Consider the following 60,753-nt stretch of genomic DNA (forward strand, 5'->3'; position numbering starts at 1 on the left):
TTAGTTCCTGGCTTTTGGTTGACCCAGCCCCGGCCATTGTGATCATTTAGGAAGTGAACCAGCAGATGGAAGACTTCTCTCTCTGCCTCTGTCTATCCCTCTCTATAACTATTCATTTCAAGTAAATGAATAAATATTTTAAAGAAAAATAAAAAAGAAAGTCACAAGATTATTTAGCAGCAATTTAAAATCTGGACTCCAAGCCAAGCTGCTAGAAGTGTACACAGCACTATATTTGACATTGAAAGATCTTGTGCACAGCACTCAAATTCACAGAGCCTAAGTACGGAAGATCTTTTTTTTCTCTCCTCTGTATGTCTGCTTTTCCAATAAAAATAAATAAATTTAAAAAAAAAACAGGAAACACTCCCCAAACCACTACTAGAACAGATGAGTGATTAACATTTTTTTCTTTCTTTCTTTTTTATTGGAAAGGTAGATTTACAGAAAGAGATACAGAGAAAGATCTTCCATCCACTGGTTCGTTCCCCAAGTGGCCCAAACAGCTAGAGCTGAGACAATCCAAACCCAGGAGCAAGGAGCTTCTTCCAGGTTGCCCACGTGGGTGCAGGGTCCCAAGGCTTTCGGTCATCCTCTGCTGCTTTCCCAATCCCCAAGAAGGGAGCTGGATAGGAAGTGGAGCAGCTGGAACACAAACCCAGAACATGCAAGGTGAGGATTTAGCTATCGTGCTATGCCCTGACATTTCTAAAATATAACTAATTTAGTTTTTGTGGGCCTGACAATTTTTTACGATGAGATTTAAAATCCTCAAAAATAAGATTTTTATTTGCTCCACTCATTGAAATCAGTTAAAGAGGATTAATTTACTAATTTTTAAAAAAGGTTTATTTTTATTGGAAAAGCAGGTTTGCAGAGACGAGAGACAGAGAAAGATCTTCCATCTGCTAGTTACTCCCCAAACGGCCACAATGGCTGGAGCTGAGCTGAGCTGAAGTCAGAAACCTATAGCTTCTTCTGGGTCTCCCACATGCCAGTGCAGAGTCCCAAGGCTTTAGGCTGTCCTCTGCTGCTTTCCCAGGCCATAGCAGGATGCTAAATGCGAAGTGGAGTAATCGGGATACAAACTGACGCCCATATGGGATCCTGGCCTTCGCAATGTGGAGGATAAGACAATTGAGCCATGGTGTCAGTCCCCTAATCTACTAATTATTTGAAATAGAAACAACATTTTAAAAGAAAGTCAAATCTTAAGAGTTAACAAATACTTTAAAAAAAAGCAAACATCTTCTTGCCAGATTCCAAGATTTTTCTGTAATAAATTAGAGAAGGAATTGGTTAAATAGGTAGAGCATCACTCAATTTAAAAATCAAGGCAATTACAACATAAATAAGTAAATTTTTAAGGTTTATTTTTGAGCCCAGCACAGCAACCTAGTGGCTAAAGTCCTCACCTTATATAAAGATTTATTTATTTTTATTGGAAAGGCAGACTTACAGAAGAGGAGAGTTAAGAGGGGAGACAGAAAAAAATATCTTCCATGTACTAGTCACTCCCCAAGTGGTCACAACAGCCAGAGCTGAGCTGATCCAAAGCTAGGAGCCAAGGGCCTCCTCCGGGTCTCCCACATGGGTACAGGGTCCCAAGTCTCTGGGCCATCCTCTGCTGCTTTCCCAGGCCATAAGCAGGGAGTTGGATGGGATGTGGAGCAGCCAGGACATGAACTGGCACCCAATTGGATCCTGGCACTTGCAAGGTGGAGGGTTAGCCAATCAAAGCCATCGTCCTATCCCAATACATGATTGTTTAAATAAACAGACATACTCACCTCTTTCACATTATGGTTTTATGCATCAAAACCTAGGAAACTAAGTTTTTAAATGGCCATAAATACAAGTATATCTGAGGTATTTTGGGGGAAAAAAGTTAATATGATTTGAATACTCAACAAGTATGTGGGCTAAAAATTCATTAAACATGGGCCTGGCGCTGTGGCCTAGCAGCTAAAGTCCTCACCTTGAACGCGCTGGGATTCCATATGGATACCAGTTCTAATCCCGGTGGCTCCACTTCCCATCCAGCTCCCTCTTGTGGCCTGGGAAAGCACTCGAGGACAGCCCAAAGCCTTAGGACCATGCACCCATGTGGCAGACCCAGAAGATGCTTCCTGGAGGCAAGAGGCTCTGGGCTCCTGGGTTCAGACTGGCTCAGCTCCAGGCATTGTGACTACTTGGGGAGTGAATCATCGGACAGAAGATCTTTCTCTCTGTCTCTCCTCCTCTCTGTATATCTGACTTTGCAATAAAAAGAAATAAATCTTGAAAAACAAAAAAGAATAATAAAAATTCTGTCCCTTTTTGTCAGTTTTTGTAACATTTAGAAAACTTGGGAGCATCAGAAAATTTTGTCAGGCCCAGCACAGTAGCCTAGCAGCTGAAGTCCTCGCCTTGATCCCATATGCACCAGGATCCCATATGGGCGCTGGTTCTAATCCCAGCAGCCCCGCTTCCCAACCAGCTCCCTGCTTGTGGCCTGGGAAAGCAGTCAAGGATGGCCCAAGGAGCTATTTCTAACCAACCAACCAATTCAGGAGTTTCTTTCGTGTCTTTACCTTTCTGGATTTTAATTACTGTGATGACTTGGTACAGTGTTTACATTTTCTCCTAGTTCGTATTCTCCAAGAATTAGGCGCTGTGCCTCTTGTATCTTGCTTATACTCTTGCATACTAACTACCTATCATGATACATGAATCTAATAGAAAATGAGGATGAATGGAATTTTTTTCTCGTATGTGTTAGGAAATTGGAGAATGTTGAGCAGTTTGGGAGATTTTGATGTCTCCATGGGGACAAATTCAGTGGTCCAAAGCCTTGGGACCCTGCACCCATCTGGAAGACCTGGAAGAAGCTCCTGACTCCTGGCTTCAGATCAGCTCTGCTCCGGCAGTTGCAGTCACTTAGGGAGTGAATCAACGAACAGATCTTTCTCTCTGTCTCTCCTCTCTGCATATCTGACTTTCCAATAAATAAATAAGTAAATAAATAATAATAACAAATAATTAATAATAAATAAATAAATAATAAGTAAACAAATCTCTAAAAATAATTTTTAATTGTTTTGGCTTTCCAAAACAAATCGACAGATACACCTACCACTTATGATGGTGCCTTATTTTCACAATGTAGCCCAAATGAAGACAGAAAAAAAAAAAAAGGTCAGAAAGTTTTACTGTGCGTAGAACAAACTGTAGTTTGCGTGCAGAGTAGAAATGCCTACAACAGAATCAAAATGAAGAAAACTGAGGACTAGTCATTAGAATGGCAGTATCGTATTCATGGATTATTACACGGCTCCTTAACCTTTCCATTGTTTGATACAACATTACGTGGTCCAACTGAATCAAATGAAAGTTCCTTTGGCTCCTAGATCCAAGATACAGGATGCTCTGGAGAAGTCCCCTGATACCTCCCAAAAGGATCATATCGACATCATACATTGAAGTGGAGCAGCCAGAACTCCAACTAGTGCCCACGTGGGATGCCAACATCGCAGGGATCAGCTTTATTCACTATGCCATAGTGCTGACCCTTCTCGTGTTTCTTTCTGGCCTGACAATTCTAGAGATCACTTACTGTTTTACTGTTGTTCCTATGGCATTGGTCAATCTCCTATTATTGCCATCTCTCAGGGCCCTGATCTCCTGGCCTGGGACCTTGGACCTAACTGCACGGTGGGTGCTGGGTCCATGAGTCCCAGGAGGAGAGACTTGCTGGGGCCCAGGTCACCTGGCTCAGGCCCTTAGGCCTGCCTGTGAGAACCAGTCCTCCTCAATAGAAAAAATGAAGTAGTGGAAGGCTGGCTCAGATCACATAGAGGACACTGCAGCCCATGGGGGCCTGCAGAAGACCTGCTACCATAGCACAGGAGGAAGAACAGAACAAATTGGACAAATACCACAGCCCAATGCTGACAGCAAATATCTGGGCAAATGGAGACTATGGTGGACTATGTCAGCCAATGGACATTGGAAACGTTCCCTCATGCTTGGATCAGCAAGATCGACACTTCAGAACTATCGAAACCACCTGGGCAGAACCCTTGGAGCATACACATCAGGACCCTGGGTCGATATTGGCTGGCCGTCCCCCATCCCTGGGTGCTGGGGTGGGCGGGAAGCTGGGTGTGGCTTCTCCCCTTGATTTCCCCTACCCCAGAAACAGGAAAAAGAAACGGAAAACTTGGAAACAATGATTACACCCACTTTTCCCTAACCCTCGATCCTTCCCTCCCTGATCAACTATGTAAGCATCACTTAAATTAGAAATTTTAAAAGAAAAAAGAATAGCCATATCTTTCACTGGCTGTGGCACACATATGCGCGTTCTCTTTCTGAGTAATGCCAACTGTATTCTCTTAGAGATCATGGCTTATGATGCATTGCTAGCAATCTGAGATTGAGATAGCAGCTCTGCCATCAGCTGGTACGGGAGCTCTGGTCCTTGGTTTCATTCTAGCCTTACAACTAACAGTTGTGGTTTTCCATCTGTCACGTTATGACTGCGATAACATCACTCACTTCTACGAAGTACTCCCTTTCTTGTGCTTAGCATGTGGAGATACTCAAATACAAGGAACCGTGATCTTCATCAACACTGTCATCACTCTTTCCATTCCCTTATCCCTCTTCTCAATCGCATACATCTTCATCGTATCTCCTGGTTTGAGGACCTACTGAGTGGAGGCACAGCACAGAACCTTCTCCATCCACTCGTCATTCTCACTGTGGTTTTATTCAAACATAGCTGCTGCATTCTTACATATCCACAGCCCAGCTTCAGCCACAACTAACAAATGGGCCATGAAGGGTTGCCTTAAATCCTTTAACCTACAACATGAGAAACAGGAAGCTGACAGACACACTAAATAGGGTAGTGAAAAGACATTTACTGAACTAGGATATATGCTGAACTCATGTTATTTGCAGAAAAGTATACTTTAGAAAATTATGAACTCAGGGACTTGACGATTGAACCATTGCGAAACCGGATTACCACTTCCTCATGCCCTACTTCCTATTTCTAGCTCCAAACTACAGTATAAGCAATTGATAGTAGGAACTTCATTTTTAAATAATTATATAATTTTTAAATAAACATTTTTAAAATATTTAAATTACCACTTGAGATAAACTCCTGATAGTAATTTTTGTTTTATTCACTAGTCTATCCCCCATGCCTTAAAACAAGAGGCCAATTCTTTTTTTTTTTTAATGATTTTATTATTATTGGAAAGCCGGATATACAGAGAGGAGGAGAGATGGAGAGGAAGATCTTCCATCCTATGTTTCACTCCACAAGTGAGCCACAACGGGCTGGTGCACGCCGATCCAATGCCGGGAACCAGGAACTTCTTCCAGGTCTCCCACGCGGGTGCAGGGTCCCAATGCATTGGGCCATCCTCAACTGCTTTCCCAGGCCACAAGCAGGGAGCTAGATGGGAAGTGGAGCTGCCGGGATTAGAACCGGCGCCCATATGGGATCCCGGGGCTTTCAAGGCGAGGACTTTAGCCGCTAGGCCACGCCGCCGGGCCCAAGAGGCCAATTCTTAATAGACATTAATGAATTCATTCCATTGAAATCTAAAAACTTCGTCTGTTATTTTCCCATGATGCTAAGTGTAGACATTGAGCAAATATTCACAGGATGACAAAGATCACTCCTTTAGAGCGCTGCTTTATGTTCATTTTCACTCTTATGCTCTGCTTTTCTTTCTTATAGCAACTGGGTCTTAGCAAATGTTCATTGTGACAAAGATCACAGTAAAGAAATTTAGAACTATCATACCCAAATTTCTGTTAACAACTGTAATCTTTCGAAGTATCATTGGTGACGCTTCAAAATTACAAGTCTTCACCCCATTTTCTTCTCATTCTGGGTAAAAAAATCTCAAGATAGAGCAGCTAATGACAACTTGGCAGAACAGGCATGGGAGCTTCCTTTTCCCCATTCTTGCAAATATATCTTGTTATGGTTTTAAATTAGCAAAATGTTTGCTTTTATAGAGCACATACCCTTTTTAGGAAAGTTGTATAACATGTAAAATCATACAGAATGGAGATTTCCAAACAAATTTAATCCCATCAATTAAGTAAATGTTAGATGGTTTTTGGGTAGTTTAGACAGTGTGCCTGTTACATCATGTAGAGCTTTTTTCTATAATTTATTTGATTTCTATAAAATGGACAAATTTTACATATTACACAATCCAGATTTAGGAGTGCAGTGGTACTTCCCACCCTCCATCCCCACCCACCTGTGTTCCCCCTCTACCCGCCTCCCTTATTTCTTTTTCCTTCATTCTTATAATGGCATGCTTATTTCAGTTCACAACCACGGGCTTAACACTCCATTAGGTAAAGATTTAGACTTGCAGCCAGTAGAAAATCTCCTTAGGAGTTACAAACAAAGGCTGTAAACAGCAATCAAATGTCAATCTCATTCATACAGACTTCTCCCTGCTTTATTCTTTGTTGCGCTCTGCCAGGCTAAAGCAGCCTGTAGAATGGGATTTTGTATACCACATCCATTTCTCTTTATTTGTACTGAGCTATCAATCTTTCACTAGTAAGTATCACTATCATAACTATAATTATATATAATTCATTATAGCTTCCTTAGGGTTAAAACAATTTAAACCTCCACGTGTCCAGTGCCAAATGGCATTTCAGAAAGGAAACTGGTACTCTCACACACTACTCAAGTGTTCGCCTATGGCTGCCTTATCATGATCAATAACACCGCCTAGTTAACTTTCTTCTTTTTCCTCTTTTCCTTCCTCTACTCCTTCTTTCTTTTCTTTTCCTTTCTTTCTTTAGCTGCTCTTTCTTCTTTTCACACACTAAACAGCCACCTGCAATTTGCCATATGTTCTAGCAATCTCACTACTGGGTATATACCCGAAAGGCTGGAACATAATTAATCAAAGGGATACCTGCATCATCGTGTTTATAGCTACATTATTTAAAATAGCCAAAATTTTGAATCAGTGAAGGTGTCCAATCATAAAACAAATGGGTTAAGAAAATGTGGTACCAGCTGTGACAAAGAATGAACGTCTACCATTTTCAGCAAAAAGGACTCAACTGGAGGATATGAGGTTGAGTGAAATTAGCCAGACCCAGAAAGACAAATTGTGCTTGTTCTCCCTTATTTGTTGGAGTTAAAATTAAAAAAAAAAAGAAAAAATATATATTTGGGTAATACGGCAAATATAGTTGTGTGTAACTCTGCTTTGTATCTGTCAAACCAATAGTTAAGAATTTTATGCTACTATAGCTTCAATGATCTGTGGTTACTTAAAAATTTACTGTATGAGTGAAATGGTCATTTTTCTACTCATTTATTGTTTATAGCCACAGTGTTCCCACTAAACTAAGGTCTCTTTATTTTTATTTGTTAAACTTCAAATTCAGTGAAGTATTAGGCATTTTGATTGCAATATAAACTTAAAATAAGTTATCTCAAAAGCTAGAAAGAAAGGGAGAAGGAGAGAGGGAAGAAAGGAATATCACCATGGTCATTAGAAGTGTAGCTACAAATTACACTTAACATGTTTTTTAAAAAACTAATTAAAATTTAAATTTTTAAAAATTTAAGTTGAATAAAAATTGTAATTAGAAAGATCTGGAGGGGCCCAACACAGTAGCCTAGTGGCTAAAGTCCTCGCCTTGAGCACACAAGGATCTCATATAAGCACCAGTTAGTATCCTGGCTGTTCTACTTCCCTTCCAGCTCCGTTTATAGCCTGGGAAAGCAGTAGAGGATGGCCCAAAGCCTTGGGACCCTGCACTCCATGTGGGAGACCCAGCAGAAGCTCCTTGCTTCAGACCAGCTCAGTTTTGGCTGCTGGGGCCACTAGGGGAGTGAACCAGTAGACGGAAGATCTTTCTCTCTGTCTATCTTTTCTCTGTAATTCTGAGTTTCCAATAAAAATAAATAAATCTTTAAAAGAAAAGTCTGGGTCTGGCACAGTAGCCTAGCAGCTAAAGTCCTCACCTTCCATGTGCTGGGATCACATATGGGCACCGGTCTGTATCCTGGCTGTTGCACTCACTACCCATCCAGCTCTCTATCTGTGACCCAGGAGAGCAGCGGAGGGCAGCCCAGGGTCTTGAGATCCTGCAGCCATGTGGGAGATTCAGAGAAAGCTCCTGGCTCCTGGCTTTGGATCAGCTAAGCTCCAGCCGTGGCAGCTATGTGGAGAGTGAACTAGCAGACGAAAGATCTTTCTCCCTATATCTCCTTCTCTCTGAATATCTGCCTTCCAATAAAAAGAAATAAATCTTTTAAAAAAAAAAAAAAGACACTCTCCCTTGATTTTAAAAAAAAAAAAGGTCTGGATTTTCAAGTAGGCTATAGTAGTTTTAACATAAGTCCACACGGGCCCAGAGCTATAGCCTAGTGGTTAAAGTCCTCACCATGCATGTACAGGAATACCATATGGGCACCATTTCATATCCCAGTTGCTCCCTGCTTGTGCCCTGGGAAGCAGTAGAGGACGGCCCAAAGCCTTGGGACCCTGCACCCGTGTAGGACACCTGGAAAAAGCTCCCAGCTCCTAGCTTCGGATCAGCTCAGCCCCAGCCATTGCGATCACTTGGGGAGTGAGCTAGCGGACAGATGATGTTTCTCTCTGTCTCTCCTTCTCTCTGTAAATCTTGCGTACAAATAAAAGAGAAACAAAATCTTCTTTAAAAAAAATGTCCACACATGCTTTCATATTCCTTCTTTCACAAGGTGAAGGCCAATTCCTATCCCTGTGAATACAAGCTGCACTTAAAAACATATTTCTAACAAACACAACGTGAAAGAAGTAGTCATGGCTTCTGCAGCTGGGTCACAGAAGTCACTGTGATCTTAAGCTTGCCTTCCGATTGCTCTGAGAGAAGGTACCTTTCCACCCACACACAACCAGGATGCCCATGTGGCAAGAAGCTGATGCTGCCTGTCCACAGTCAGGGAGGAACTGATACTTCCTGCTAATTGCCAGGTAAGTGAATCATGTTGGGTTTACATCTCCCAAACCATCAAATGGCTGCAACTGCAGCCAACACTAGGACTGCAACCTTCAGAAACACCCTCACCAAGCCAAGCTGGTCTCAGATCCTCAGCCCCAAAAGCCTTACGGGATAAATCATTTTTGGTATGTTCTCTGAAATTTTAGGACACTTTTCCATGTAATAAGTACTGCAGTGTGCCTGTGAATACATGTCTTGGGAATGACTCAAGTGAGCATAACAATCACCAGTAAGCTGAATGAGAGAGGGATGCAGGGTAGGTCCAGCCAACATGGAAATCAAGGCATATCTTGAGTTAGAAGTTCCAAAATTACAAAAAGTTCCCACGTCTCCTATATTCCTATTTCACCCTCACACATTATAACAAACACGGGCAGCGGTGTTCTTTGTTACAGTGAGTTTCCAAGGAAGAAAAAGATATGTCCTTATGAGATTCGCCTTTTGTTTCAAGAGGCCTCTTAGCCTTTCTTACCCCACAGCCTGACACTAGGAAGATGGATTTAGCTCGACTCCTCTCCTTCTCCAAGTAGTACTGGGTCCTTCCATGCGATGTCTTCAGCAAGGCAGCTGGCTACCTTAAAGGGACTTGGACTATCACTCTCAAAAAGTAGACCCACAACTGACACAAGCATCTGCTCTTCTATTCATCTTTGGTCAAAGCAGTGACAGAAATGAGCAAATAAATCCCACCTCTTGATGAGAGAACTGTCAATAAAATTTGTGAAATTCGCCATAAATTTTACCTTATATTTCTTCTCCTTACAGGAGTAACAGCTCTCTGCAGCCCACTACTTTTTCCTTCCTCTCCACAGCCTGTCAAGCATTCATGGACCATGTGGGTTTCCGTAGTTCCAGGACCAGCAACATCAGCATCACAAGAAACTTGTTAGGAATGCAAACTTGCAGGTCCAACTTCAGACCTGCCGAATGAAAAACACAGGGAATGGCGCCCAGTGATCTGTGTTGTATTAAGTCCTCTTCTCTTGATGCATGGTTAAGTTTGAAATATGCTATTACTTGATGAAAATAACATTCAAAACTACTCTCACAATGTGCTGCTACATGCTTTTCATCACAATTTTAAGAGTCTGTAAACTCTCCTATGATTAGTTAGAGCTTCTGCAGAAAACACCAACTACAGCAAAGATAGCCAGCGGTGGATTTCTCTAATTCACACTCTCAGCTGTCAGAAGCCTTTTCAAGAAAGCCTCTTTCTACCGCCCTCTCCAGATGTATCATCATTTATATATAAAGAACCACTTCAGAAAAAGGAAAAAGAAACAATCACTTTGGGAAAAAATTCCACCTTTTCCAATTTAACAATAAGCATATTATCCAGCTCCAAATATGCTTTATTCTCTTAAAGGAGTTCACAGCCTCCTTCAGAGACAGGTGTTACCTGTGAGGATCGGCTGTTCTATCGATTCCATGACCTTGTGCTCTTGCTTCAGCGTCTGCTCTGCTTCCTTCTTTCCTGGGATTTTCTTTGGATTTACTATCATTCGCTTATATTAAGCTGCATGAACCATATCCTAAGATTTGTTGATACGTCAGTAAGCTCATCATTCAACTCCCACTTTTCTACTCCCCATTGTTTTATTCCATGGATTTTTTCCTGAAAATGAGAAATTTTGTTTCTAACCTATCATGACTACTGATTTCTAATATAATGGTTTCAAAATACAGTTTGAAAAATCAGACATCAGTAAACTTTCCGTAAAGGACCAGACAAGGTCTCCATTGTAACTACTGTAAACAATACAGCAACTTAAGTTAGCAACATGCAAAAGTGAGGGTTGTTACATTCCAACACAACTTTACTTCAAACTAGACAACTTGCTAGGACTCGCACCTTTCAAGCCACTGACCTGTGATGCCAACATCTTGTTGAGTGTCTGTCACCTGTTCCATCTTTTAAAAACAAAAAATGTACTTATTCTTATTGGAAAGGCAGATCAGATTTACGGAGAGGAGAAAGATCTTCATTCCGCTAGTTCACTCCCCAAATGCCGTCACAAAGCTGAGCTGATGGAAGTGCAGCAGCAGGGACATGAACCGATGCCCATATGGGATCCCAGCGCTTGCAAGGTGAGGATTTAGCCAGTGAGCCATTGAGCTGAGCCCACTCCACTTTCACTGGGAAAGGACGGGCAGATCAGCCGAGTGCAGGAATACCTGGATGGCACTCCCGGCTCTTGGCTTCTGCCTGGCCCGGACTCCAGCGCTGGAGCCTTTTAGGAAATGAGCCAGTGGGTTAAAGATCTCTCTTCTCACCCCTGCCCAAACTCTGTCTTTCAATTAAACAAATCTTTTTTTTAAATCAGCTAACAAGTCACAGTTTGCCATCCCCTTGGTACATACAGCACAAATCTTGTTAACACTTGCTATTACTTAATACATGAAGATTTATAATGTTCCATGCATGCTTGAAAACCGATTATCATTCACTCTTAAGGCGCAGGCCTGGCCTACAGTCAATATTTGCTTTTGTTACTTTGGCCCAATGACAGGATTTTAGAATCAGAGAGGGACCTCAGCTGCCAGCTTTGTAGAGTGTCACTGAGTGGCTTGAGGCAAGTGACTAAAGCCTCTAATCCTGGGGATCCTCATCTATAAAATGCAGAAAATAATAGTACCTACCTCACGGGGTGAGCATAAGGAATGATTCAAGAATCCATAGGAAGCATGTAGCAGAAAAACAGGCCATCTTCAGTCATTAGCAGGAATAGAACTATCACTACGTTACTGAACAACTCCTGTAAGGCAAGTATAGCTAGAAACCTATTTTACAAAGAAATTAAAGGCCACCGATACTAAGAAACTTGCCAAAGTCTCACAGCCAAGAACATTTACTTCTAAAGCCTAGGTTGCCAGTATTTAAAACTCTGATTAGTCACACTAACATGAAAAGAATTTACTGGACACCATACCCAGGCGAGGCCACATTTTAAGTCTCTCAGAGAAAGGGGTTGTGAAACCCTCAAGTACTCATTCTTCATGGAGCAAGCTAGTCCTTCAGGGGAAACGAGAGAGCAGTTTGTTCAAATGGGTTTTAATGGTTATGGGAGGTGCCAGAGAAGCAAGCCACCAGTATTCTAGAACCAGGATACCGAAGTTTTATAAACCCACAAACTTTTCTCTGGATTGGATCCTCTAAGTCAATAGTGTCACCCTACGGCGTGCCCAGGCTGTCAATCTCAGAGGCCACCGAGTCTCCCGCCCACGTGCCTTAGGTGCCTGCAGCCTAAAAATATCACCCGACCTCAAAGCTCCCAGGTCGCGCCTTTGGCTTTTTAAAAATTGGCCCCGTCCGGGGATAAGGGAAATATCAGAAGCCTATGGAACTGTATCATAAAATTATAATAATAGTAAAAAAAGTGTAAAAAAAATTGGCCCCATCATCATTCTGAGTCACATAAAATGACAGCCCCGGCCTGCTGCTGATTTAGTGAGCCACGAGCCACTTGAGGCGGAGTTCCATCCCTTTCGAGGGCCACAAACTTCCTCTCCACAGGGGTAAGTCGGCAACGTGAGGACCCGAGGGCAGCCCCCAAACGGGTGGGATGTGGGGAAAGGAAATCCCAGGAACCCTCCTGTCTCCCAGCCCAGGCTTGGGACGCTTCAAAGCCTTCCTTCCCTAAGGACAATTGCTAAGGTTTTCTCCGCCCTGGCGATGACGGAAAACTCGTGACTGGATTCTCGGATCCAAGCTGAGCGCTACGCCGGCGCGGAGAAACCCGGGGGCGGGGCGGCAAACCCTCAGCGCCCGAAAGCCCTCAACGGGCGGCGCATGCGCGGTCTCTCGCGACGGAACCTCCTTCCCGCCGCTGAGACTAGGAAGCGGGACGCCAAATCTGTCCCCGCGCAGCCGCCGCCGCCAGACGCCGGTCGAGGTGACCGCCCTTCCCTAGGCGCGCCTGCGCACGTTCCCACGCACGCTCCGGCGTACGGCGGCGGCCAGGGGTCGCGAGCCGGTGGAGGACCCGCGCGCGGAGAAGCTCGAGGAGTCGGCGCTTCTTCCCTCCCTCCCCCGCTCCCCTCCCCACTCCCTCCCCCCCTCCCCAAGAATGTTCCGCTACGAGGTGAGCTGTCGCGACCGGAAGTGGCCCCTCCCTCCCTCCCGCGCCCCTTTCGCTCTCACCCCCCGCGTGCCGGTCCGCGGCTCCGAGGGGGGAGGGTGCGGGCTGCGGGAGTCGCGGGACCGAGGGGAGCGGGACCGGCCTGGCGTCGTGGATTTTTCCTGCGCGGGTTGGGAGCCGGCTTCGGGGAGGGGGGGCGGGACTGCCCCAGCACTTGCCGCTGGGGAGAGTTGTGGTTTGAGGTGGGGAGGGCCCGTTAAATGCCGCACCCGGACCACCCTCTCACCCCTAACCTGCAGAGTGCCTGGGGGAGACAAGCTTGCAGCTAGCTGGTGGCTATCATTGTGGAGGAGTCACTCGGGAATGCTCCAAAAGGATTTTTCCCGCCCTGGGCCCGGACATCCCTTCCTTCCCTCCACCCCCCCCCCCCCATTACACAGACGCCCCCAGACACGCAGGTAGCCTCAGGTCCGGGGGGTCTGGACTTGCCGTTTGACTGGGACCCCCGAACTCTTTGCTGCTGAGGGCTCCGAATTGGAAGGGGGCGTGTCCGCCCGAAGTTTCTTGTAGGCAAGTGCAGAGAGACGTGGGTTTGGTGTGGGTCCCGAGAGTGCAACAACAGCTGAGGCCTGACCTGTTACCAACTCCCTGTTTGACCTTGAGCGAGCCCTAATCACGGGACAGTTTCTGTTGTAAACTGCAGGGGACTGGTCTACATGATCCCCAAAGAGTCTTTTTGAGTTAAAAAAAAAAGAAAAAGTGGCATGTTTCGGTAAACCGTGCTGATTTGGAGGGGAATGATGTGGAGGCAGTGGTATGTCTGATATGTGCAAGTCTGGGAGGGCTCTAGGATAAGAATTGTCCTTTGTGCTAACCGTCCATTGAGGAAACACACTTAGCCGAAAGATAGGTAGGCAAGATACGTCCCATATAAGTACTGATAGCTGGAATTCTGATGGAAAGTTGAAAACAGTTACTAGACAGCACACGCAAGACCAGACTGAGTGTAAACAGGTGCAGGAGGAAATGCATGGGTAGAAGTTGCCAACGGAGGAAAAAACTTGAGCTTGAATCAAGTGGAAGGGGAAAGGGAAAATGAAGTGAGGAAATGTTTGAAATAGAATACACCTAAGATGTTGAGGGATGTCTGGCTTTTGTTCAGTGATGCAGGTACAGTCTTTGTCTAAATCATTGTTTGCATCTCCCAACAGTAAAGTGCATGACATTGTTCATGCCTTAATAACTGGTAACGTTTGGAGCCTAGCCTCCTCGGGACACAGGGCATTCTCCTGTGGTACTTGACGAATTAACCAGAAAAGTGTGAGTTGCCATGTTTATGCTACTTGTAAGAGTGGCACCAACACTTGCAGTTGGCATATCACAGCTTTCACAGAGTTTGCTGAACTGTGATTGAAAACTTGGCTTTCTGTTTTGTCACTAGTGCGTGCCTCTGGAAAGTTTAAGGAGACGGAGTGGAAAATGAGGAGAAAGCTTTTAAAGTAATAAAATAGTCATAATGATAACAGAAATGTAATAACGCAGGAACTGTTTAGAAAGAAAATTTAAGCAAGATTAAGCATTCATTTGTAATTGCCATAGCTATTCTATCCAGTGATAAGCATAATTTCTCGATTTCATGAGGCATTTCAATAAAATAAACTGAATGCTCGTGGGAGAGGGTACTAAACGGAATTAGAAGGAGGAAGCAGATGACAGACGATAACTGAAACCTTTCACCGTCGAGGCGATTGGTGGATGGGGAACAAATGTCATCTTCACAGAAAGTTGGGGTGAGAGTATCATGTTCATTGAGAAAGTGAGATAAACATTTTCGGGATGCTTTTTTCAGTATTGTAAAATATTGAGTTTTGTGAATAGCTGATGAGTTTTATCTTGCTTTTAGTCTTTGGAGGACTGTCCTCTGGATGAAGATGAGGATGCATTTCAGGGCCTGGGAGAAGAAGATGAAGAGATTGATCAGTTCAATGATGATACATTCGGGTCAGGTGCCGTTGGTAAGTGAGCTTCCTTTGCAGTTCCAGCAGCTTCACCTGGCGGAGGAGCCTCATTCGCTCCTCCTGCAGCGCCGTCCTCTGTTGGTGTTCTCTGGTAGAATAGTACATCTGCCTACTCCTTTGGGCCACTTTTTGCGTGACACACAAAACCAGATCCCTTCCAGCTGTGGGATCTAGGCTCCAGGAAGCCATAAGAAGGAATGCAAATGCTTGAAGGAGTAGACATTCACAAGAGATTTAAGATAATCCTGGGTAGGGGCAGTTTCTCTTGGTAGACATGCAACTTAGGGAAAACTTGTGACCGGTGGAACATTCAGAGTCTTACATGCTAATGAGTTTTAAAATTCACTCCTCTCCTAGTATACTACATAACAGATAGTAACTTCAGTAAAAGTAAATGCTTTTTATAGCAATAATTTTACTGACAGAAAGTTTTTTTTTTTTTTTAAGTCAGATTTACAGAGAGAAGGAGAGAGAAATCTTGCATTTGCTGGTTCATTCTCCAAGCAGCCACAATGGCCAGAGCTGAGCTGATCTGAAGCCAGGGGCCAGGAGCTTCTGCTGGGTCTCCCATGTGGATGCAGGGTCCTAAGGCTTTGAGCCATCCTCTACTGCTTTCCAGGGCACCAGCAGGGAGCTGGAAGGGAAATGGAGCTTCCCAAATACAAACCAGAATCCATGTGGGATCCCAGCATATGCAAGGCAAGGACTTTAGCCACTAGGCTTCCGCGCCAGGCCCAGTAATAGAAAATCTTAATAAATAGAAAAATGTTGTGCACAGTTGAAATGTTTTCTGTCCCTGGATAGGAATAAATACACTAGGAGATAAGATAAATGTAAAAGGTTAAAGAGGCAAATTAACAAAATGTAAATGCTAGGATAGAAAATTGAGGAAGCAGATTTAAATGACAGAGTTGGAGATCACATTTCACTTAAAACAAGCAGATTAGTAAATTAAAATTTACATCAAAGGACCAGTGGCAAATGAAGCCACTGCTCTGGGTGCCGACATCCAGGAGCAGAGTACTAGGTCTAGCCCCAGCCACTACACTTTGGATCCAGCTTCCTTCTAGCATGCCCGAGGATGCAGCAGATAACGGCTCGAGGATTTGGGTCCCTCCCAGCCATGTGCAGGACCAGATGGAGTCCTGAGTGGAAGTGAACCAGGGAGTGGAAGTCTCCCTTTCTCGCTGTCTACCACTATGCCTTTCAAGAAGATGAAAATAAATAAGCAATTTTTGAAACATTTTTACCTTAAAAAGATGAGCAGGGATGAATCTGTAGGTATTTTTGCTTGGACTGTTGGCGTTGGAAAGGTGCAATCACAGTGTTTATAAAAGGATGTGTAAATATGTGTGAATCGCAGCACTTCTGTCAGTGCAAATATTCATAGTTCATAAGCAGGAAAAGGAAATGTAGCAATAGGGAGTACTCTCAAGAGGCTTAGTATCGGAGACAAGTCAAAGGCCTTACTGGTTCGGCAGTGACCTAAACAGCTTACTTTTAACTTACACTAAACTGAATGAACCGCTAAAAATGAAAATTTACAAAATTCAGTAGAGAACCTAAACTTTGCCTGCCGTGACTTGAGAGCAACAAGAAAAATGTTGACAGTACAAACAACAGCTGGTTGAGAGAGTAAAGATGATTGATTAATAATGAAATAGAAAAGTTACATGGTTGTGTTTAAACTCTATATTAACATCATGTACTGAATGTTATCATTTTCCAACAAATGGAGTTGATAGAATTGATTTGCACATGTTATATTAAAATGTGACACGTCCTCATTTTTTGAACATGAAGAAAGGAATTGTCTCACCTTCTCCTTGGGTTCCAGGGTGCAGTGAGCACTTCATCTTTGCTAGAATTTCTGCTTGATTTTTAAACTCATGGAGAGGACATCTTGAGTAATAGCTTTTAGTGCAGTGTATAATTTAAGTCACTGGCTGCCTATCTGATGTCCCTTTAAGAAATTGATGAGTGCTTTCTATGTAAAAAACTGTTTACATCACGTTAAAGCAACAAATGATGCTGGAGTAAGCCCAGTTTAGTCTCTAAAACTAAAAGCTACCACGTGGTGCTCATTCTGTGCTGGGGACCACTCGAAATGTCCCGAACACGTGCTGAACCTTCACAGCAGCCTCGTGAGATAAGCACCGACAGAATCCACATTTTAACAGATGAGGAATCAGAGTGACAGGCTGTGTAACTATAAATACAATTAATGTAAACTGGTTATGTCAGACAGTCTTTGGTTAAAGTTTGAAACATCGAGCCTCTGCTGGTGAAGACTCTTCCCCTCTTCCTGATAACAGCTGTAATCTGAGGGACTGAGACTGCCCTCAAATCAATCTCCTTCCCTTTAGTTTGGTTTCGTTCAGAAATATCCCTAGGATAGGCTTCAGGGCCATTATCACAATAAACAGATTTATAAAAACTGCCAGGAAAGGATCCGGCATGGTAGCCTAGCAGCTAACGTCCTCGCCTTGGATGCACCAGGATCTCATATGGGCGCCGGTTCTAATCCCAACGGCCCCAGTTCACATCCAGCTCCCTGCTTGTGGCCTACAAAGGCAGTAGAGGGTGGCCCAGAGCCTTGGGGTCCTGCACCAGTGTGGGAGACCCTGAGGAAGCTCCTGGTTCCTGGCTTCGGATCAGCTCCGGCCATTGCAGCCACTTGGGGAGTAAACCAGCAGACGGAAGATCTTCCTCTTTGTCTCTCCTCTGTTTATATCTGACTTTCCAATAAAAATAAATAAATCTAAAAAAAAAAAAAGCCACCAGGAATTTTGTAGATCACACTGGAGTTAGATCAGTTAGTTGAAGAAATATGGTTATCTCTTTCCCTTAATTTCTCTGTTGTTCTTTTGCCCTCCTTTTCAGTTTGATAGACAATGAATTAAGATTAAGCAGTGGGTTGTCTAAGTAACTTTTTAGATTATTTGAAAAATATACAGAGTGAAGTACTCTGGTTATGTTAAGGGAATTAGATCTGTGACATACCCCCTCAGATTTTTTTTCCGTAAGATCAAGAAAAAGGTAAAAGCATAATGTATTCCATGACAGATTTCTTTGCTTACATGTTTGAAAGCATGACAGTTCCCAACAGAGCTATTTGAGCAGAATATGACTATTTAACACTTTTGTTTAAAGCTTGATAGGATCTGGTAAAGTTAACCAGAAACAAAATTGAGACATGGAGACTGAAAAGAGTGCTTTATAAGCAGTCAGTTAGCAATTCAGACTATTTTGGAAGTATTTTAAAAATCTCTGAAATCAGGATTATGGCCTCTCTGCTCATTTGTTTTTGGGTTCGTAAAATTAAAAAAAAAAATCTTACCCTTTGTCAGATCACTCTTCCTCATCAAAAATGACAAGATGCCATAGCTGACTTTTAATTATGCTGTTCTTTAAGGGTATTAATTTCAGATGGATGAGCATATAACCCTGTAATTTTCATCTAATGAAGATCTTCCCCTTTTTGAGCACATCAATGTTATGTTTCTAAGAAACTATCAAAATGCAAAGGTTCGGGCCCGGCAGCGTGGCCTAGCGGCTAAAGTCCTCGCCTTGAACGCCCCGGGATCCCATAAGGGCGCCGGTTCTAATCCCGGCAGCTCCACTTCCCATCCAGCTCCCTGCTTGTGGCCTGGGAAAGCAGTTGAGGACGGCCCAAAGCTTTAGGACCCTGCACCCGCGTGGGAGACCCAGAAGAAGTTCCAGGTTTCCGGCATCGGATCGGCGCGTACCAGCCCGTTGTGGCTCACTTGGGGAGTGAAACATTGGACGGAGGATCTTCCTCTCTGTCTCTCCTCCTCTCTGTATATCTGGCTTTCCAATAATAATAATTTAAAAAAAAAATCTTTAAAAAAAAATGCAAAGGTTGATTTTTTTCAGTTCTTTCCTATAAAGTTACATTTCTGAGGAAAAGTACCTGTTGCCTGGGCACTCAATAAGAGGAAGTTGTTGGATGAGGAGGAAAATCTCCACGATTAGGAAAAGTGACCCGTGTCCCAAGTCCTAGAGGCTTGTTGGTAAGACTAATGTTATGTATAGCCCTTGCCCCACAGCCTTTATCCCAGTGATGGCAAGATGATGTCTCCTTCCCATAATGGATTGTTCAAAATTGCATTGTTCTCAAAACCTAGAGAGTTTGTCCTATGGTGTAAGACAGAAGTTTGTAAGTCCTGCTTTTCTCACCTTTTGGGTCACCAGTGTCACATGTGTATGGTATCGTAAATAAAGGGCTCGCATTGTGGCACAGCTTGTTTAACCACTGCCTGTGATGCCAGCGCCCATATGAACTTTGGTTCTAGTCCCAGACGCTCTACTTTGGATTCGACTCTCAACACATGTTCCTGGGAAAGCAGAAGATGTCCCTCATGGGCCCCTGTCACCCACATAGGAGAGGTGGATGGATTTCCAAACTCCCAGCGTCAGCCTGACCCAACCTTGGCTTTTGTGAACATTGAAATATTGAACCAGCACATGAAAGATCAAGTAAAAATAACAAATTATAGAGCCCAGCGGCATTGCCTAGCGGCTAAAGTCCTCGCCTTGAACGCCCCGGGATCCCATATGGGCGCCGGTTCTAATCCCAGCAGCTCCACTTCCCATCCAGCTCCCTGCTTGTGGCCTGGGAAAGCAGGAGAGGACGGCCCAAAGCCTTGGGACCCTGCACCCACGTGGGAGACCTGGAAGAAGTTCCTGCTTCCCAGCTTCGGATCGGCGCGCACCGGCCCGTTGCGGCTCACTTGTGGAGTGAAACATCGGACGGAAGATCTTCCTCTCTGTCTCTCCTCCTCTCTGTATATCTGACTGTAATAAAATAAATAAATCTTAAAAAAATAACAAATTATAAATATTACTATGTCCATATAAAGGGATTATTAGCCTCTTGAAACATGGGAATATACATATAGTGTTTGTTGCAGTAGGTTGATGATACAGATGATGTTCAGTGTAGGGTTTAGTTTTAATTTATTATTTAAAAGCAGAAAGAAAGTTCTCATCTGATGGTTTACTTCCCATATGCCTTCGAGAGACAGTCCTGGAGCAGGCCTGAGCTGAGAGCCACAAACTCACTTCAGCACTCATGTGAGTGGCAGGGAATCGGTCTCTTGAGCCATCAGCCCCTTCTTCCAGGGTCTGCTTTAGCAGGAAGCTGGAATCAGAAATTGAAACATAGAATCCAATTCAGGTACCCCCTGGGATGTGACATCTTAACTTCTAGACTAAATGCCCAGCCTTTCATTACCAATTGTCATATTAAATTGCAAATAATCCAAATGGTTATCAGTAGGGAATGAGGAAAATTAAGCTTATCCATAGAACATAATCTTGTGGTAGTGTTAAAAAGTATAAGATAATATCAGTATTTGCATTTCTATTTTCTACATGAAAAGGTGTCAAATGATATGCATAAACAAAATCACATCAGCAGGGAGGTAAGGCATTGCTTGTGAGACGTGCATCTCATGTTGGAGTGCTGGTACGTCCTAGCTTCCAATCTAACTTCGTGTTAATGTTTCCTAAGAGGTAACATAGTGTGCCAAGCGCTTGGGTCTCTGCCCCCCTGTGGAAGGCTCCGATGGAATTCTGGGCTCCTGTCTTTGATCTGGCCCACCTCCCTAGCTGTTGTGTTTGAGGGATGTACCATCAGAGGAAAGATCTCTGCATTTCAAGTAGGCGAAAATAAATTTTGTTTTTAAGAACTATTAAGAGATCTAAAACATAATTCAAAAAATTTTTATGGCAGAGTTTTTATAGTTAGTATTTTCAAAAACTTAACTAATTATAGAGAAATTTCTAAGTTACAAATTTTTGGTGCTTAAATTTAAAAAAATTCAGCAATAAAGAGAAAAATCCCTTTGTACTGAATTGTGTGGAACATGTGAAATATATAACTAAAAGAATAAAACATGTAACAGAAACAAAAGAATACAGGTACTTTGTAGGTTGAAAAACAGAGCTGTGGCAGGTTAAGCTGCTGCCTGGGACATTGACAACACACATAGGTACCAGTTCATGTCCCAGCTGCTCTACTCCTGTTCTAGCTCCCTGCTCACAGCCTGGGGAAAATAGCAGAAGTGGTCCAAGTGTTTGGACCCCTGAGAGACCCAGTGAATTCCTGGTTTGGGGACTGAAGGTTCTTTTTTTCTTTTTTTCTTTTTTTTTTTTTTTTTTTTGTTCTGTCCCCCTCTAACTCTGACTCTCAAATCAGTAACTTTCTTTTTAAGCAGAGTACATTTAGATGAAGTGAGGGTAGTGTTAAAATGAAGACTGTTGAGGGTGGCTTCAGTGGAGGGAGAGGTTTCTGCACTGGAGTGCTGAAAGGGATCAGACTGTACATGCGGCTTTTGTGATTGGAAGCAGAATGGAATAACTAGCTCGGAGAGAACAGAAAGGAGAGCTGGAATGGGAGGGAGGTTCGTTTCTACAGAAGCAGCGGTTGCTGAAGGTTTTAGTACTACAGTGGGACTGAAAGTGAATGCTGGGTAGGCCTAATAAATTGGGAGAACAACCTTAGTGTCAGTGCTACATCCTGCATAGTAGCGTGCAGGAGTTGCAAGACATTAGTTAAAATACAAGAGGAATTGACCCTGGTTCAAATTGTGATTACTTTCCCCCTGGATTGTTGCTGCAGTAGCCTTCTCCCAGATCACCATGCTTCTGATACTGTCTCCGCTATTCCCATTTGCCAATCCATGTTCAATATAGCTAGTGATTTCTCTCTAAAAAGTTAGCCTTGCGATTACTACCCATTGCCTCCCTTTTGACAGTGACCCAGACGACCTCTTAGGAGTGCCACCTCTCCTGGCTCTGACCTCATTCTACTCTTGATGCTTCTATTCTAAACGGCCCTCTTGCTCTCACAGCTGACAAACTCTCATTTTAACACCTTTCTGCTGACGGTCCTGCCTGTAACAGTCTTCTTTGAATAACCACATGACTGAGTTTTTTTTTTAATTTATTCATTAATTACATTGCATTATGTGACACAGTTTTATAGGTACTTGGATTCTCCCCACCCCTCCCCAAACCCTCCCCCCATGGTGGATTCCTCCACCTTGTTGCATAACCACAGTTAAAGTTCAGTTGAGATTCCCTCATTGTAAGCATATAGCAAACATAGAGTCCAGCATCTAATTGTCCAGTCAAGTTCAATGGCTTCTTAGGGAGACCCTCTCTGGTTTGAAGGCAGAGCCCGCAGAGTATCATCCCGATCAATTAAAAGCTCCAACATACCATCAGCAAAAATTTACATCATTATGGAATTAATTGACATACACATGACTGATTCTTACTCTTGGCCCAGTGCGATGGCTCAGTGGCTAAATCCTTGTCTTGCGTGCACTGAGATCCCATATGCGTTCCAGTCCATGTTCTGGTTGCTCTACTTCCCATTCAGCTCCCTGCTTGTGGCCTGGGGAAGCAGTAAAGGATGGCCCAAAGCCTTGGGACCCTGCACCCGTGTGGGAGACCCAGAAGAGGCTCCTGGCTTCAGATCAGCTCAGCTCCAACCACTGTGGCCATTTGGGGAGTGAACCAACCGGTGGATTATCTTTGCTCTCTGTGTCTCTACTTCTCTCTGTAAATGTGATATGCCTTTCCAATAAAAATAAATAAATCTTTAAAAAAAAATTCTTAAACCTTTCTCAAATGAAATGTCACCTCACCGAAGCTCGTCTCTGACCATGTATTTACAGTTTTACAGGCTACTTTGCTGTCTCCATGTCTTTGGAACATAACATGTAATGGATTTAGTCATTATGTTTATTGTCCGTTATCTATTGTTTGCTTGAATGAAAGCTGTATGAGGGGAACATCCTTGTCTGCTACATATAGAACCTTTAAAGCTACAATAGTGTTTGCCATGTAATAGATGATTACCAAATAGTAGTCAAATAAGATGGATTCAAATGCTTGCAAAGAACATGGTAATTATAATTTAGGGAAAAGTTACGGGACTGGCATTTGTAACTTAGCAGAACTGCCGCCTGCAATGCTGGCACCCATATGGATGCCAGTTGAAGTCCTACCTGCTCCACTTAACAACTCAGCCACCTGCACCCATGTGGGCGAAATGCTCTTTAAGTTTTTGCTTGAACTAACAGGAGATTGTGTATGTGAGTATTTGTATCATCAGTTCGGGAGTCCAGTTTCAGAGAATAATTTGGGGCAGCATTGGTAATGTCTTAGTCATTAATACAGATATTTGAGTTCTAATTCTGGCATAATGTTATTTACTCTTTTTTTTTTAAGATTTATTTATTTTTATTACAAAGCCAGATATGCAGAGGAGGAGAGACAGAGAGGAAGATCTTCTGTCCAGTGATTCACTCCCCAAGTAAGTGCAACAGCCGGTGCTGTGCCAATCAGGAGCCAGGAACTTCCTCCAGGTCTCCCACACGGGTGCAGGGTCCCAAGGCTTTGGGCCGTCCTCGACTGTTTTCCCAGGCCACAAGCAGGGAGCTGGATGGGAAGTGGAGCTGCTGGGATTAGAACTGATTCCCATATGAGATCCCGGCACATTCAAGGCAAGGACTTTAACCCTTGCGCTATCACACCAGGCCCTGTTACTTACTCAGTTTAAAAAAAAAATCACTTTTTGTGTCCCTTAATTTAAAATTTTATTTATGTCTCTAAGTAAAAATTAACCTTTACCTGACCTCTGGAGTTCAAGTTGTTTGTTTGATTATAAGAAGCAGCTTCTGAAAGTTTCTTTCTCCCATTATAAACTATATTTCTTCTATAACTTGCAGATGATGATTGGCAAGAAGCACATGAGCGCCTGGCTGAATTGGAAGAAAAGCTACCAGTGGCGGTTAATGAACAGACAGACAATGGAGAGAGGGATGAAATGGACTTGTTGGGTGATCATGAGGAGAATCTGGCAGAAAGGCTCAGTAAAATGGTGATTGAAAATGAATTAGAAGATCCGGCTATCATGAGGGCAGTGCAGACCAGGCCAGTTTTGCAGGTAAGTTACTCTGATTCAAGAATTGAAGCATACGCTCGCTACTTGATTTCATCTGGCATAATGACAGGATTACGGTGCTCCATACACAATTTAAAAATGTCATTTCTTATGATCCACTTCTTGAGTTGAAGTCGGGAAGTAATGTGTATTTGAGAGCACTGAAATTTGTTAGCCTCAAGCAGTTGAGGCTGTTTGAACCTTGCTCCCCAAAAGCAGGTAATTCACTCAGAGCCCACATTATTGCCAACTTTGTCTATGTTTTTTGTTTGTTTGTTTGTTTGTTTTTAATTAGCCCCAACCAGGAAGTCTGAATTCCAGCATTTGGGATGGATCTGAAGTTCTGAGGCGAATCCGTGGACCATTACTTGGTCAGGTAGTAAACATTTTTCCCTTGTGTAAAATTTTTAATATCCAGAAATTTTAAGTTGCCTCCTATTGTTATCCTTTGCTCACTGAAAGAATATACCCACATATCACTTGCTGATGTTAATACTGACTGCTGCATCCAGCACCATCAACATAGCCTTCCTCAACCTCTGGGGTAAAGGCTGAAAAGAAACCTTTTCAATTTAGATTTGTCAAAAGTCCAGGCAAATTCCATGGTGAATTTCTATATCAGAAAGCTAAGCCGGTAACAGTGACATGAATGACTACGCTATCGTGATAGCTTGGGGGCGAATAATAAGGGGGAGATATAGGGAGAGGAAGGGATGATCTCCTATGCTTCTAAATATGTATCACATGAAAACTAAGAAATCTCATGTACATTTTTTAAATAGTAAAATTTTTTTTAAATAGCCATAGCTTAAAATTGTCTAGAAAAAACTGTAGGAATTGGGAGCAGAGGAATGCTGGTGACTGGGCTTAGCAGGAGGGACTAGTCAACAGTACAATAAAGAGACAAGACAAAGGAACTTTTCAGCATGATGAAACTGTTCTGTATCGCAAAGCCCATGGCAGTTCTATTACTGTGTGCTTATTAAAAGTCAGAGAGTTATATGGCAAAGAATAAATTCTGCCATGTGTGAATTAGTAAATAAAATTTTAAAAATTCCTCCAGATGTTTTGACATCTGCAGAGATTAAACATTTTCAAATTAACTACCTTTTTTTGTTTTTGTGGCCATTTCCTCAATTAGGAAATGCCTACAGTATCTGTGTTGGAATATGCCTTGCCTCAGAGGCCCCCACAGGGCCCAGAAGACGACCGAGACCTTTCTGAACGTGCATTACCAAGGCGATCCACCTCACCTATCATTGGGAGTCCTCCTGTTAGAGCTGTCCCCATTGGCACCCCACCTAAGCAGGTGGCTGTACCCAGCTTCAACCAACAGGTACCTTTCATTAACAGGCACTCAGCCCAGGATATCAGGAATCTGGGCTGGGAGGAGGGTGGAAATTTGCAGTAGGCATTAAATTAGAAGAAAAGTAGCCAAGTAGAGGAGAAATGAGTACAAATGAAACACATTCCCTGATACCCTACGCTGCTGCCGGCTATGATGCTGTTGCCTTTTAATTGGGGGAGAAGAAGGGTAGTCAGCCACATTTAGTGCATTGACAGAGAGATAACTGAAAGCTGGGGGGAGTGGGAACACACAGCATTGTCCACGTCCCTTTTTACCTTTAAGATATCCCTGCTTTCCCTAGAGCCTGTGCAGTCCTGTTCCATAGACTTTCCTCCACCTGAAACCAGCAGCTGAAAAGGAAGGCCAATTTGGAAGGTATGGGGGGAGGGCGGTGTTGGTATGGCCTAGTTAGGCTCAATATCCTATGACACGGTGGAGTCACATGGATCATAAAATTGCTGAGCATGACGGCCATATCACAGGGGCTTCAGAATAGGACTTAGTCAGTCCTCCAGCTTTCTTAGTCCTTCTCCCTCGCTGCTACCAAAACATATCCTTTTGAAGAGAGTTTGAAAGAATATCTGCTGGTACCTCCCTCAGCATGGAAGGGTGGGATAACTGAACAATTAACTGAATCTTCCACATCTTGATTTTGTGAGAGGAAATGTATTTGAGCCCATCGCCATAGCCATTCGCTTAGAAGTAGGGTTTCGCATTGAGTCCTGTGTCTCTACCAGTACTTGAGGGGAAGGAGTGTGGGTGGAAAACAAAACTGACTTCATTGAGTGTAGTTGTATATATGTTTATTCCAATAGATTCTGTGTCCGAAGCCTGTCCATGTCCGGCCCCCATTGCCGCCACGTTATCCTGCTCCCTATGGTGAGAGGATGTCTCCAAACCAGCTCTGCAATGTCCCGGTACGTCACTGTACGACCTGACAAAAACGTAATCACTACCTGTAGGATCAGGATCAGTGTACAACGCTGACTTGTCCTAAACTGCATGTGGCTTTTATACCTGCTATACTGCAGTACCTGAGTCTCAAGACTCCCAGTTAGAGGACATGGTCACTTCTTTATTATGACAACCATTTTCTTTAAAAATCTCAATGAAGTCTGGTCATCCGGTTTCCTACGCTTTAAATCATTCATTGTGGTTTTTATTTTTTTTTTTTTTACTGTTGTTTATTTCATTATTTCTGCCATTGCTCTTTTTTATGATTTCCTCAGTAGAAAGATTGATTCTACAGTTTGGTTTTTTTTTTCTAAAGATTTATTTATTTTTTATTACAAAGTCAGATATACAGAGAGGAGGAGAGACAGACAGAAAGATCTTCCATCCAATGATTCACTCCCCAAGTGAGCTGCAACGGCCAGTACTGTGCCAATCCGAAGCCGGGAACCAGGATCCTCTTCTGGGTCTCCCACACGTGTGCAGAGTCCCAATGCATTGGGTCGTCCTCGACTGCTTTCCCAGGCCACAAGCAGGGAGCTGGATGGGAAGTGGAGCTGCCGGGATTAGGACCGGCGCCCATATGGGATCCCGGGGCATTCAAGGCGAGGACTTTAGCCACTAGGCCACGCCGCCAGGCCCCTGATTCTACAATTTGTATCCAACTTTCTCCTACATTTGGACTAGGTTCCTTTATTGATGACTGTTCCGTAACAGCTTTTTCCTTCTTTCGTCCTTAGAATTCATCCCTGCTGGGCCATCCCTTCCCTCCTAATGTTCCTCCCATCCTCAGCCCCCTCCAGAGAGCACAGCTTCTTGGAGGAGCACAGGTAAGCCTGTGTTTAGCCTTGGCCATAAAGAACCCTTCTCATTTCACAAGGGCCGTTAGGTGATATCCTCTTTTTTGCTTTTAATCACAACAACCTCTTGTTTTTTCCTTTTTTGTGGTTGTTGTTGTTGTTAATAAAATTATTTTAAATTATCTGGGGATCAAAGGAAGTTGCAATTAACTAAATCAAATACATTGTCCCTCCTTATAGCTACAGCCTGGACGGATGTCTCCCAGCCAGTTTGCACGCGTCCCTGGGTTTGTCGGTAGTCCACTAGCTGCCATGAATCCCAAGCTACTGCAAGGGAGAGTTGGGCAGATGCTCCCCCCAGCGCCAGGCTTCCGTGGCTTCTTTACTGCTCCACCTCCCACTACGCCGCCTCCGCAGCAGCATCCTCCTGGCCCAGGACCTCATCTGCAAACCATAAGGTATATGAAACTAATGCTGTGATTTAGCCATCGTTAACCAAGTCTCTTAGTCATTGACATTTGGCTGCAGAATACAAGTTTCTTGATCTTCTCCAGTGATACATGTTGAAATGTTACTGGGTCCTCAAGTTGGCAAACACAGAAATGTTTGATAAGCTCCAGGATTTCTTATGAGCCACATTTTAAGGGTCACATGCCTCCTATGTACATTTGCATGCTACAAGTTAGTTGTCTTTTCTATTTTCTGAACACACGTACACATGACTTACGAAGGATTGCCTTATGTTAAGGAATAGAGATTAAAATGCTAAGAAGTCAGCTAAACTTAACACTGGCTAAATTGCTTGCTTCCACCCTTTAGTTTTACAAAAAAGGTTAAGATCCTATTTCAGTGAAATTGTATTTCATTACATATCAGTGTGTCTGTCACAGTTCTCAAGAGAGACAATATCAGTAGGATGGATTCATACACACGATCTTCCCTCTCTGTATGTGTGTATGTGCACACAAAGAGTGTGTGAGTTTCTAAAGAATTGGCTGACATTGAGAAGGCCAGCTGGCCATAAATAGTGACAGTTGGGAATTGGCAACCTTGAAGCTGAAATACTTAGCCTGGGCCAGGAGGCTGAGGCTCAGCAGGATTTCTCTTGCACTCTGGAGGCAGAATTCCTTCTCCGAGAAACTTCAGCTTTTGCTAACTGATTGATAACCATCCCACATTATCAAGGTTGGTCTCATTTTCTTAAAGACCGCTTTTTATAAATATTAATCACGTACAAGATAGTTCGCAGCAATATCTAAACCAGTCTTTTACCAAATAACCAAATATTACCAACTTAACATGTAAAATTAATCACCCCATACTTATATTTTCAGTGCTTGAAGCTCAATACATCAATGTGTTTAGAGACTTCTAAGCAAGAGCATAAGGAAAAAACTGTGTTACTTGACTGATAATTCATTTGTATTTCATAATTATTCTTTAAAGAATTGAGAATTAGTCTTTGAGGAAGATATGTTAAAAAATAATAATAAACTGTCTTTAGCTTTTGCAAGCTATTTCTAGAGGAGTAGACGCAGCAGGAACCTGCATTGTGGTGCTGCCTGCAATGCTAGCACCATATGGAAGCTGGTTGGAGTCCTGGCTGCTACACTTCCTACCTAGCTCCCTGCTAAAACACCTAGAAACACCACAGATAATGACCCCAGTGCTTGGACCCCCGGCCACCCTCATGGGGCACCTGGATGAAGTTCCAGGCTTTTGACTGGACTGGCTCAGCCCGTGTGTTATGGCCGTTTGGAGAGTGAGCCAGCAAATGAAAGACTGATGTTTCCCTCTTTCCACCTGACCGCCTCCCTCTCATTCTCTCTCCCCTCTCTCTTTCTCTTTTCTCCTTCCCCTCCCCTTTTCTCTAATTTTCTCTGCGTTTCAAATAAAGTAAATAAATCTTTAAGAAGAGGACGACTCTAAAAGTATCTTGAATGGACCATATCAAGTTATCCTGGGCTAACACTTCTTAAAATTCCAAATATTCAGAACCAGTGCAATTGTTCAACAGGCTAATCCTCTAACTGCAAGGACCGACATTCCATATGGTCACCAGTTCATGTCCCAGCTGCTCCACTTCCCATCCAGCTCCCTGCTTGTGGCCTGGGAAAGCAGTGGAGAATGGCCCAAAGCCTTGGGACCCTGTACCTGCATTGGAGATCCAGAGAAAGATCCTGGTTCCTTGCTTTGGATCAGCTCAGCTCTAGCCATTGCAGTCATTTGGAAAGTGAACCAACAGTTGGAAAGTCTTTTTCTCTGTCTTTCCTTCTCTTTGTAAATCTGCCTTTCCAATAAAAATAAATCATTTAAAAGTAAGAAAATTTCAAACTTCATGAGAGGTTGAGTTCCCCGCCTGGGGAAAATCCATCCCGTGTCTGGATGGCTTTCCGTCAAACTGCTAATGCACACCCTGAGAGTTTGCAGGTGATGATGGCTGAAATGCTTGGGTGTCCCCAGATGAAGTTATAGGCTCATAGCCTCAATTGGTGCAGGCATTTGAGAAGTGAACTATCAGATGGGAAGCTCTATCTCCATGCTGTTCAATTAAATCAATAAAATTTTGTTTTAAAGTGACTGGGCTCCATTAAATTTTGTCAACTGCTGGGTATGACTACCTTGAGAACCTTGTTTTCCATTATTCTTAGATCTCAGGCACCAATGTTTAGACCCGACACGACTCACCTTCATCCGCAGCACCGCAGACTCCTGCATCAGAGGCAGCAGCAGAACAGAAAGTGCGTACGGATATTCCTCTTAATTCAGCTCTTACTTTTGATAATCTAACAACATGCTAATGATTTAGTTTGCTTTTTTAGTAATTATACTGTATTTATTTTGCAAATAATGTCAAACCAGAAACGCTTCCACTTTATATTTTTGATGTACCAGCCCAACTACTAGAATTGTAATTGCGATCTGATTTTTTAAGACAACATTGTATATTTCTTTCCAGGTTCTTAATGTCTGCTTAACTACCTCTCCCCTTTTTTTTAACCTTCTCAATTTAGAGGTTATTCTTAAAATACTATGGCTAGCCTTGCATGTGAATTCAGTGATCATTATCTGTTTTTGCCTGTAATCATTTAGTCATCATTTGACAGGTATAAATATGATAGGTTTTGTGAATTAAAAGGAAAATAAGGTACCCAAGAAATATGTACAATTAAGTTTTTAATTTAAGAAAAGAATTTTTTATCTTCATTGAGGTAGAAGTCAAAGCCAGGCTGATATAGTCTTCACACACTTAATGTGTACATTGGATTAACACACTGTACTTCATAAATGTATGCAACTAAAATAATAATTAAAAGTAAGACAGGGCTCTACACAGTGGCCTAGCGAGTAAAGTCCTTGCCTTGCATGCACTGAGATCCCATATGGGCAGCCAGTTCATGTCCCAGTGGCCCCACTTCACATACGGCTCCCTGCCTGTGGCCTGAGTAAGCAGTTAAGGATGACCCAAAGCCTTGGGTCCCTGAACCCAGGTGGAAGACCCGGAAGAAGCTCCTGCCTCCGGATTGGCTCAGCTTGAGCTATTGTACTATTTGGGGAGTAAATCATCTGACAGAAGATCTTCCTCTTTCTCCTCCTCTCTATATATCTCACTTAACAATAAAAACAAATAAACCTTTTTTAAAAAAGCAAAGCAAAACAGATGAGATCCATACTTTTGTGGAACTTTTATTCTGTAGTCATCCATATTAAGAAACTGAATATATTATCTTTTTTGTTATTGGAGTCAAATTGCTTGAGCAAACTACTTAGGAAAGGTTTCTTTCAGTTTATATCTCCAGAGGCTCACAGTCCAAGAGAAGCAGCACCATTATTTCTCACAAGCCAGTTAGCTTGGGGCTAGAGGAAGGGATGATTGTATATTGAGTCAGGAAGCATGCTCAGGAAGTGCCCTTTGAGAACAAGCCCTCAATGAACAAAAGACCTCAACTCTGAGCCTCCCTCCCAAATGGTATATCAGATCTACATTCTTATGTCATTAGTCATAATAATCCTTTAACAATTAGTGTAAAACTTTGGGCCAGGCAAGGTGGCCTAGTGGCTAAAGTCCTCGCCTTGAATGCTCCGGGATCCCATATGGGCGCCGGTCCTAATCCCGGCAGCTCCACTTCCCATCCAGCTCCCTGCTTGTGGCCTGGGAAAGCAGTCGAGGACGACCCAAAGCTTTGGGACCCTGCACCCGTGTGGGAGACCTGGAAAAGGTTCCTGGTTCCCGGCTTCGGATCGGCGCAGCACCGGCCGTTGTGCTCTCTTGGGGAGTGAATCATAGGATGGAAGATCTTCCTGTCTGTCTCTCCTCCTCTCTGTATATCTGGCTTTGTAATAAAAATAAATAAATCTTAAATCTTAAAAAAAATAAATAAATAATTAGTGTAAAACTTCAGGGACCAAGTGTCCAAACCATGGACTTCTGTAAGAGAGCTCAACTGTTACCCAACTGTAACATCAAACATAGCTGAAATTTCTTCAGCCTCACTTCTGTTTTTCTGTGAGTATGTGTAATGCCTTCTCACTTACAAGACATCCCAGAATTTTTTACAAGGAGATAATGAACTAGCATGAACCCTTAAACAAGACTCAAAAAAAATATGCAGACTATAAAGGGAAAGATAATGTATTTGTGTTAAAATGTTAAATTTCTGCATAACAAAAATACCATAGACAGTCATGCAACTCCTAAAACAAAGAGTCCCTGTGGCTTATAAAAAGGGAAAATCCAAATGTACTCATCAGAAAAATGCATATTAAAATCAAGTAACCATTTAACTTTTTTATTTGAAAGGCAGATATACAGAGAGGAGATACAGAGAATAAGATCTTCCGTCTGCTGGCTCATTCCCTAAATGGCCACAACAGCCAGAGCTAAACTGATCCAAAGTCAGGAGCGAGGAACTTCTGGGTCTCCCATGCAGGTGCAGGGTCCTTGGGCCATCCTTGACTGCTCTCCCAGGCCGTTGGCGCAAAACTGGATGGGAAGTGGAGCAGCTGGGATTAGAACAGGTGGCCATATGGGATCCTGAGGCACGCAAGGCAAGGATTTTAGCCTCTAGGCTACCACGCTGGACCAAATTTAACTTCTTCAGACAGGCAAAAACATCAGCATGGGCAAGGATGAAGTATACAGCTTATTGAAAGAGGTTTTGGGGCCCAGCGTAGTAGCCTCATGGCTAAAGTCCTCGCCTTGCGTATGCCGGGATCACATATGGGCGCTGGTTCTAATCCCTGCAGCCCTGCTTCCCATCCAGCTCCCTGCTTGTGGCCTGGAAAAGCAGTTAAGGGCGACCCAAAGCCTTGGGACTCTGCACTCACGTTGGAGACCTGTAAGAAACTCCTGACTCCTGGCTCCTGGTTCCTGGCTTTTGATCAGCTCAGCTCTGGCCATTGCGGCTGCTTGGGGAGTAAATTCAGTGGACAAAAGATCTTCCTGTCTGTTTCTCCTTCTCTCTGTATATCTGAATTTCCAATAAAAATTTTTTTAAAGAATTTGGCAGTAAAGATTGAAATTGTGAATACAGCTACCGTAGCTGTTCTACTGTTTGATATACTGATAACAGTATGAGTAAGTTTTGACAAGTGGTGTGTGGCATAGCGTGTTAAGCTTGCACTTGTGGTGCAAGCATCCCGTACAGGCAATAGTTCCAGCCACGGCTCTTCCACTTCCAGTCCAACTTCCTGCTTATACCCTAAGAGGCTCCTGACTTCAGATGGGCTCATCTTCAGTTGTGGGACCACTTGGGGAGTCAGCAAATGAAAAGATCTCCCTTTCCTTCTCTCTGTAATTTCTCCTTTCAAATAAAAATAAATAGATAGCTTGATAGATAAATCTTAATAAATAGTATAATCTGGAATTTTGTCTGGATTTGAAATATTTCATGATTTTTTTAACAAGTTGAAAATATAGACTAAGATATAGCAGGTGTATAACTTTGGACAAGGTACTCGATCTCTCTTGGTCTCTGTTCATTTTCTTTAAGTAGGCACAAGGTTATGACCTTCATAGTGTTACTGTGAGATTATTAAGATAATCTTAATTTTATTTCCTTCATTATGTATTGCATAACTTTTAAATTCTGTTGACTCAAACCTTTTTCACTCTCCTTTTGATATAAGCTAAGGAGAACCTTATCTTTAATTGGCCTGATTTATGACTGTACTGTTAAAAGGCATAATTAACATGTCCACTTGGAGTGAATATGACACATTAATTCTTCAGTCAGCATCGGAATCTTAATGGTGCAGGAGATAGAGGCAGTCACCGGGGCAGTCATCAGGATCACCTCCGAAAGGACCCGTATGCCAATCTCATGTTGCCGCGGGAAAAGGACTGGGTCTCCAAAATCCAGATGATGCAACTGCAAAGCACTGATCCCTACCTGGATGACTTTTATTATCAGGTAAATACCCTGCTGTTCCTGTTGATTTTTGTTTGTTTTAAAATTGGTAAGGCAGATTTACAGAGAGAAAAATTTTCCATCTGCTGGTTCTCTCCCCAAACGGCTACTGTGGGTGGGGCTGAGCCAGTTCGAAGCCAGGAGCTAGCAGCTCCTTCCGGGTCTCCCATGCAGTGCAAATCCAAGGACTTGGGCCATCCGCTGCTGCTTTCCCAGGCCATACGCAGGAAGTTGGATGGAAAGTGGAATAGCGGGGACATGAACAGCACTCAGATGGGAGCCCAGCACTTGTAGGCACTAACGTGCCAGCCCTCTGCTGGTTTTGAAAATAATAATTTTCTCTTATGTTGATAGCGGTATTTATTTAAATATTGGTAGAATTTCTTTTACCATAATATTCCAGTGGATGACAATCAACTTAACAAATTCCATCCTTTTTTCAAACTAGAGACCTATTGTGCTCTAGGCTTTAGATTCTTTAGGCCCTTATACCAAATTTTCTAATTATTTTTGGCATTAATAATGTGATTCTTTTTGTTAAAAACATTGATAGTCTGCAATAGATGTTAAGCCTTATGGTCAAGGCGCCCATGTTTCACATTGGGACCACCTGAGTTCAGCATCTTGCTCTGGCTCCTAATTCAGGCTCTCATTGTGCAGATTCTGGAAGATAGTGGTGATACCTCAGGTAACTGTTTCTGCCTTCCACGTGAGAAATTTGAATTACATTCCTAACTTTAGACTTCAGCCCAGGTGAGTCCTTGGCCATTGCAAGCATTTGGCAAGTGAACCAGTGGATGAAAGCTTGCCCTCCCCCTTGCTCTTTGTCTCTCGAGCAATTTTGTTTTTTAAATGTAAAAAGAACTAGTGTTATAGCAGTGGGTTAAGCAGCTACCTGCACTGCCAGCATCCCATATTGGAGTGAAAGTTGGAATACCGCTGCTCAACTTCCAGTCCAGTTCTCTGCAGTGCGCTTCACTCTGGGCAGTTGGACATGAGCATCACTCCAGCAGAGGTTGGAGTTCCAGGCTCATAACTGGCCTAGAGTAAACCTCACCATTGTAGCCATCTGAGGGGTAAATCAACAGATGGAAGACCTCTTTCCCTCTGTTTTTCTTCTTCCTCTTTCTGTCTCTCAGTGTGTGTAATTCTGTCAAATCTTTTAAAAACAAAAAAAAAGAAGTTTTTTTCACCCCACTGCAGTAACCTAGTGGCTAAAGTCCTCACCATGTACATGCCAGGATCCCATGTGAGTGCCAGTTTGTGTCCTGGCTGCTCCACTTCCCATCCAGGTCCCTGCTTGTGACCTGGGAAAGCAGTTAAGGACAACCCAAAGCCTTGGGACCCTGCACTTGTGTGGGAGACCCAGAAGAAGCTCCTGACTCCTGGATTCAGATGGGCTCAAGTCTGGCCAGCTGTTGTGGTCCCTTGGGGAGTGAATCAACGGTCAGAAGATCTTCCTCTTTATCTCCTCCTCTCTGACTTTGCAATACAAATAAATAAAATAAATCTTTTTTTTTTTTTAAGTTTTTTTAAGAAAAAGGATGTTGGGGCTGGCTCTGTGATGTAATGCGTAAAGCCATCACCTCTAGTGCCAACATGCTGTGTGGATGTGGGTTCAAATACCAGTTGCTCCACTTTTGATCCAAGTACCTGCTAAGGTGCCTGGGAATGCAGCAGAGAATGGTCCAAGTGCTTGATACCCTGCACCTCTCTGGAAGAAACAAAAGCAGCTCCCAAACTGGCCCATGTCTGGCTGTTGCAGCCATTTAGAGAGTGAACCATCAGATGGAAGATATTCTCCTTGTCTCTATCTTGGCCTTTCCAATAAATAAAGAAGCCTTGGTGGTGGCGGAGGGGAGGATGATGAAAAAGAACACTGACAGGCTAACTTGGAATTATTTGCATTGATTAACTGTTTTGAGGGTATGATATTGTAATAAAATAAATTTCTGTAAGTCTAACAAAAATATAGGTAAAAGATGATACATTTGTACAGTTCACATTTATGTATTGCCACTGTACAAATTAATTATTTAACAAATAGCCGTGTTTGTGCTTGTGCTGCTACTACAATTACCATGTCATGTGACAGAATTACTTTGAAAAACTGGAGAAGCTCTCAGCTGCTGAAGAAATCCAAGGTGATGCCCCGAAGAAGGAACGCACCAAGCTCATCACCCCTCAGGTGGCCAAACTGGAGCATGCATACAAGCCAGGTAAGGTCTTGATCCTGAAGCCCAGAGGAGAAATTGGAGAGGCTAATGTGCTAAAAAAAAATAATAATAGTAATAAGTCAGATTATTTACGGAATCCCCGTCTTAGTAAATGCAAGGGTCTACCATTGTTGAAGTATAGGAGGAATGGTTGGACAGAAAACCTTTTATATCGTTTTCTACTTGAAATTACATTTTCTAAAGCCTATTAAAATTTTTAGTCTCAGGGCCTGGCATGGTAGCCTAGTGGTTTAAGTCCTCGCCTTGCACACGCCAGAATCGCATATGAGCGCCGGTTCTAATTCTGGTGGTCCTGCTTCCCATCCAGCTCCCTGCTTGTGGCCTGGGAAAGCATTCAAGAACAATCCAAAACCTTGAGACCCTGCACCTAAGTGGGAGACCCGAAAAAGTTCCTGGCTCCTGGCTTCAGATTGGCGCAGTTCCTGCTGTTGCAGTCACTTGTGGAGTCAATCAGCTGATAGATCTTTAGATCTTTCTCTCTGTCTCTCCTCTCTGTGTATCTGACTTTCTGATAAAAATAAATCTTTAGAAAAAAAAATTTAGTATTACTAAAATAGCTAAAAACAGAAAGTACTGTAGATTTTTATTTCAATAATTATTGTCACAAAAAAAAGGAATTATCAGTATGTCTACTTTTGTAGTAGACTCTTAGACCATGAGTAAAGAACAAAGCAAAGTTAGTTTCTTTTAATTTATTGTTTTTGTTTTTGTTTTTCATCCTTGCAGTGCAGTTTGAGGGCTCCTTGGGAAAACTTACTGTCTCTAGTGTGAATAATCCTCGAAAAATGATTGATGCTGTTGTGACATCTCGGAGTGAGGATGATGTAAGTTTAAGCAAAATTGTATTTTTAAGGACATGGATGCCATCATCACTTCTTCTGAGCACACTGTGGAATGAGATCTGGCATGGTACAGTTGTTTTTAGTAAACCAAAACTTCCCACCTGAATGTCACGGCATGCCAGTAGTAATACCTTACCTCTGTGGCATATGGAATGGGCCTGGGCTGGCAGGAATCTTCACACCAGGTAACTTGAGTACACACAGTATCCATCAGTGTACTTCAGAAAGTTAGTGAAAATGGGGGCTGGTGTTGTGGCATAGTGGAGTGCGCTGTGGCTTATGTGTTGGGAGTACCTGGTTCAATTCATGATTATTCCACTTCTGGTGTAGCTTCTTGTTAATGCACTTGGGAAAGTGAAGAAGATGGCCCAAGTGTTAGGCTCTCACCACCTGTAGGGAGACCCAGATGGAATTTTGGGCTCCTGGCTTTGGCCTAAAATATCGTTCCCTCTTTCTTTCTACTCTTTCTCTCTTCTCCCTTACTCTCTTTTTCTCTCTCTGCCTCTCTTTCCCCCATCACTCTGCCTTCCCAATAAATGAAAATTCTTTAAAAAGTTCGTGTGAGGCTATAGCTACAGGAGTTAAAATGCCACTTGGAATGCCAGAATCTTATTGAAATTCCTGATTTCAGGATCAAGCTCCATTTCTGGTTCTGTATTCCTCCTGATGAGTACCTAGGAGGTATCAGACGATGAAGAAACAGTTGAGTCTCTGCCATTCAAATGGTAGATCTGGATTTGTACCCGGCTTTGGCCTTGGTCCAGCATCTCTATTGTAGGCATTTGGGGTGTCTACTCTTCAAATAAATAATCATTAAAAATATATATTTTGGGCCTGGCAAGGTAGCCTAGTGGTTAGAGTCCTTACCATGCACATGCCAGGATCCCATATGGATGCAGGTTTGTGTCCTGGCAACCCCACTTCCCGTCGGGCTCCCTGCCTTTGTGGCCTGGTAAAGCAATCAAGAACGGCTCATTGCCTTGGGACCCTGCACCCACATAAGAGACCCAGAAGCTCCCGGCTCCTGGCTTTGGAATCTGTTCAGCTGTGGCCATTGCTGCCGCTTGGGAAGTGAATCACCGGACAGATCTTCCTCTCTGTCTCTCCTCTCCGTATATCTGACTTTCCAATAAAATTTTAACAATAAAAATAAAAATGTAAATTTTTAGAAGTTTGGGTGCAGCAGAATTAAACATGTTTAAAGATGAGTGCAAGAATGTAAAAGTCATGCATACTCATTTACTACAGCTTATTTTTAAAAATTACTATTTTCTGTGTGTTTGATTTCCCTCTGTCTTTATATGCTGCTACATTGTAAATTACCATTTACCGCTCTATGAATTCAGTTTAATAGTTTATTTGATTTGATTTAGTAAACTGACCTTTGTCCACAGTAATTTTTTTTAGATTGTAAACTGAGAGGATTCTCTTAAAGGTATTTTTACAAACAAACTTAGAGATGGTTATTTTTTTACACAGAGGTATAGCGTTCACGTTGAATAGTCTTAATCTTTTTTTAGGAAACAAAAGAAAAACAGGTTCGGGACAAGAGAAGAAAAACCCTTGTTATAATTGAAAAAGTAAGTTTTGGAATTTGTTTCAGTCATTAGTTTGATAAATGAATGTTTGATTTTCTTTAGTGAATGTAGCAAGTACCTGTTGTGTACCATAGCAGTCAAGAAAGGATGGTGGGATAGCTCACCTTTGGCACCATGGAAACAACACTGTCTAATAACTGCGCTGTTGTCCAGGCTGGTTCAGTTACAGCTCATAGCTTTGGCCCAGGTTACTTTCTAAACCTGACTGAAGAAAGTAAAGATTAAGTTATTGGTGTATGGAATAAATAAGTCGGGTGAGTTCACAGATAGTCACTGGAGTGTTGTGAGTCCTCAGGATAATGAGATAGATGCAAAAGGGGCGTCTGTGAAGTGTCAGTGCCGCATGGCAGAGGCGCAGAACTGAGTGGGGAGAGCGCAGACCAGGACCAGGCTGCTGCCCGAGTCCTCTATTCCTGACAGTCAAATTATTTAACCTTTCTTTGCAGTCCTCAGTTGTAAAAAGTGACAATATTTTCCTCATTGGGTAGTGTTAAGTTTAATTATTTTGTTAGTTTTATGTGCTAAGACTGGAGATTGGGGTAACAGTAAAAAATGGTTTTTGATGAACTTTGAAGTGATTTCACTTTGTTTGCATTTAACGGACACTTTTTTAAAAGTTCTTAGTGCTCTGTGACCCTGACCTAGCCATATCTCTTCTTAGACCTACAGCCTCCTCCTTGATGTGGAGGACTATGAGAGGCGTTATCTCTTAAGTCTAGAGGAAGAGCGGCCTGCATTGATGGAGGAAAGAAAGCACAAAATTTGTTGCCTGTATGACAACCTGAGGGGGAAGCTGCCCGGACAAGAGAGGTGAGCACTGTGCGCTTTGAGAACAGAAGGCTCAAGTTCAGGAGCTGTCCTTTCGTCCTAACTCAAATTCCACTTCATACAGATGTATTTTATAAACCTTTCCAGTCAGGAAAATAATCCCTTTAATCCTGAATTTTTTTGCTTAAGAAATACATGTTTAATGTTTACCTAGGATCATGCTAAAGGTGCTAAAGGTAGAGTAAAGAATGTGAATTTGACTTTTAGTTTTTAATTGAATTATATTCCAGTTCATGATTACTAGCATACGCAGCCTGTAATCATGTATTTGCTTTTTTTTTTTTAAAGATTTATTTATTTCATTACAAAGTCAGATATACAGAGAGGAGGAGAGACGGAGAGGAAGATCCTCCGTCTGATGATTCACTCCCCAAGTGAGCCGCAACAGCAGGTGCTGCGCCGATCCGAAGCCAGGAACCTGGAACTTCTTCCAGGTCTCCCACACGGGTGCAGGGTCCCAAGGCTTTCGGCTGTCCTTGACTGCCTTCCCAGGCCACAAGCAGGGAGCTGGATGGGAAGTGGAGCTGCTGGGATTAGAACCGGCGCCCATATGGGATCCCGGGGCATTCACAGCGAGGACTTTAGCCGCTAGGGCACTGCGCCAGGCCCATGTATTTGCTTTCTTACAACCTAGAAACTGTAAATAAGCATCTCTAATTTTTTAGGATTCCTATGCAGAATATTTATACCCTGGGCCTGGCAAAAGGGCTCATTTGGCAAATCCTCTACTTCCAAGCATAAGGAACCCATAAGGCACGGGTACTTAGCCTGACTGCTCCACTTCCCAGCCAGCTCCCCGCTTGTGGCTTGGGAGGCAGTGGAGGACGGACCAAAGCCTTGGGACCCTGCACCACAGGGGAGACCTGGAGGAAGCTAAGAGCTTCTGGCTTCGGATCAGCTCAGCTGTAGCTGCGCTGGCCACTTGCGCAGTGAAGCAGTGTATAGAAGATCTTTTCTGTCTCCTTCTCTCTGTAAATCTGCCTTTCCAATAAAAATAATTAAATCTTTTTAAAAATATTTATATGCTGTATAAATCAGTAAGTTTTTAAATGGAGACTGAGCTCTTCTTTGTCTCTTGTCTCCCATTAACAGGAAACAAGTCTTGTTAATAATAAATACTCTGTGAATTCCAAATAGGTTTTTAAGGAGCACTGCTTGTCCTATTGGCTTCCATTTCCTTTACCGCTTCAGGAAAACTGCTCATAATCCAGGGCAGAGAAAAACAGATACTTTATTTTTGTCATACACTGGAGTTGGGCTGATGGGAAAAGGTGAATAAATGTGATTTATCTGTATTTGGGATGCTATGCATTTAAAAAATAGCAAATTTGAAAGGTATAAAGGAGTATATTTATTGGCATGAAAAGTATTCACAAGAAATGAAAAAGGATGAGTTATGAAGTCATAATACATGGGTTCATTTTTTTCTTGAAGTAATAAATGTGCATATGTAATACTTAGAAAAAGGTTCTTTAAAATGGTAACACTTGCAAAATTAACTTCAACATGATGTTTGTTCCTGTTTATAAATATTTTCAGATGTTATGTTAACCACATGATACTTTTGTGGTTACCTGAAACTGTAAGGAAATTAATGCATATATTTTGACCAACTTTTTTTTTACGATTTATTTATTTTTATTGAAAGACAGATTTTATGCAGCAGGAGATACATAGAGACAGATCTTCTGTTTGCTGGTTCACTCCCCAAGTGGCCACACTGGCTGGAGCTGAGCCGATCCAAAACCAGGAGTCAGGAGCTTCCTTCCAGTCTCCCTTGTGGTACATAGTCCCAAGGCTTTGAGCCGTCCTCCACTGCTCTCCCAGGCCACAAGCAGCAAGCAGGGAGCTATATAGGAAGTGAAGCAGCCTGGACACAAACTGGTGCCCCTATGGGATCCTGGCATGCAAGGATTTAGCCACTAGGCCATTTCACCAGGCCCTTGACCAACTTTTTTTAACGTTTAAGTTCTGAAATAATGATTTTCTGCATTTGTGAAAAACTTGCAAGTTGAAGAAGTAATTCTCATTTTGTAGTACTGTAGATGACTGAAAATGAATGCAGTATGTTCGTTCACTAATGTCTAAGTGGGACAGAACGAAGGTTTCCTAGGTTGTTCTTGCTGACATGTGGATATTTTTCTTCGCTTGCAGGCCAAGTGATGACCACTTCGTACAAATTATGTGTATCCGAAAAGGGAAAAGAATGGTTGCCCGCATTCTTCCTTTCCTCTCCACAGAGCAAGCAGCTGATATTCTCATGGCAACAGCCAGGAACCTCCCTTTCCTTATTAAGAAGGATGCGCAAGATGAGGTGATCCACCAAGAAGGATGGTTTTTTTGGGTCTTTATAGTTCAGATTTCTTCCCCTCCCTTTGTACTGTTTTCTCCAACTTTTCACAGTACGATTTAGTTATTCAAAACAGAACCCTAAGTATTCCAGACCCATGTTTCTAATCACATATTTGATGAAACAGATGATGCTTCTAAATGTAAGAAAAAGAGCACTTTCATCTTACTTAATTATCTGATAATGTGGTCTATACCTGAATTACTTGTAAATCTATTATCTGTACCCCCCCAACTATTTACTCAGAATTTATTGGGGTGAGAATCAGGGCTTCTGTGTGTTTAACAAGATCCCAGCAAAATCTGATACTTGATAAAGCGGAAAACTTCTAGTCTTGGTTACTTTGCTAGCTGTCCTGTAAAGTGTCACTCATTGACACTTTATAGCTTAATATTAGCCTGTGGACTTCATTGCGTAGTGTCCCACAGAAACAGGGCCAGTGCTTTTAAGTAATTTTTATTATCTAAATTAGTTAGTTCTTGGTTAGACTTTCTGTGTTTATCCCTGACAAAGTACTTGAAAGATTTGCAAATTTACAATAGTCTTAAGACACTGAAGAATAGAGTGGAGGACCGATATTCATAATTTTGAGACTCAGAGTAATAAAATGTATGAATGTAAACCTATTAGTGTAAACAGCAGCTTAAATGATAACTACCTGCGTAGTTCATCTTCAGAAAGCAAGCATTGCCAGGATGCTTTATAAGTGATATGCCATAGAAGAGTTGAAAAGTGTTTGAACATATGCAGAAATGTAGAAGTTTAGGTCTCGTCATTGGAAAAAGTAAAGCAGGATGAGACAGGCACATTTTTAAATGGGTACAAGAACGAAAAATGGATTGCAGAAAGGCTTAAGAACCTAGATAATAGAAGGCCAAATGAAAAAGTAGCAGTTATCTTAGATATGCAAATTGTAGGCAGTGAGTTAGGTACTTGCTCGTTTTCATCTCACAGGAATTCATCAGTGTGCAACTATTTTGAGCATGCCTTGTTCATTTAGCAAGTATTTATTGAATGTTTCTGTATACTAAGCACTCTGTTAGAAATACTGCCCTTCATTCTAGATGCTAGGTAAGAAACTGGTGAGAAGCACGTGGGAAGATGCTTCCAGTTCTGAAGCATAACTGTGCAAGATAATCCTGGAATATCTCTCCAGGAAGCTAATGAATTACTAAGGTCCATTCCGAAGGAAACACAAAAGAAAATGGAGGGGCCCCTTTTGGCCAACAGTGGAACGATTTGCCTCGTGGAAAAAGTAAAACAGTAGATTAAAATACATCAAATATGCCTATTAAATTCATAATGATACCAGGAATATGTTGATCACCTTTGGATAAGGCTAAGCTGTAAGCTCATTAGGCTAAAAAAATAAAGGAAAAGATAAGACATTTTTCCTGCATTTTTTAGTACAACCAAATGGCATGGTTATTGGAGATTTGATAATACAGAGTTCTTGTCAGAAGGATTTAGCTAATAAATGCAAAATAAATGGTCAAAGTAGAAAGTGACTAATTCCTGTGCCCATTATAAAGAACAGTCAATCAACTGTGTAGTGGTCATTTCTCATGCTGATCGCTTTAAATTCAAAATCAGCTGGGGACTATACATTGGTTGAAACAGGCTGCCAACCCACGAATGCACTTAACACCACTAAGTGACACAACCCAGCACTGTGGGCTTCTTGATGTGATGCAGCTGAAAACACACAGTTCTGCCCGGGGAATGTTCCGGCACGCCCCTGCCACCACCTGTGTGGTCACTTCCTCCATTGCCTGCACCCCTCCAAGTTGAGCCTAAATCTAGCCAGACCTGTAATTCTGGCAGTTTATGGGGAAAGCTGAAGCAAAACTCATTCAGTGACACCATAGAGATGCAGTTAGCCACATCCAAACAACAGGAAAAATTTTCTCAACAAATGGCATCAGAAATGGAGCTGGCAGTAGCAAAGGACATGTTTGGTACAGATTCTAACAGCTTCATTAGCCAGATGTAATGTGCAAGATTTGATTAATCATAATTAGATTGCTTAAAGAAACTTTGGACATTTGGGAAATCTGAATTTGGAATATGTATTTGATGATATTAAGTTATTGCTAATTTTGTTAGGTGTGTTATTGTGAAAAAAAAAGTCATTAGAAATACAAACAGATATTTTTGCCTGAAGTGATGTGATAGAGATTTAAAAAGTTGGCCCATGGCTTAGCAAAATCCTCAAACTCATGCCGGCATCCCATATGTGTGCTGGTTCTAATCCCGACTGCCCCACTTCCCATCCAGCTCCCTGCTTGTGGCCTGGGAAGGTAGTGGAGGACAGCCCAAGGCCTTGGGACCCTGCACCCACGTGAGAGACCCAGAGGCTGCTGGCTCCTGGCCAAAGATCAGCTCAGCTCCTGCTGTTGTGGTCACTTGGGTAGTGAACCAGCAGACAGAAGATTTTTCTACGTGTATTTTTATCTCTGTAAATCTGCCTTCCCAATAAAAGTAAAATAAATCTTTAAATAAATTAACAAATTGGGCAGAATGCTTATTGTTTGAAGTTAGATGACAAGTACATGAATTTCTTTAGACTGTTGCTTTGTGTATGCTGTGAAATCACTGTAAACTTTATTTAGAGTAACAGACCACAAAAAGAAATAGTGTGTTTTGAATGCTTTACAGCACTTTTGACTTCATGTTTTATAACCCATATTTTATATTACTGTTTCTGTATTCCAACTTTTCATCATGGGCCTCTTGGCAAAAAGGAACAGATCACTGGAAGGTTAGAATTTGACTGGGTTTTGTTTCTAGCTACTTGGTATGTAATTATGAACATTACAGTTTTAATCACATAGTTCTCTTATCTGTGAAAATTAGCTAGTGATTTCTCCATTTTCTTAATGAGCTTTTATAAAGGTAAGATTTGATTAAATCTGAAAATGCTTGTCACTAAATCTGGCACTCTCCTCTAGCAGGAAACTTCACATGTTCGGAAACTGATTTGTGCCTTTGGCTCTTGCATGTCTTAGCATTCCCGTTACAAATTAGAGATCTTCAAGTTTTCAGCAGTTCGCTTTGAACTCGTTGTTACGATAGATGCTAGGCTGGTCTCCCTTGTCCAGAGTGACAGCTGTTCCCCCTGGTGGCTTGGGGCATTAGCGGTTTTCAGTTGCCAGGATGTAATACTTCTGTTTTTCTTTCGTAGGTGCTGCCATGCTTACTGGGTCCCTTCTCTCTTCTGCTGTATCATCTTCCATCAGTGACTGTCACCAGCCTTCTGCAACAGCTAATGAACCTACCTCAGAGTGCACCTGCACCAGCACCCTCCAGCCCTCACCTCACTGCTGTGCTTCAGAACAAGGTAGCTGTGAGTGCAAGTATAGGTTGAAATTGTTCCTGCTGTGGCTGTGGTAAATTGGACCAAGGGCTTCTTTCGGAAGTTATATTAAGATCGCAGTAACAGGCTGCAAATGGCCATGGTTTCAGCACGTGGTGGCTTTATGTATCTCACGTGAAATAAATCTGGTATAGTAGCTCAATATGCATCATCAAGAATTGAGGTTCCAGTTTTCCTTCCTTGCCATTCTTTTTGTAATTTTAGCTCTGAGTTTCCTAAGATCTTCACAACTTTTTATTCATTTAGAGTACCTTAACTCTGTTTAACGCTTTTTTCTTGTTTACATAAATTTTAATATTCTATATCCAAGTTTGTGTTTGACTTTCCTGTTTAATCCATTTTGGTTCCTTTGTAGGAGGTTGTTGTGGGGGGAGAGGGAACCAAGTCTCACATTATACATGACAAAGAAAAACCTTCTTTTCCTCCCCGGGTGGGCAGTGGAGAGGACTGCTGAACATCGTGACATTCCATTGCCATGGCTAACGGCTGTGCTTAGGCAATGCTGTGCCAAAGAGGGAAGCCTGGAGAGACAGCCTCTCCACTTGAGGAGTCTGCTCTTTGCCTGGTTTCACAGAGAAGCCCCACAGCAAGGCTACTTGCTGCAATACTGCTTCCTCCTGGTGCCAGGCCCTCCACAGTGCTGGAGGAGATTAGATGCACTGTTGAGTTTGATCCTATTTTGTCTTCTAGTTTGGCCTGTCACTGCTGCTCATCCTCCTGAGCCGTGGGGAAGACCTGCAGAGTTCAGAACCTGCTGTCGAATCGACACAGAATACCCAGTGGTCAGTATGAAGTGCTTTCTCCTCGTACTTCAGGTTCTCTCAGGTAATCTGTTTGTTTTTCTCATTGTTCTGGGTTTTCCCTAACAGGACTGAGGTGATGTTCATGGCAACACGAGAACTTCTCCGGATTCCCCAAGCAGCTCTGGCCAAGCCAATCTCCATGCCCACAAACCTAGTGTCCCTCTTTTCTCGCTATGTTGACCGGCAGAAACTGAACTTGCTGGAGACAAAACTGCAGTAAGTTTGAAACAGGAAACTTTCGTATCTCATTACAGTTGACACGTCAGAAGTTATGAGTGGGGGTAAGGAGTCAAAAATGGATCTGGTGAAAGAGGGTCAAGAGCTTTGCTAACTATTTATATATCTGCTAAGTGTAGAGCACTATATTGGGTACTACTGTGCCTCCTAGACACTGACTACAATGGGTGTTCTGAGAATTCAAGAATATGATTTTATTGCAAAAGATTGCCTTATCTAACTTATTCATACAGACAAGTTTACTTTCTCTCTTTCTTTATACCCTTAGGCTAGTTCAGGGGATACGATAAAAGATCTCCAAGTGTGTCCTGTACCTCCTTGCGGCTGCCACCTGCACTGCTGCCATCACCAATGGAGTGTTTTTAATGAGGGAGGGAAGGTAGCTTATTCCCCAAAGCAAAGTCTTGTGGGATCAATTCCTGGTTGCAGGGGTTGTGTCCGACATGCCAGGTAGTTTGGCCACTGCTCTGTGAAATTCGGCTGGGTGATCCTTCTGCTGGTTTTTCCTTTATCTTCTCGGTTACAATTCTGCATGTCCTCCTTTTACTCAGTTCTGAATTTTGCATTGTCTTTACCGTAGAGACACAAATGTAATACTTCTCGTATCCCACCACCAGTCCAGTTCAAAATAGATTGTAGCCTACCAAAGGATTCCTTCACTCATCCTGTTTAAGTCTTTTTTCATTGTCCCATATTAATACGATTATAGGAAAACCAAGTAGAAATCAAAATATAGATAAATACTACACTTACCCCTAACCATGTGTTTATACATTTTCCAAAGGGTCCTGAAAGAATCAATTTTAGATTGAAAAATACTTAGTTGAAACATACCTCTTTGAAACACAAAACCAGCTGATGTATTTTTAATCTATTTCTATTTCCTCTTTTAATTAATTTGATGGTTTCTACTGGTTTCCATAAAAACAGGGTATGCCTCATATTTAATAAAATCAGAAATTCTTGATTGGCTAATACCCATCTCTAGGTTGAGAAGTCCTTTGTCTCCTTGCACCTTTATTTCCTTGGTTCTGTTCGCTTTAATGGAGACAACACACGGTTAAGCCTTTTTCACGCTACAACTTCAGTGTACTTGAGCCTGTCCCTTCAAGTGCATTCAAGATCACCGGAATGCTCCTGACTTAGAGCCTGCTTCTGCAGTGCAGCTTTTTGCACACTCACCCTGTCTTCCTGAGACTACTTACGTAAGCCATGCTTTTACCTCTCTTCCCCAATTATTTGATGCTGTGGGAGAAAAATCTATCAGTGTAACCATGGAAACTAAGTTTGACCGGTTAGCTCTGCAGTTCCCTGCACACTACGGACAGACCTGTTGTCCTCGCTACTCTATCTCGGCCAAGTCCCGTTCCCAGGCAGCCAGGGACCTGGATCTGAGTCCTCGCGGGGAGGGCATTCCATGATCTTTCTCACTTACTTACCCCTCTCCCACTCAGCAGTCAGCCAGGATAAGGAATTTTGGTCCCTATGATTACAGCCCTGAGTTAACTAATACCAAAATTAATTTTATATGACCGTCCTTATCTGCTTTCTGATGTTCTTACTTTTTTGAATGTGGTAGAAGGGACAGACTATGACGTTTAAGGAGAGTAAGCATTTTGCACATACACGTATTGTACAACAGTAAATCCTCCATTATGACCAACTGCCTTTGTTCTGCAGCTCCGTTTCTTCTGTTCTGAAGCTCCAGGCTCCGCCAGCTGTTCCTCAGTAACATTTCCTAGCTGCCCTCCGACCATTGTCTGAATTTTGCTGTTAGGCACCTTTCCTACCTTCCCTTCACACTGATCAAGTGAATACTTGATTATTATTTCTTCTTTACTGTGCTTTATCTTTTTTTGTTTGTTTGTTTGGTTCTAATTAATGAAAATTAAAGTTTCTAAATTTACATTTTTATAGGATATTGTAAATAAAAACAAATTGTATACTTGAAGCAAACATGTGCCTGCTTTTCTAGTCTTTTTCTTTGTAACTTCTTAACATGATTTTTAGTGTGTTTTTAGCCTACTTGAATAGAGGCTTAAAAGCTTCTGGATGTAGAAGATTGCTGAAGATGTTATTAATGTTTTATTTTTGTTGTAAGGGAGACATAAATATTTTTTACTTGACAACTAAAACTTGTGATGCTTTCCCTTCACCTCCCCCCACTTTTTTTTTTTTTTTTCCATTTTAAGAGAGAGAAATCTATCCACTGATCACTCCCCAAATGTCCGCAACAGCCATGGCCAAAACAGGCCAAACTGGGAGGTGAGGAGCTCAGTCTGAGCCTGTCATGTGGTGACAAATTCCCCAGTGCTTGGGCCGTCCCCTGCTCGTTTCCAGGAAGTGCATCAGCAAGCTGGAATCCCAAGGAGAGCTGGAGCAGCGCTCCGATTCAAACGCACCTACTTTCATACAGGGTGCAGGCATCGCACAGTAGGGCCTTACCTGCTGCAGCAACACTCCTCCCTCCCCACCCTACACTCTAAGTACAACAACAACAAAAACACAGAATTTTACTAGGTACACTATCTTTCATTTTCTCTATCCAATATATCTTTAGACATAAATAAAGCTTCCTTGAGGTTGGGTTTTTTGGTTTGGTTTGGTTTTTGAAGTTTGTTGTTTTGTTTTGTTTTGTTTTTTCATTGTTTATTTTCATTTTATTTGAAAGCCAGAAATCTTCCATCTACTGTTTCACTCCCCATACTAGCCAGATCTGGGCCAGGCCAGAGCGAGGAGTTCAGAGCTTAGTCATTGTCTCACACACAGGTTCCAGGGAAGACCAAAGTATGTGAAACATTACTTGCAGCCTCCCAGGGTCCACATTATCAGGAAGCTAGAAATAGGAACAGAGAAGTAAAAAAAAAAAAGAAGAAGAAAGAAGAGTTCACAGGGTAATGAAGATGAATACTAACAAGTTAACAGAAAAACAAACTTTTTAAGATTTATTAATTTTGGGGCCCGGCGCTGTGGCCTAGTGGCTGACGTCATCGCCTTGAACACGCCGGAATCCCATATGCGTTCTGGTTCTAATCCTGGCAGCCCTGCTTCCAATCTAGCTCCCTGCTTGTAGCCTGAGAAAGCAGTCTAGAACAGGTCAAAGCCTTGAGACCTTGCACTAGTGTTGGAGACCCGAAAGAAGCTCCTGGCTCTTGGCTTCAGATTGGCTCAGCTCCAACCATTGCAGCCACCTGGGGAATAAATCAGATGGAAGATCTTCCTCTCTGTCTCTCCTCTCTGTATATCTGACTTTGCAATAAAAATAAATAAATCTTAAATATATATATATATATATTTTTTTTTTAAAGATTTTATTTTTATTACAAAGTCAGATATACAGAGAGGAGGAGAGACAGAGAGGAAGATCTTCCGTCCGATGATTCACTCCCCAAGTGAGCTGCAACGGGTCCGATGCCGGCAACCTGGAACCTCTTCCAGGTCTCCCACACGGGTGCAGGGTCCCAAAGCATTGGGCCGTCCTCCACTGCTTTCCCAGGCCACAAGCAGGGAGCTGGATGGGAAGTGGAGCTGCCAGGATTAGAACCGGCGCCCATATGGGATCTCAGGGCGTTCAAGGCGAGGACTTTAGCCGCTAGACCACGCCGCCGGGCCTAAAATATATATATATTTTTTAATTTTTGTTTGAAAAGCAGAGTTACACAGAAGGGGAGAAAAATTTTCTGTCTACTGGCTGCAACAGCTGGAGCTGAGCCATCTGGAGCCAGAAGCCAGGAGCTTCTTCCAGTTTCCCACTTGAGTGCAGGGGCCCAGCGACAAGCCATATTACTATCAAAAAAGGTATTTTTAAAACATTTTTGAAGATTTATTTATTTTAAAGACAGATTTACAGAGAGGAGGGAGTTCTTCCATCCACTGGTTCACTCCCCAGATGACACAATGACTGGAACTGAGCCGATCTGAAGCCAAGAGCTATTCTGGGTTTCCCACAAGAGTACAGGTACCCAAGGATATGGACCATCCTGTGTCACTTTTCTACACTTAATCTTAGCCAAAAGGCCGAGAAGCGATGTGCGTTACTCTTCTACACCGTAAGCAGGGAGCTGGATCGGAAGTGAAACAGGCAGGACATGAAACAGCATCTGCAGGTGGAGGATTAGCCTGTTGAGCCACTATGTCCAACCCAAGATAATTTAAGAAAAAAAAAAAAAAGTTTAATGATAGTGAAAATTTAGGAATCCCATTCATGATTAGTAAAGCTAAATTTCTATTTCCAGGACCTGGCATGGTAGCCTAGTGGCTAAAGTCCTCACTTTGCACACACCAGGATCCCATATGGGCACCAGTTCATGTCCCAACAGCCTCGCTTCCCATCCAGCTGCCTGCCTGTGGCCTAGAAAAGCAGTCGAGGACAACCCAAAGCCTTGGGATCCTGCACCTGTGTGGGAGACCTGGAAAAGGATCCTGGCTCCTGGCTCCAGATCAGCTCAGCTCCAGCCGTTGCGGCCACTTGGGGAGCAAATCAGCGAGTGGAGGATCTTTCTCTCCTCTATATCACTTTTCAATAAAAATAAATGAAATTTTTTAAAAGATATTTCCAGAAAATGCTTTAGCAATGTAGAGTTTCAAAAATATTCATAGAAAAAAATGAAGGGTCCATCTTCAAGATACGGAAAATTAAGCCATTCGCTGCAGTGCTGGTATACAATATGAGAGCTAGCTTGAGCCCCAACTCCTGCATTGCCAGGTTCCTCAGCGGAAAATGGCCCAAGTATTGGGCTCATTACCAACAATGGGGAATAGCTAAATGGAGTTCCTGGGATCATTCTGGCCCAGTCCCAACCACGGCCACTATCCGGGCAGTGGATCGACAGATGAAAGATCTGTCCATCCCTCCTTTACTCTGCCTTAGATTTTTCCTTTTAATTAAGGAAAGGTTACAAAGTGGTTATATCTATCGAAATTTTATTTGTTTAAGGATTACCGAAGGGTCGGGTGCAATAGTCTAGTGGCTAAATCCTCTCCTTGCATCTGTCAAGATCTCATATGGGTGCAGGTTTTATCACAGCTGTTCCACTTCCCATCCAGCTTCCTGTTTGTGGCTTGGGAAAGCAGTAAAGGATGGTCCAAAGCTTTAGGAACCTGCACCCATGTGGGAGACCTGGAAGAAGTTCCTGGTTCCTGCTTCAGATCAACTCTGGCTCTTACAACCACTTGAGGAGTGAACCAACAAATGATCTTTCCCCTCTCTGTAAGTCTGACTTTCCAGTAAAAATAAATTACTATATATATATATATATACACACACAAACATACACACAAACATTTATTTGTTTATATTTATATTTGAAAAGTAGTTGCGGAGAGAACAAGACATCTCCCATCCACTAGTTCATTCCTCAGTATGCATCATCAAGAATGAGGTTCGAATTTTCCTTCCTTGCCATTCTTTTTGCAGTATCAGCAAAGAATGGCCCAAGTTTTTGGACATTTACACATGTGGAAGACCCTGAAGAGCCTCCTGGCTCTGACTTTGGTCAGTCCAGCTTCAACCATTGTAGCCATTTGATAGTGAGACAGCCGAGGAAAGATTCTCTTTTCTCATTCTCCCTCCTCCGTGTAACTCTGCCTTTCAATTAAAGTACGTAGTTTTTTGAGAAAAGTAATTACACTCAGAAATTCTAAAAACATAAGGCTCAGTAAAAAGCATAGTCTCAAGTCAGGGGTGAACCAGCTGGGCCAGTTCATATCACCCACTAGTGAATCCAAGCACCAGAATGGAGTGGGGGTCAGGCTGGGTTGGGCTGCAACACAAGCCATTTCACATGAGGACTGGGACAGGGGCCCAGCTAGGCTGGGCTAGGCTATAGCCCCCACCAGCATGAGTTGAAACTGGAGGTTGGCTGGGCCTGGCCAGGTTAAAGTACCCACTGGCAAATGCTGAGGTGAGGTGGGCCTTACCAGGCTGTGCCACAGCCCCCACAAGCACACATGAGACCAAGGGGATAAGGGAGCAAACTTGGTAGGGAGGGTCCATGGGACACAAGCACAGTGAAATCTGTCCAGAATCCACTGGTTGACACAGTTCACCTTAGAGTCGCTGTTTGCCCAGATCTTCACTGCCAACACATGGCTGGGGTAGTTGATCAATCTGTCCTCTGTCCTGTGGTGGTACCAGGTGTCCTGCGCAGGTTCCAAAGGACTGCCATATCCTCCATGTGCACTGGACATACTGTCTACTGCCCAGCTCTGACACATACACTTCCTGGTTAGACCATGGAACCTGCAGTTATCTTCATGGTTGTGGTTCTGGTGGAGGTATCCCCACAGAAACTTCACCTGAGGTGATCCCAGACCTGCTTCTTATATGTGCTTGCCAATACACAGTCCAGCACAGTCCATCACCCCAATCAGCTTATGCATATGCTGGTGGTTGCAAATTCTGTGTCAGGTCTACCTCCAGCCCTGTCTTCTACACAAACCAGGTGTTGCAGCCCAGCACAATCCTGTGCACCACATACTGGACTTCATGCATACCAGTGAGTTGTAGCCTAGTTGGAGCGACCCGCAAAAACCTCCACCACGCCTGCCCACCTGCCCTGGTTCCTGTACGTGCTACTATGTACAGCAGACTGGTCCAGTCTCTCCACATCCTATTCAGCTCACATGTCAGTGGGCCTTGAAGCCTAGCTCAACCCAACCAGACCCACTCTCCAGCCCATACGTGTGCAGACAAGTGCTACTACCATTCTAGCCATGCCTGCCCCAGTCCTGGTTCTCATGCTCACCAGTCGGAGTGGCAGCCTGAGAGAGGTGCCCACTATTTCCCTATTGGGCCCACTCGCACTCCGGAGTCTTGCACTCTCCAGGTGGTTCTGCAGTTTGGCTTGACAGAATTAGCTCCCAGTGCCAGCATCTGCCAGCTGATGCTGTGGCAAAGCCCAACCAACCTACACCCACTCTGACTTACACTTGCACCAGTAGGAACAGTCAACCCAGCCTGGCTTTTCCCTGATCCAGCTCACATGAGACCAATAGGTGTTGTAGCTCTGCCAGGTCTGTCCCCATCCAAACCCTCACACCAGTGGGAGTGGTGATCCGGTAGGAGAGCCCTCCACATTTTCCCTACCAGTGTGCCGCCTCCGCCTTGGTCTCAAGTGTGGTAGTTGGATGCCGTGGCCAGATCTGACATGTCCTGCCTGCTTTTCTCAGTGGGTGCTGTAGCCTGGCACGGCACAGCCCACTCCCAAAAATTCCAGCTCTGGTTGGTAGGGGTTACAGCCTAGCCCAGCCCAGCCCAGCCGGCACCCAATCCCAGCCCTCATGTTTACTAGTGTGTGTTGTGACCAAACCCAGCCCACCCCCACTCCATTCTGGTGCTTGGATTCACTGGTGGGTGATATGAACTGGCCTTGTCTGGTTCGCCCCCCCCCCCCCACCTGCACCCTATGTATGCTGCTGAGTATCATTTCCTGGTTTGGTCTGGGCTGCTCTCTATCATGATTCTTGCGCTCACCTGCATGGACTATGTCCTGACAGAGAAGTTTCCTAGGCTCCTCCATCAGAACCTCTCCCAATGCCTGATCTCGCACACATGGGTGGGTCCATTGGCCAGCCGTACTCAGTCCACCTCCTGACCTAACAGGGAGAATGGCCTTTCCTGACCAGGTTTCAACCCATTCCGATTATTATTGTTGGGTCTTACAGGCCATTCTAGCCTGGTCCACACACAGACACAGCTCACCCCTGACTCAGCAGGGGCAAAAACATAGCCTAGCCCATCCTATACCTACCCTAGGCCTCACGAGCACCAGTGGTTGCTGGGTTCTAGCCTAGTCCAGCACCCTCAGCCTCAGTCCACACTTGTGCCAAGGTATGTTGCAGCCATGTCCAGACCAGAACACGGCTGCCATTCCGGCCTCGTGCTTGCCAGTAGGAACCGCAACCAGCCAGGGCATCCCCTTAGCTCCCCAACCAGGTCTGTTCCCTGCTATAGGTCTTGCATGTGGCAATGGTTGCTCTGACCCAACTTGTCCTAGTCCCTCACCTGTCTTGGCCTTTGCCTTTGGTAGCTGTATCCTGGCCTGACCCAGCCTACCCCAAGTCCCACCACTTGCTGGCAAGTGCTGGAACCTGGCCCTGCTCCTCTCCCATCCCAGGCTCATGCAACTTGGTAGGAGTGACAGCCTAGCTGAGCTTCACCTATGCTTCAGCCTGGGTTTTGTTCCTGCCTGTGAGGTTGACTCAGCCCTGCCCAGTCTTCCCCCCTCCAAAACCAACCCACACATTAGCCAACAGTTGGAGTTACTCTACTCAGGCTACCCAACACCCAGGCCTGGAACACATGCTCACCATCGGGACCTGTGACCCCAATAGGGGAGTTTACCAGGTTCCCCCACTTAGCCCACTCTCTGACCCAGATCTCACCAGCAGGTGCTAGGCCCTTGTCCAACATAGCCTGCCACTCCATCTTGGCCTTTGTATGAGCTGGTGGATGTTGCAGCCGGCCTGCCTCACACCCTGTTTTAGGATGCACATGCAGGTGCTACAGCCTGGACCTGTCCAGCCTGTTTCCAGCCCCAGCACCTGTGAGTGTTGGTAGGTTGTATGGTCACTGCCAGCTCTGTCCATCACCACCCCAACTCTTAAACTAACTAGCAGGACTTGTATTTCCACAGGGTTGAGCCCACTTACCCCCTCATAGAATCACTACCCCCAGACCTGGTTCTCTCACGTGCTGGTTAGTGTCATGACCCCTGCCTAATGTGACTCATCTCCTGTTCTGACACTCAGTCAGGTACTGGGATCTAGCACTGCCAGACAGGCCTCCAGCCATAGCTTTCGTGTGGGATCCTAGTGTATGCAAGGTGAGGATTCAGTCACTAGGCTACCACGCTGGGTCCAACAATTACATTTTTCTTTTTTTAAGATTTATCTATTTTTTTGTTGTTGTTGTTATTCTCATTACAACGTCAGATATACAGAGAGGAGCAGAGTTAGAGAGGAAGATCTTCCATCCAATGACTCACTCCCCAAATGAGCACAACGGCCGGTGCTGCACCGATCCAAAGCCGGGAACCAGGAACTTCTTTCCAGGTCACCCATGCGGGTGCACGGTCCCAAAGCTTTGGGCCGTCCTCGACTGCCTTCCCAGGTCACAAGCAGGGAGCTGGATGGGAAGTGGAGTTGCGAGGATTAGAACCGGCACCCATATGGGATCCCAGCGCGTTCAAGGCGAGGACTTTAGCCACTAGACCACGCCACTGGGCCCAGATTTATCTATTTTTACTACAAAGCCAGATATACAGAGAGGAGGAGACACAGAGAGGAAGATCTTTCATCTGATGATTCACTCCCCAAGTGACCGCAATGGCCAGTGCTATGCCGATCCGAAGCCGGCAACCAGGAATCTCTTCCGGGTCTCCTCTACGGGTGCAGAGTACCAAGGCTTTGGGCCGTCCCCGACTGCTTTCCCAGGCCACAAGCAGGGAGCTGGATGGGAAGTGGAGCTGCCGGGATTAGAACCGGCGCCCATATGGGATCCTGGTACGTTCAAGGCGAGGACTTCAGCCACTAGGCCACGCCACAGGGGCCCAACAATTACATTTCAATGTGCGATTGGGCAGAGAAGCTCATCAGAAAGCCTCACACTTCAGGCGCGTCTCCCACATATTGCAGATTTTGCTCCAGAATAGCATAGTAAGAGACAATAACATATTGTTTTTGGTTCCCAGGTCATATAAAAGTTGCATTATACTGTGGCCTATTAAATAGGCAATAACATTGTGACTAAAAAACAATGACATACCTTAATTTTAAAATGTTTTATTGTTGGGGTAGGGGGTCAGTGTTGTGGCACAGCACATTAAGCCACAGCCTACATCACTGGCATTTCATACCAGAGCACCGGTTCTAGTCCCAGTTGCTGTGACTCTGACCTAGCTCCAGCTCCCTGCTGACGTGGTTCAGAAAGCAATGGGCGGCCCAAATGCTTGGTTTCAGTCAGGTGCAACCCTGGCTATTATGGCCATTTGTAGACTAGCAGATCAAAAATCTCATTTTCTCTGTTTCTCTTTCTCTGCTGTGTCACTCCATATTTCTAATAAATTAATTTTTTAAAAAAGCTTTGTTGGTGGTAGAGTATGCTAATCCTCGACCCTATGGCATTGGCATCCTGAGAGAGCCAGCCTAATCTGCCTTTAAAAAATTTTTTTATTATCCCTTTTTTTCCCTGTTATGCATTTTTGTAGAAAGAGGGATTCATCCCTCCCCCTCCGTTTCCTCCCTCCCTGTTTTCCCCTTCTGCCTTTGCCCCATATTATTGTAATAGTACAGTTCTTTAGTACCAGTTATGAGTTTAACTTTCTGACATTTAAGTGTATCATAATATGATAAGCACCAGTAAAGATAAAAAAAAAAACCCTAGTATTGTAACACAGAGGTATATTTATAGGTTTCTTTGGGAGTTCCAATCCTGGATACTCTGCTGCTGATCCAGCTTCCTGCTAATGAATTTTTGGGACAACAGATGGTACCCCAAATCCTTGCACTTCTGCCATCCATGTGTGAGACCGAATGGAGTTCTTGCCTCCTGCCTCGGCCCTGTTTCAGGCGTCTGAGGAATGAACCAGTAGGTGGACTAAATCTTTCTTTTTGTGCATTTGTTGTCTTGCTTTTCAAGCAGCTGAAGATAAACATTATAAGTGTATCCATATACACAAATATAAACATATATAAAATAGTTGTGTGGGAGCGGGCTTGGTAAGGGAACTGTGGACACTCCCCTGCTAGGTTGCAGGCTAGGCTGGTGAAGGTGGCCGCAGCACCCATTGGCATATGTGTGGGCCAAATCAGGGGTGGTGGATAAGCTAAGTTTCAGCACCCATGAGTGTATGAGAGCCAAATGGGATGTGGGACATACTGAGCTAAGCCACAACATGCTGGCACATGCAAAAACCAGAGCTGTGGGCAGGCCTGGTAGGAGTTATTGGAGATCTCCCCAACTAGGCTGTGGCACATGTTGGTGTGTTTAAAGACAAGGTCTGTGGTGGACTGGGCTGTGCTAGACACAGCACCCATAAGTTTGTGAGAGTGATGGAGCTGGTACTAGAACTGACCAGGCAGCTGCATCCACCTGTATGTGCATTGGCTAGTACACGTGATGGACCAAACCTGACCCTCCACTGGTTGGCGCACAAGAGTCAAGTCTGACATCACCCCAGGCAAGGTTTCTTTGGGAATTCCCCAAGAAAACCACTGACCTCAAACCCCAGCCACAGAAAAAATCACAATATATGTGGCCCAACCTTGGAGTGCATGCGCCAGGACTGGACCTCTTCAGTTGCTAACACCTGTGCAGTGGTCAGCATGCCCAGATGCACACAGGGGATGTAGCAGCCCCTCATGTGGGCCAGTGAAGGACACTGAGTGCCTCCTCAGAGCATGGAAAGTAGAACAGGTTGGACAACTCTCCTGGCCAAGCTTAGCAACATGTTCCTGGACCTGTGGATGCACACTGAGGTGGACCTGCTCAGCCAAGGGACTTTTGGAAAGATTTTCTCAACCCCAGAGGAACAAAGTTATTGATGTCTCAGAAGTATCAAAACCAATCAAGTAACACCCTTGGAATACTCTTCCCTACATTGGGGTCTCCAAGGCATCATCAAATCACTGTTCCCCATCCCCAGGGACTGATGAGGAGACATCTTCCATCCACTGTTAGTCCCCAAATGGCTTTGCCATGTCAAAGCCAAGAGCCAGGAGCTTCTTCCAGGTCTTCTGCATGGGTGGCAGGGGCTCAAGTATGCAGATCGTCTTTCACTTGTTTTTCTCCAAGGTATTAAAAGGGAGCTGGGTTGGAATGAAACAGCTGAGACTCAAACCAGCATCCTTGTAGGAAGGTGATGTTACAGGCAGCAGCAGCCCCTCAAACACTGGGTTTTAAAAACTGATTATTTCATGTACTGAGCGTTGACTAAACCACCAGGGTGTACTCCCTTCTCTCTGTTCTGTCTCCATAATAGATCTAGAATTCATTTATTCTTCTTTATCTTCATTGCTATGACAGTTAAGTCACCAGGATCTCCCTCTGAAAAGCCTAGAAGCTTCCTAGTTGCTGCCCTTTGCTCCAGTCTTGTGACACTTCAGTCTGTGGTATTTGTAAGTGAAAGTCGCGAGTCACTTGCCTAACCCTTTCAGCTGCTACCCACTACACTGAAAATAAAAGCATTACTGATATGACCTCTCCACACCTTTTCTCTCCATCTCTTTTCCTACTTGGGTTTCACATAACTATGTTCTTTCCTTTGCTAACTCCGCCCCAGCCCCCAGATCAGCTTTGAGAGAGTAGATGTCTCTTTGAGACAGACGACACCTGTTATTCTCTTTTACAACATCCCGGTTATCCTCAGTATGACTGAATATATGTGTATAATTACCATTAATATTTTCTCTGAATAACAAGTATGCACATTTATTTGTATGATCCTTATGCAATACTTGTCTGTCCCTAAGATCCTGTATTTCTTATGAGGAACTAGAGCTGTGTGTTCCCTCCTGTGAGCTCCACCCTTGAGATAAACAGTCAACGTGCAAATTGTTAAATGTGTGGATATGCTAACCTGTGTCTTGTCATAGGGGAAACAAAGATGAAACAAATGTAGATCACACTTGGAGGAATTCACTTTGCAGTAGGTGGCAGATGACTGGAATATAAATAACCCATAAGGCAAGAAAATGAACGTCACAGCAAGCTCTGGCAGTCCTGTGGAAAGGGCATTATTTCAAGACAGGGAGATCAGAGGAGACACTGCAAAGAGGCACTAACATGTTGGGTATCGAACCAAGAAAGCAGACACAAAGGCACCAGCCTGAGAAGGCACAGGATGAATGCAGAGAAAGATGTGTGGGCCAATTTAACTGCAGCGTAGATAACATCAAGACAAAAAAAAAAAAAAAAAGTAGAGATGCAGCAAGAAGAAGTGATACTAGACTGTCCAGAGCCTCATGTGCCAAAGAATTCTGTAGGCAGTAACAATTACTCAACAATAACAATAATGCTAACAGTAACTCAGTCTTAACACTTTTTCCACATATATATGTTGAAATCATAGTACAATCAGCATCCATATCCTTACCACCCAGACTCAACTGTTGACATTTTGACATTTGATACACACAAGGTACATTTAAAATATCTATTACTTTGGGGGACTGATTTTTCTCTCTTTTTTCCTTGTCACTGAACCATTTCAAAGGAAATCAGTGACGACATCACTCCTAAATACTGTAGCACTGTTCTCCCAGTTTTAAACCCGTTTTCCTTCATATCCACTAGCACAGTGCTACTGCAGTGAACACATGTAACAACTGTGCGTTTAATACTAGCCCATCTTCACATTTCCCCAATTTTCATTAAAATGTCTAGGGTCTGTTCCTTTAGAACTAGAATCCAGTCAAGTATTTGAATTCTGTGTCTTTCAAGTTGTTTAGTGTAGAACACTCCTGCTTGAGCCTTTTGCTCTGAGACTGGTTTTCCTTCATTTTGTCTTCTTTGTAACACAATTGTCTTATAGAATGTTTCACATTCTTGATTTATCTGATTGGCTTCTCAAGGGTGAGGTTTAACTGGTTCCTCCCGCCCCATAAACTGCAGGCTAGATCTGAAGGCTTGATTATATTCAGTTTTAGCATTTTGGGCAAGAAAACTCCACGGAGTGATGGTGTGTACTTCATGCAACAGCACACCTCATAAAATGTCGATTGAGACAGGGCCGACCATACGGGGTTGGCTATCTGGGTTAAAGGGAGGAGGAAGCGAAGGGACTGCAACCAGACCTTCCTCATTGTAAAAACTTGGTTTCTCCTTTGTGATCGGCATGCAACCAGGGGGATGCATTTGGTACAACTCCTGTGTTTGTAATTGCTTGAATCTTATCAAACACACTCAGATGCACCTAATCACAACACCCCTGTCTTATTTCTACTTACCAGAAGTGAAAACTGAGGATTTAGATGACTTTCCTTAAGTAGCAAAAACAAGACTCAAACAAAAGTGTGTTGATTTTAGTTCCTTTAAGACTTAGAAAAAAAAAAATAGTCTACACATCACTGCAGTTTTGAAGGCAATTTTTTTTCGAGATGTCAACAAATATTTCTCTTTGAAAATCATTTTGAAAAGAAAAGCTCTTGGGCCTGGCGCCCTGGCCTACCAGCTGAGGTACTTACCTGGTTGTTGGGGTCACTTGGGGAGTGAATCATCGGAGGGAAGATATTTCTGTCTCTCCTCCTCTCTGTATATATCTGACTTTGCAATAGAAACGAATAGATATTTTTAAAAAGAAAAAAAGAAAAGCTCTTTATTTTCTTGACACTAAGACATTGTTGAGAAAAATCAATTTGTTGTGTCTAGTAGCAATTTATTATTATTGCCTGTTCAAGTTGGCAACATGTAGCAAGTGCTGAATCCCCCCCCCAAAGCCTGGTGTTTTGACTACATTTTTAACAATAGCTTTAGAACATTCTAAATGTTACATGTTACTGAATTTGTGACTTTCCTAAGCAAGGACATAGATATGCGTGTTTAGGAAGCTACAATCAACTCGGGTCTTTAGGTCTGGAGGAAATATTCTACTGGCAGGTCCTTAACAATCTATTCTCTCCTGAAGCTAGGTCATCAATTCCTGAGTCGAGGTTAGGAGAGGTGTATGAGAATCTAGAACCAAGAAATAAGGGGTGTTGCTGCAGCAGCGAGCACATCAGAGAAGGGCGTGGGACGGATGATACCGGCGGGTCCTGGATCCAGGAAGGGATTGGGGAAGCTGTTCCCGCGAGCCCCAAAAGTCCAAGCCATTAGATTCAAGTAGAGAGGGGCCCCAAAGGGGAGATAAAGGCAGGGTAG

At 43.4% G+C, this 60,753-nt stretch overlaps 1 protein-coding gene across 2 annotated transcripts; it reads left to right on the forward strand.

The window, feature by feature from the left end:
• The first annotated feature begins 12,849 nt into the window (after nt 1-12,849).
• On the forward strand, nt 12,850-47,848 carry PATL1 (PAT1 homolog 1, processing body mRNA decay factor). Of its 2 annotated transcripts, none has more exons than XM_004585276.2 (19): nt 12,850-13,121; nt 15,022-15,133; nt 23,902-24,119; nt 24,412-24,492; nt 25,258-25,452; nt 26,280-26,381; nt 27,156-27,245; nt 27,456-27,673; nt 29,867-29,956; nt 33,448-33,628; nt 35,721-35,844; nt 36,589-36,686; nt 38,225-38,284; nt 38,964-39,112; nt 41,285-41,444; nt 44,665-44,820; nt 45,547-45,638; nt 45,726-45,875; nt 46,165-47,848. In XM_004585276.2, exons 1-19 carry the CDS (start codon nt 13,107-13,109, stop codon nt 46,184-46,186), a joined length of 2,313 nt encoding a protein of 770 aa, XP_004585333.2. In that variant the 5' UTR covers nt 12,850-13,106; the 3' UTR covers nt 46,187-47,848. The 2 variants fall into 2 exon arrangements, with proteins under 2 accessions (XP_004585333.2, XP_058518973.1); XM_058662990.1 differs by lacking the exon at nt 12,850-13,121 and adding an exon at nt 13,892-13,932.
• The last annotated feature ends 12,905 nt before the right edge of the window (nt 47,849-60,753 follow it).

Source organism: Ochotona princeps, chromosome 4 (genome assembly GCF_030435755.1).
Source record: "Ochotona princeps isolate mOchPri1 chromosome 4, mOchPri1.hap1, whole genome shotgun sequence".
NCBI lineage: Eukaryota > Metazoa > Chordata > Mammalia > Lagomorpha > Ochotonidae > Ochotona > Ochotona princeps.

Coding starts and splice junctions, on each gene's coding strand:
- PATL1 (XM_004585276.2), top strand. Junction 25,453..26,279: donor TACCCAGCTTCAACCAACAG/GTACCTTTCATT, acceptor TTATTCCAATAG/ATTCTGTGTCCGAAGCCTGT. Junction 45,639..45,725: donor TCGACACAGAATACCCAGTG/GTCAGTATGAAG, acceptor TTTCCCTAACAG/GACTGAGGTGATGTTCATGG.